This window comes from Bidens hawaiensis, unplaced genomic scaffold (assembly GCF_021521415.1).
Source record: "Bidens hawaiensis isolate Kalapana, Puna unplaced genomic scaffold, B.hawaiensis_p1.1 tig00040746_1, whole genome shotgun sequence".
NCBI classification, from domain to species: Eukaryota; Viridiplantae; Streptophyta; class Magnoliopsida; order Asterales; family Asteraceae; genus Bidens; species Bidens hawaiensis.
The window spans coordinates 15,364-87,452 of record NW_027505679.1 but is presented as its reverse complement, the minus strand read 5'-3'; the positions used below and the strand labels follow the sequence as shown (position 1 = coordinate 87,452).

At 34.9% G+C, this 72,089-nt stretch overlaps 4 protein-coding genes, 3 non-coding genes and 1 pseudogene across 8 annotated transcripts; 6 read left to right on the top strand and 2 right to left on the bottom strand.

The window, feature by feature from the left end:
• Window positions 1-29,024: 29,024 nt before the first annotated feature.
• On the bottom strand, window positions 29,025-31,145 carry LOC143614705 (dehydration-responsive element-binding protein 3 pseudogene; annotated as a pseudogene). The gene is made up of 2 exons (XR_013150336.1): window positions 30,757-31,145; window positions 29,025-29,329 (listed from the first exon to the last, which is right to left on the bottom strand). The product of XR_013150336.1 is annotated as a dehydration-responsive element-binding protein 3 pseudogene (transcript).
• Window positions 31,146-38,002: 6,857 nt separating this feature from the next.
• Window positions 38,003-38,076, top strand: TRNAN-GUU (transfer RNA asparagine (anticodon GUU)). The gene has a single exon. It is a non-coding gene; the product is annotated as a tRNA-Asn (tRNA).
• A 539-nt stretch (window positions 38,077-38,615) lies between these two features.
• LOC143614704 (uncharacterized) lies at window positions 38,616-41,793 on the bottom strand. The gene is made up of 7 exons (XM_077088061.1): window positions 41,613-41,793; window positions 40,313-40,425; window positions 40,175-40,240; window positions 39,959-40,049; window positions 39,797-39,864; window positions 39,665-39,702; window positions 38,616-38,951 (listed from the first exon to the last, which is right to left on the bottom strand). Exons 1-7 carry the CDS (start codon window positions 41,791-41,793, stop codon window positions 38,753-38,755), a joined length of 756 nt encoding a protein of 251 aa, XP_076944176.1. The 3' UTR covers window positions 38,616-38,752.
• An 8,285-nt stretch (window positions 41,794-50,078) lies between these two features.
• Window positions 50,079-53,364, top strand: LOC143614703 (uncharacterized). The gene is made up of 4 exons (XM_077088060.1): window positions 50,079-50,397; window positions 51,338-51,782; window positions 52,005-52,120; window positions 52,898-53,364. Exons 1-4 carry the CDS (start codon window positions 50,079-50,081, stop codon window positions 53,317-53,319), a joined length of 1,302 nt encoding a protein of 433 aa, XP_076944175.1. The 3' UTR covers window positions 53,320-53,364.
• Window positions 53,365-54,236: 872 nt separating this feature from the next.
• On the top strand, window positions 54,237-54,318 carry TRNAS-CGA (transfer RNA serine (anticodon CGA)). The gene has a single exon. It is a non-coding gene; the product is annotated as a tRNA-Ser (tRNA).
• Window positions 54,319-54,445: 127 nt separating this feature from the next.
• LOC143614707 (protein THYLAKOID ASSEMBLY 8, chloroplastic-like) lies at window positions 54,446-55,763 on the top strand. Its single transcript, XM_077088062.1, has 2 exons — window positions 54,446-55,162; window positions 55,709-55,763. The coding sequence occupies exon 1, from the start codon at window positions 54,450-54,452 to the stop codon at window positions 55,119-55,121; it is 672 nt and encodes a 223-aa protein (XP_076944177.1). The 5' UTR covers window positions 54,446-54,449; the 3' UTR covers window positions 55,122-55,162; window positions 55,709-55,763.
• A 1,418-nt stretch (window positions 55,764-57,181) lies between these two features.
• On the top strand, window positions 57,182-57,255 carry TRNAH-AUG (transfer RNA histidin (anticodon AUG)). The gene has a single exon. It is a non-coding gene; the product is annotated as a tRNA-His (tRNA).
• Window positions 57,256-58,660: 1,405 nt separating this feature from the next.
• On the top strand, window positions 58,661-71,146 carry LOC143614709 (protein NRT1/ PTR FAMILY 1.2-like). The gene is made up of 7 exons (XM_077088064.1): window positions 58,661-58,678; window positions 58,795-58,993; window positions 59,065-59,117; window positions 59,946-60,017; window positions 69,557-69,718; window positions 70,453-70,850; window positions 70,942-71,146. The coding sequence occupies exons 1-7, from the start codon at window positions 58,661-58,663 to the stop codon at window positions 71,144-71,146; spliced, it is 1,107 nt and encodes a 368-aa protein (XP_076944179.1).
• Window positions 71,147-72,089: the final 943 nt, after the last annotated feature.

The following is a 72,089-nucleotide window of genomic DNA, read 5'->3' as shown; positions in this document are numbered from 1 at the left end:
GCATTAACCAAAGAAACGATTTTAGTTTTATCGGTATAGTACGGGTTTAAGGAATTACCTTGACCACTTTACCAATGAATTCCACCATGGGAGAGAGTTTATAAACTGTATAGAAACTACATATGAGGGGGGTATGATTATTATCATCGACAGAGTAAACGTAAACATGTTTTGGTCGATGCTCGATGATTTTAGGCTTAGAGTATGCTCTTAAGGGCTATAGACCAAAAAAAAAACCCTGAATAAATTAAACATAAAATTGAAAATTTTCAAACTTTGGACTGAAGTAGCAAAAGTATAAAACCACAAGAACGAAACTGACCATTAACTAAAAATAAACAGGAAAAAGACAAAAATACCCCTTAAACTAACGGCATAGTTGGATGCCGTTAGACGAGAGGACGTAATTGGCTAATGTTTAAAACTATAAGGACTAAACTGACAACATTTCAAACTTTGGACCGAAGTAACGAAAGTAGCAAACCATAAAGACGAAAATGAATATTAACTCTACATTTTAATTTATTCATGTTATAATAATTGTGTACTAAAGGCGTAGGCCAGCATAACCATACTCTTTTGACAGTGATTTGATTTGTGACAATTTTCAAATTTTATAATAAAGAATGGGACTTGTGTGAACATCCTACTGTTACAAGTAAATTACAACTGTGCACATGTTTATACAACGTCACCACCAGATACATGAACCAAATTTTATGGCTTGCCATTTGCCAACTTACAAAATTAATAAATTAAGCACACTTAAATGTTATAAACTATTTTTGCAAAATGTTCTTTTTAATTATACCCAACCAGGGTGGCGGGGGTGGTGGTGGGTACATGAGCTCGGGTACTACGGGTATCATGGCAAGTAGGGACGTATTTGAGAATTTAAAATTTTTGGTTTAGCTGAAATGAAAATGCCCGTAAAACATAACGAGTATCGAATTATATAAGCTAATTCTTTTTAAACTTAAACGGTAACGTTATACCAATAACAATAGCAAAAACATAATCTTAAAATCAAATACCGTAAAAGCCAACGGCTGACTGATAATTTGTGAAGCTCTCCTAGCATTATTGACAACAAAAAAGAATGAGAGATTAGAAATAATTTCAATTGGCCGCTAATCCTTTTATCTTTTATTTGATTTTAATATTTTTTAGTTTTTTATTTCGGTTTAGGCCCAATAATGAAAAAAAAATTGGGGGCAATAAATATAAGATGATAAAGATCCAATAATATTTTATAAGGTTTATATTATTAAATACACATATAAAAATGGGGGAGCGTTGAATTGGGAACTTCAAAAAAGTTGAAAACCAGGAAACCATGCCTTTTACATGTAAAATAATATAAAACTTGATTTCAAATGTAAAAAATTAATTTTAGCATAAACGTTGTTGGAGTTTTTGCTTATAAATACATGTAGAAGACATTCTAATATAAAAAATTTTAATTTCCTAAAAAATGTTACGTTTTATGTTTTTTTAATTGATTTAATAAAAAAAACTTTTTTTAGTGAAAACGGCTTCTATATGTGTTAATATGTAAAAAGCAGTGTGTTAAATACTGGTTCATACCGGCCAGTTGAACCGGTAATACTGGGTTTCGTAAATCAGGCAGATATTTTGAGCCTGGTATTTTTGGGCGGTTTGCTAGAACATCGAACCGGCGGGTTTTTCCTAAAAAATACTGGTTTAAACCCGCAAACCGGTTTAAAGCCCAAGAGATTTTTAATATTTTGTGTCCTATATCTTTTAAAGTTATTTTTAACCTACCGATTAACATTGAAACGAGTATATTTTGGATTATTTTTTAAAAAACGAGTAGAGTTGTATTATTTTTTAATCATGAATTAACTTTTGGATTGTATTTTATTATGGAATCATATGTTTTTGGATTATGTTTTTAGGTAATCATGAATTATGTTTTTAGAGAAGACAGACGACGAATCCTGTTAGATCCGTAGAAAGCATTACTATAGAGGGGAGGAGGGGTAGAGGACGACCGAAATTGACTTGGGATGAGAGGATTAGGCATGATTTGATAGACCTAAATCTCTCCGAGGACATGGTTGAGGATAGGAATTCGTGGAGAAGTAGGATTAAAGCTAAGGATTCCTAGAGAGAATTGAATACCTTAGGGCTTAGACTTAACTTATTTAGGTCACTTACCATAATGGTATTTCCCTTACATATTTTATTATTATTATTATTAGCTTTTATATTGCGGTTAAACTGCGACCTTATTATTAATATTATTATAATTAGTAGTAGTTTTTTTATATAACTGTTAAACTTTTTTTTTTTTTTTTTTTTTTTTTTTTTTTCATACACATGTTCTTAGAGCCGAGGGTCTCTCTGGAAGCCACCTCTTTATTCCTTTGGATAGAGGTACGGTGTGCCTACATCCCACCCTCCCCAGACCCTACCTATAGCTCTGCTGTCGGTGGGATTTTACTGGGTATGATTGATTGATTGATTGATTGATATGTTTTTAGGTTATTTTTTCAGTTGAAGTTGCAATTATATCAATTTACAAGGTAAACTACATAAACCGGTTCAACCGGTTGTACCAGTTTTTAGTCCAATCATAAATTTTTTATTATTTTTGTTACATATAAAAGACATAATTCCCTAGTTACCATTTTTTTTTGTGTTTCCCCACTTTTTTGTGATTCCCATTTAAACTTGCACCTATATATATATATATATAAACGTTTTGGCCCCCACAAATTACGTACCCCATCCGGCGATCTGACTTGCGCACCCTTCTGGTCGGTCATGATGGCAAAATCTAGGTGGTAATGCATGATTGCTCGGATCCTAAACTAGTTTAAAATTTTGAAAGGAACATCCCCATCACTATAATAACCGGTAACGATCATGAATCATACTTTGTCTCTTATAAATCAAGAACAACCAAACACAACAATCAATCAAACAAGACGAAGCTATACACCGCTGATTGACCGACTACATAATCAAACTAGATCATTAACACAATGATCCCGTAGGTGATATAGAATTTGAGAGGAAAAATATATCGAATACCCTTAACCTCTTTTTACACCACGTTTATATTTCTAGTTAATTATAAGGAACTGGGCCTGGTCTTCAATACTTTTGCACAGCTCCAAGCCCACACACTTTCCATTGCCAACTCGTTTCACCATGCAAACAAACACATATAAAGTTATAAACATAACAAAAAAAATATATTGAATTGCATAAAAGGAAAATATCATATTTTTAACACTAACAAATAAAAAAAATAATGAAGAATACGGCAGGAAAATATTGTGTATGAATTGTAAGAATGATTTATGTAGTTTTTAGTCATTTTGTATATTTTTCTTAAATTGTATGAATGTGGTATGGAATAAAAACTCAACAATATGAGTGCTCTAAATATAGAGAATAAGAGTTGGTCGCTAAATTTCATCTCTATATTAAGGAATTGGATGGAGTAAGCAGTGCGGATTCAAGATTTTTTTCTTATGGGTTTACCTTTTTTTCGGTTTTCAAATTTCATAGGACCAAGCATTAAATTTTTCGGGCCGGCCGGGCTTTGTCGGAGAATTTATATAATACGATACCATAATAAAAAAATATGTTAATTTAAAAAACATGTAAGGTCATTAAAATTTTTTAAAAATAACTACAATAAATGGGTTGTGGATGCTGATGTGTGAATAGGCCTGGAAATAATCAGAAGCGAAAATGTTCTTTTTTTAGCTATTTAAAACCCCAACTAAACACACAATAATGGTTTACCAAAAAGAAAAAAAAATTACTAAAATGGGATTTAGAAAGAGTTAAACTAGACATTTCAAATAAAACCCAAACTAAAAGCACGTTGCTTGCTTACCAAAAAGGAAAAAAAATATATGTAATCAAAGTGGGTGTTTTGAAAGACTTGAATTTGAGACCTTTCAAAATTCAAAAGGTTAGGAAGGTCTTAAAAGAATTTACCACTATACCATCTTAAACTTTTTTATATGTGTTTATTTCTAAAAATCTTATGGGTTCATAAACACTTTTTATATATCCCTTTAACGTAAGATTTGAAAATCAATGGGTTCCCGTGAACCCATACTAAATCCGCCCTTGGGAGTGAGAGCATCTTCATAATAATTTAATTTGACTCTCAGCACTTTCTGCGATCGCGGGTGTATGTAGTCGCCATTTGCCACTGGATTATCAAGGTAGCCGGACCTTATTCATTGGTCATTCAAGAAAAAAGTTTTCCGTTTGACTCTCCGCTATCTCTATCTCAACACACAAGGAGGAATAAATTCCGGCCCAATTCATGTTGCTAATCAGTTTTAAATAAACATATTTCAATCTTTGTAAGTGATTGACACACTTTCAACCGACTTAGTAAAGCATCCCTCTATTCAACATCTTTAACTGTAGAGATGGTGGTGGGTTTATTAACCCTACTAAATACTAATGAATCCCAAATAATATCCCATAAACTTTTGTGGGTTCGTTCTCATTAATTTTTGTCAAGTAACGGTGAGTTCGTGACATCCCAAGCCCATTAACCAGTTTCCATGGGCTTATTTGGAGTTTTGGACCCATACTCATTATTGCTTAACATAATATTTGGATTTATTTACTCTTTCTAACAAAATATTGAGCATTCTTATGTAAAAACTTTATATTTTTTATAATAAAATCTTATAGAAGATCTTAATATCTACAATATTACCACTAGTCTTGCGACCAGAGACGCATGATTTTTGATAGACAATTATAGTATAGATTTATCTTTTGTAAATTATGTATTTGATTGTCTGGATTTCATGTATTGCCAATTTGTCATCTAAGAGCATGTTTGGGATTGAGTTTGAAAAATGCTTATTGGTTTATTGGCATTCAAAACGTTATTTTGAAAAGTCAGGATTTGAGGCTTTTGAAAAACTGTTTTTTAACCTTTTCAAAAAGTTAAAATAAAAAATATTTTTGTGATTGCCAAATACATTTTAACTTGTTGGTTTTTTAAAAACACCAATAAGCCAATAAGCATTTTTCAAACTCAATCCCAAACATGCCATAAATATATTTATGATGGGATTTATAATACAAATTCTTATTATCTGTTTGCCCTTTAAGAAAAGCATTTGCCATCAAAACATACTTCTAAACCTACTCTTTCTAACAAAATATTGAACATTCTTATGTAAAAACTTTATAGTTTTTATAATAAAATCTTATAGAAGATCTTAATATCTACAATATTACCACTAGTCATGCGATCAGGGGCGTATGATTTTTGATAGACAATTATATAGAGTATAGATTTATCTTCCATAAATTATGTATTTGATTGTCTAGATTCCACGTACTGCCAATTTGCCAGCTAAATATGTTTATGATGGGATTTAAAATACAAGTGCTTACAATCCGTTTGCCCTTTAAAAAAAACATTTGCTATCTAAACATATTTATAAACCGTTACGTACACCAATAATAAAATTAAGGAATATTGGATTTTAATAATATGAACTTTCATCTATTGGCTGGCGCTAAGCTCAACTTAAAAAATATTTTATGACAGTCAAAACTTTCAACCTAGTTTCCTCCAACAATCCCAAAACAACTGAACATTAATTTCGTTAGTGATTTGCTGATTTTAACCGCTTATGTGGCATATAAGATGATGACATGGATACTGACTTGTTAAAAAACAACATTTATTATTATTATAAACCACCCAAACCACCGCCCTGCTGCCACCACCCACCTCCACCACCAGTCCACCATCCACCCACCAACTAGCCAACGACCATCACCACATATGTCTCTCCATTATCACAGTCAAACCCCTATCACCATCTGCAACTCCTATTACTCATCCACCGTCGACGAACACCTACCTGCAATTCCGACCTTTAGGGCTGTAAACAAACCGAACGAACACCAACAAGGCCTTGTTCATATTCATTTGTTAAGTAAATAATGTGTTCACGAACGGTTCGCGAACACTTACCGAACGAGATTTTATGTTCGTGTTCGTTCATTAAGGAAATTAATGTGTTCACAAACGGTTCACGAACACAAACGAACACAAATAAAATCGACAGAGCCTAGAGATTTAGACTGATGTATTCATCAATGTGAATAATGAAAACCTGTAAACGAATCGAATGAACACGAACAAGGGCATGCTCGTGTTCGTTCATTTAATTTTAAAAGAATACGGACACTTAATCGAACAAATATTTAAGTTCATATTTGTTTATTTAAAAATGGACATTTGTGTTCGTTTGTTTAAAATCTAAACTAACATAGCTGAATAAAGATAAACGAACATGTATGAACAAACGTAAATGAACACAAATATAAACGAAGTTAAATGAAAACACTTAAATGAACACAAATTAACAAATATAAAACTTTTAAGCAGATGACCTATCCAGATAATATTTAATTATTTTCTATTAATATTAATACATAAATGAACATAAATAAATAGACATAAACGAACGTTCATGAACATAAATGAACGAACGGAACATGTGTTCATGTTCGTTCGTTTAATTAAACGAACACAAATTTTTTGTTCATGTTCGTTCGTTTATTAAATAAACGAACATAAACGAACTTCCCGCCGAACGGTTCACGATAGTTCACCCAACGTTCGGTTCGTTTACAGGCCTACCGACCTTGAATCTCCACTGTACCCCTATCACCATCTGCAACTCCTAGATTTAATTGGGTTTCAAACTTTCACGCCATACGCCGGAGAAGCGTTGAGCTACTTTGGTCGTTAATGGTGATGGCATGGAAGGAAATCTGGGGATGAAGATGGAGGTGTACATGTAGACCCTACAGATATTTTAATATTTTATTATCAATGCTATTCTATTCTAGTCACATATTCGTTAGTCTGGGATTGTTGAAGGAAAATAAATTGAAAATTGGAATTGTCCGAAAATATTTCTTGAATGAGTTTAACATCAGTTAATGGGTGAAAATTAAGATTATTAAAATCAAATAAACCTAAAATTAATTATCTTACTGTCCGGTTGGATTTTTAATGAATGGGTCTTAGTGCGTGGTTCAATGATCCGTGTCACCAGTGACATGCATATACAGAAATTGCTCCTTTCATTTCTAAAATAATTTTAAAAATAATGATTTTCTAGGAGAATATGAAAAGTTTTTATGTGATATTTTTAGGGAAGAGAATAATGGGTACGCTTAACTTAACCCAAAAATTATCAGCCCAACTGTATTGTTCATATCTCACATTAATAATAGATTGCTTATGCCTGTTTAATGTAAGATAATTGTAATATTAATTTGGGTTAAATTAATATACTGTATAATTTGAAATGTATATTGGAAATCTTAGTGTTTACAATCTTTCAATTTAATAATTAATATCTTATAAAAAATTTAAGTAAATAAAAAATGATGTGATACCGGTCATTTTAATGCAATCCAACTTGTCATGTCATAATCCTCCTAATGATTAATCTATTTTAACATATTACATAGCCATATGAAGATTTCATCCACCTGTTTGGCATAATATATTTTCAAGAACCAACTTTGTCGTTAGCAATCACTCACAATCAAGTTTACTAGACATTATGTAAACTATGTGTGGTTTTGCATTTCACATATTCACACACAATTATAGGCCAAGATTTTGGCTTTTGTTATTCAAACGATTCGACACATTGCTGATACAAATCAAATCGTCCATTTGCCAGTTCCCCTCACTTAAATTTTTTATTAGACCTGTATCCATAAAAAAATAGATTTTATGCAACTTTAAACCCATTTGCCAGTTACTCTTCACTTAAATTTTTTATTAGATCTGTCTGAGTGAAGAGGTAGGTCCCAGCAGAGCCCAGTTGGACCCGCAAGACTCACCTTGAAGAGGGACGTCTGCGCAGAAACCAACTGGATCCGCAGGACCAACCATGCTCAGAGACGTGACGTCCTTACGCGCAGTTAGCAAGCTGTTCCCGCAGGAAATGCCTCCCAATGGTGAAGTAATCTGCCTGTTCCCGCAGCTGCGGATACAAGCCATCAGGGAAGGCCACCCGCGCAGCAAGGCTACACGCACAAGGCACTTAGCTCTCACTCAGTGTCACCTGAAGGAATGAGCAAAGCCGGGAACAATCCCGCACAAAGGCGGGAGGGGGAATACTCCCGCCCAACTAAGCCAGTCCGTACGATACGGGAAGATCTTCTGTACTGTACCTGACGAGGTATGGGCAAAAGATCTGACTAAAGATACGACAGCTTATTGACAACAGTATGGCGAGCAGCATGCTCTTGTACTGTATGTCACTATTAGCCGCTGCCTACTCACCAACTCCTGTCATACCACGTGCATAGCCGGCAGTTGGTGGAAAAGGAATAGTACACAGCAGGCCTGGTCACTATCAGCCGCTGCCTACCCACCAACTACCAGCAGGGCACGTGCGTAGGCCACAGTTGGTAGAACAGGAGTACTATTCAGCCGGCCACACCTCCTTGGAAACCTACCTTCGGCTATAAATACCCCAAATGGTATGATCATCTCATCTTATTATACCTGATATCTGCTCTAGCAATCTCTTAATATACATTTATATTTAAAGAGCAATCTAGTCTGATTCTCACGCCGGAGGGTGGTCACATGGAGGAACCCCCCCCCTTCTCAGTGACAAGCTCACGGTGTCTGTTTTGCAGGTTATCAGAAGAACCATCTTTACCGGGTCTAACCCCTCGTGGGAAACATCTATCTAACCCCCAGGTTACCCGTAATCTGCCCCGGGGTCGATTAGTGTTTTTTCATTGGCGCCATCCGTGGGACGTTGCGGTTCAAAGAAAGCTTTAAGGATAGCTAGCCCATCATCAGCAGCAGCTACTTGGTTCACCTTCTCCACCACCGAATGCGGGAAGGCGGCATACTGATTCACTGCTTGGTCGTAAACAGCTTCAGTATCAACATTATACAAAGGGAAGTTGGAAGGCGGGATGCCTTTCTCAACGAACCCTAGACCAAGCAGGAAGCCGGCCTTTTCCCCATCCTCGTGAGAAGCGTTGAGGGCTGCGCTCATAGCATCGTCATAAGACGTATCAGCAAAGACCGGATGCACAACCTACAAGAAAATATACAAGTATCAGAACCTTTTCTATTTACAAAGAAAAGTGTAAAGACATGAAAAGCATACCTGAGACAACGCTTCTCGAATAAGCCATTCCTTGGCAACCAGAGCTTCTTGGAGGGCAGCTTGAGCTTCGTTACGGGCGCGTTCGGCTTCACTCTTGTTGAGGTTGGCAAGCAACACTTCTTTAGCCGCAGCCTCTTCGACGCCCTTTAGCTTCCGCTCAGTATGGTCAAGCACCCCCCTCTGGTCCAAGATCTCCTAGAGCTTTTTGCCGTCTTCCATCGCCAAGGCATCATTAGCCTGCTGGAGAGCCTCTAATTTGGCTTTAAGCTCTTCATTCTCCACGCGTAGAGGCTCAGCGACAGCTTCAGCCTTGGTGGCCCTCTCGGTTGCGTTCCTTGCAGTTTCCTTAGCCAGCCGAAGCTGTTCATTAACAGCTTGGGCAGCCTTGGAACGGGCCTCGAGCCGGGCCTGAACTTCAACCTCGAGGGCCTTGAAGGCCTTCTCCTTTTCCGCAGCCACTGCGGTAAGCCTTTGGTTCTCCTCCCGGACAGCCCGCGCCTGAGCTACTTCTTTAATGCGAGCTGCTTTTAACTTGTCGTTTTCACGACAAATCAGCTCGACGCGCGGCTGCATCCGGGCCAGGAGAACCCGAAGCTCATAGGTTAGCCTACCCTCCTGGTAGCTAGCCATGGCTTCCCCCAACGCACCACTGGGAGCAGCGTGACGAGCCCACTCCACGCACTCCACAGGGGTGCGAAGGGTTGTTCCTCGGCGGATGTTCCATCGTGAAACATACACTTCATTGGAATCCGACACTGCAAAAAACATAAAGTAGTTAGGAAAAGATGATAAAAATATATAAAATAGGCCAAAAGAACCCTACGCACTAGTAGGGTCAATAACAGGCCGATAGCCGCCAAACCCATCACCTGAACCCAAGGGAAATCCATCCAAGAGGTCAGGCAGATGGGAAGGAGGCAGAGGTTGGCGAGAAGCCCCATGCATACCTGAAGGATCGGCCGTCGTTGCCGATGACGGAGGCATGGTAGAGGCCGCCGCGGTCGCCGCCGCGGAATCCGCAGCAAAAGTAACCGCCGGCTCAGTGAAAGATGCGGTAAAAATGGCACTCACAGCCGGCGGTGACGTCATCATAGCTGGAACAGTCGGCTCAACGGAGTGAGCAACTGAACCAGTGGAAGCAGGCGCAGGCGCAGCTGCCTGGGTCGTCGCCTCAGGTAGACTGACTAAGCCTACCGTCATGGGCGGAGGGGTACTCCTCTGCGCTCCACCCTGGAATGCGTCAACATCCACGCCTGCACAAAGAATACAATGTTAATGATATTAAGCTATGAAGTTAAAAGATAAAGGAAGTTTGTACTTACGGGTTTTCTTGAGCCTAAATGTACGGACAGGCGGGGATAAACCCGATGGAGCCGGCCTCTTCACGCCGCTCACCATTGTCATCCGGGGCTCTCCGGAGGTGACAGTCGCAGCCTCCGGAGCGGTGGTCTTATCACCACCGGGGTTCCCCGCCACCTCCTCGCTCTCGGCCTCTGAGTCAGACCGAGGCACTGGATCGGCAGTGGAGGCCACCTTCTCCTTCCCTTTCCCGCCGGCAGCCTTCTTCTTCCGCACCAACGGAGGACCATCTGCGGATTCCTCATCAGAACATACGATTAGAGGAATTCCAGCAGAGGTTTCAACATTGAGGGGTCGAGGGTTGAATAGCTCCTTACCTGGCCGCCTGGCGCTAAGGATCTCGTGGCCTAGTGGGTAGACCTCCACGAACCGATCCGCCGTTTGTTCTAGGATGGGCAACTCGTTCTCGTCTAGAGCGCGAGTACCCATCCGAGCGGGACCGTCAGCCTCCCGCGGGTACATGAGCGACTGCAAGTCGTTCCCCTCTGAAATAAACAGGAAAGAAGTTAGAAGAGATTCTAAATTAACAAAAAGAAACAGAGCATACCGTAAGGAACAGAGTTCGAACCGTATTCAAGGACGATTGGGATCTTTTGCGCATCCGCATCCTTCCACACCCGGCTAATCCCCAGCATCACCATCCCGGACTCCGCAAACCGGTAAACCGGAGATTGGACTCGGGATATCTTCGCAAACCATTCCGCCTCCTGGTAGTTGGAGGCGTGAAGGCTGGGAAGTGCTTGCCCATTCTTGAATTTCATGGCAAGGGGGATGGCGCGAGCGGAGATGTAGAAAAACTCCCGCTTCCACGAGCGAAGACTGCGCTCGGTTGCGCAAATCTTCAAACCCTTAATACGGGTTATCAGCGTATACCACCCCTGGATGCACCTCCAAGAGTAGAAGGTCATCAGGCGGTCGACGAAGGACTCAATGCCCAGTATCCGGCACACCCACTCGAAGTGGCGAATCTTGGCAATCGCCATCGGATGCACCTCGGTCAGGTGCACACCGTGCCTCTCAAGGACACGGTAAACAAACTTTGTCAATGGGAACCTAAGATTCCCATAAACAAAGAATGCAGCATATACCCCGATCTTGCCTCTGGGGGCATCGTACACCGTCTGATGGGGTTCAGGAAACTCAGGCTCGAGAGACTCGAGCATGAACTTCCTGACGACATACTGATACAGATCGACGGGCAGAGCACACTGGCACTCGCCAGCAGTACTCTTGTCATCGGCTGTAGATTCGAGATCATGAGAAGACATCTTACAGATGAAAGAAGAAAACGATTTCAAGAGAATGCTTGCCTGAAAATGTGAGTATTCGCCGGAAATCGTTTAGAAGATGAAGAGAAAAGTGAAAAGTGTGGATTACAAAGAACCCTCTCCCCCTTTATATACTAATCGCAATTAATGCGATGAATTTAATGCGGAAGAGAGAGAAATCGAAGGTGCAATGAAACTATGACACGTGGCAAAAAGCAAGCTGGCAACAGCTATTGAAAGGACGCGTACCATTAATTTCGCGGCCACGCGCCCGAAAAATCGCGCCCACGCGCCTGAAAGTAAATGGGTCAAAAACTGTCATCTCACATGAAGCATGCTGGAATTGTGATTGTGGAATGTGAAGAGAAGAAAAAAAAAGAGGGCTGACCTCGTCTAACTGCACAGCTATGCTGCTTAGGGATCTGGAAGGTCTTGAAGGGGTCTGCACTTGCTTCTTAAAAATGTTTAACATGCTTTATTATACATGTTTGTTTAGACAAAAGTGAATTAATAATGATCTCATAAAAGAAACTGGAGTGGGACTTAAGGGTATGTGTCAGAATATACAATCATCTCTTTTGTATGTTGGTAAATTTTTGTAAACATTATAACTGCGAAAATCCCTAAAATGTCACTTTTTTAGTGATAGACTTCGAAGTATGTCCTCATAAATTCAAATTCCATTTTTGTTCCTTTACTAAAACGTTGTCGTCTCTACGTTAGGAGTTCGAGACGACGTCGTCTCTACGTTAGGAGTTCGAAACGACATGTTTCTTAACTCGTCGCCTCCCAGTCATGTTAGCTCAAAACTCGTTGTCTAACAATAATTGCCACTTTAATTACCTGTAAAGAACCAGTTGCTACACTCTGCCATCGCCACTGAGACAACACTCAAAACTTATCAAAAAAAGAATCATTTTCATATAAATCACACAGCTGAAAACAATCAAATTTACATCATCAGCGATCTTATTTCACAAGTAAAATCAGCAGTAAAAACTGATTAAAATTTCAAAAGTGATAAAAGTATATATTCATGCACCTGAAATGTTAATGTTGAGACGGGAACAGAATCCATGTTAGGGGGTGTTTGGAATTCCTTATTTTTACCTTCTTATAACTTTTGACTTATGATAAGTTAAAAAAAATGTTTAGGTTTTCTTATTATGTGAGAGGAAATGCTGATAAGTTACACATTTGTAACTTATGACTTCTCCTTATAGGTTATAAGAAGGTGAAAATAAGAAATCCCAAATAGCTCCTTAATGTCCCATAACTACAGAATGTGACAACGATTTTTCCAGTAAAATGACAAAGATTGTTAATAAGACTTATTTTAACATGTTTACTTATATAAACGAGTCGACTCAGTTGTGTTTCTATCTCAAGTGGGTATAAACATAAAAAACCACAACTGAAGAGATGCAATGCAACTTTTAATAGCAAAATGTCTCTTTTACCCTTACATCATAAAAAGACAAAAAACCATGCCTGTAAGCGAACCAAACGATGACGGATGAGGTACGTTCATGTTTGTCATTTACTTTAACCATGAACAAAAGGTTGAACACAAACAAATAAATGAACGGGATTTTCATGTCTGTGTTCGTTCGTTAAGAAAATAAACGTGTTCTTGTGTGTATGCTTGTAGATAGTATAAACGAATGGTTCACGAACAGGCATAAATGAACGATTGAACAAATAGATAATAACTAATTAAAAGTATAATCCGTCACCTAAAAATTAAAAGTGGACTAATTTTAATGCGCCTAAAAAGCCTAAACGAATATATTATCGAACGCAAACAAACAACATAACTGAACAAAAGCAAATGAACATAAACATAAAATACACATAATTTCTGTGTTAGCATCCTGTAGTTGCTATCATACGCTCTATTTGCTATGATACGCTTGACTTCTTTATCAAATCCTGTTTTCTGCTATCATACGCATGTGTTTCTGTTTTAACCATACCAAAGTGTGTTGGTGGATTTGTTTTGTATATTGCTAGAGTTGTTTTTATATATTTATTTGAAATTTGCCTTTTAACAAAAAAAATCTTCACTTTGTTGCTTTAAGTGTGATTCTAAACAAACATTTTTTTTAATGCTTTGTACCAGCTGTTGATGGCCACATAACACCTTAGGACTGTTAAAACCAGTACCAGAAAGCAACTGGAGGGAAAAGGGGGTACTGGCCCTGTAAAGAATCAAATGGCTACAAATAATATCCCAAAACCCTTAGTAATATCCAAACTTTATCAATTACAATGAATATGCAAACTAATATCTTTTTTATATCCCTTTTTTACAAGACACTTGCTGATATGCAGACCCTATCGGATACAAGAGCATATCACTCTTGAAACTGGGAAATCTATTGAGCTATCAATACGACAGGCTATGAATAGCGAACGGGTGCGAATATGTGGCTGTGGCCACCAAATTATTAGGGGCGGATCTACCTAACAAATGGGTAGTTATAAAATCGTGTTTCACGGCCCACCGCCGGTGTTGACTGACGCTGACGGAGAGGACGGACACGTGGCGGTGGCAGTCAGGTTTACGGAATTGGATGAGGAGAAGAGTAATTTGGAGTCTCTGTTTAAGGAATTGGATCGGTTTGAAGCTTCTACCAACAAATTACAAGCGTTGACGTCATCGGTTTCCGACGAAGTGGGAGTGGCGGCGGTGGGTGGGGTGGTGGCCGGAAAGTGGAGATCATGGTGGTGGTGGGTGGTGGTGCATGTTTTTTTGAAAATTATCTTCGAAGACGAAATTTATCGGCTCAGATGAATTTCAAAAAAACATGATTTTTGGAGATGGTTTTCAAGGGAGATGATTTTCATTCCAAAATTATCGATCCATACGGATTTCATTGGAAAACCATCGGGTGTAGGTGGGTAGTGGGACACTTGGCAGCTTGGTACTGGATCTTTGAAAACCATCGGTTTTTTTCAGCTTTTTTCAAACCAAGATAATTTTTTTTTTTAATTCGATCATTCCATTATCTATTTTTAACTTTAAATTTTGTAATTTTGTTCAATCAATCCAATATCAATTTTTTATTTGTACTAACTCATTATAAGTTTTTTTCCAATCAACTCATGCCAAGTAAGAACTATAAGAATCATCCTAAATAAATTTAAAAAATGAAATATGATACACAAAAAGTACTAATCAAACATTAAACTTGGCCTGCTAGGAACTCAATATCAAATACAAACGTAAATAAAGCTTTCAAACAAAGTGGAGTCTAATCACAATATCAAATACAAATTAAAAAAAAGAAGAAGAAAGCTAAATGTCTAAATGCTCTAAGGGAGTAAGGGTAAATCTAAATGTCTTCAACCTTGAAAAACATTAAACACAACATGTATCTCTAGCATGTATAAAAATAAAGAGTACGTCAAATAAGAATAGTTGGTGAGAGTACATACGTTTTGATAATATTATGACAAAAATTATAATTCACATGGTTATGAAAGATAATTTGCAAGTATATATGAATATGTAAATTGAATAACTTGTATCACTTAAATAACTTGAATATCAACAATGAACCAATTTTCCTTTGGCACAAAGCTAAGTTACTAAGGTAGCGTAGCCATGCTTAAATGAGGACGAGGACGATGACGATGCTCCAACCAAAATTAAACACATAATCACATAATCATTAGGCATGCATAAACACATAGCATACAAATAATCATGCATAATCATGAGATTGAATTGTATTTGAATAAATGAGATAAAAACTTGAATTATTTAAATAAGATATACATATCACCCCTAAAATATGTAAATGCAGAAAAAAGAGTATGCAAACTCACCTTAAAAGCAAAAGCGACTGGAACAAGCAAAACAAAATTTTAAGCAAGCTGACTAACGTGACTTGGTACAATGGGAAAACTCTAGGTAAATATCTAATTAGTTTAGATCAAGGTTGGAAATAATAAGAAAAACGAGGATAGGTTCATATCTTAAATCGGGATTTAACATAAACTACTTTAGAATGTTTATTTTAATGAAACACTAGTTTAAACGTGAATTAAATTCTTATATTTGGTTTTATACAAAAATTAAGTTGAAATAGTTTTAATTATATTTTAGATGAGTTTAGTTTAATTAATTTAGACAAAATAATTGGTTTGTAAAATTAAAGTCTCTTAAACAGATCGAGTGGTTCGGTTTTATCATACTCGAACCCGGAACTAGGTCAGATTCGCTTCCAACAAACTCGGAATATATAAACAAGAATTATAAGATGTATAAACTGATTTATAATAATTTAACGAAGAAATAAGCGAAAACCCCAAATAGAAGAAAATAAACCCTAACATTGAAATTGATTTAAATTAGACACACAAACACCTCAAATCAATGAATTTGATAGAGAGCTTTTGATCCATGGATGAAACATAACAGTAAACAAAACTTGATTACCTGAACATTGAAGTGGAAGATGAAGAACAAGACTCGAGTTGACTTTTCTTGGTCAAAGAGAAAAGAACACCAAAATTAATGAAGAATTTGTAAAAATGATGATTTGAGAGTTGTGAATGATGGAGCAGAGGTGGGAGACGAGTTTATATAGAGTGGATGACTTGCAAATGAATTAAATCGTTTTTAGTTAAAAGATTGTGCCAAAATTTAAGTTCAGGAAGAAATCATGCAAATCAAGATATTTGAGGCGTATCTTGGAGAGAAAGTTGAGATTTATTCTTGGAATATGCTCTAGAAACTACTCAAGTTGGTTAAGCACATTTGAAAACGATTTGGCAAATCAAGTGGCTTGATCAACAAATTTCGCTTCTGATGCCTTTGTGTCGCATATCGCGACAGACATAAGAGCCACACGTCGCATAGCGCGGCCCAAAACAACAAATCATAAACCCTAATTCCGTTGCGTATCGCGACGGGTTAGGCTTATATCCATTGCATAGCACTACAGACAAGATTTTACAGAAAGTTTGGAATTTGACAGTTTTGACCCATGAACTATGACTAAAGAATTTAAAGGCAATTTAAGTATGAAATATGTGAAATAAAGTTCGTGATCCAGTTCATAACATTCCAACAATGTAAACAAATATAATCCAATAATAAATAACGAAATTGAACATAAATAATAGCCTATCATTAATAAAGGAAAATCCAAAAATTTAAATGGATTCGCCTTTTGGGTTCAGAAATTGACAAATATCACAACGTAAACCGACCGAATGCCAATTTTGTTTTTGTTTTCTTTTAGTTCCCATACCGTAACGAACGTGACGGAGACTGACCGAATTTGCGTAGACTTACCGCCTCAACACCCGGGATCGACAACATTCGGGTTTTACCAACGTCCGAGTTTTATCGACCGACACCACCCATTGGTCCACCTCAAATTTTATATCTTTTATTTTATTTTTGGTTTTAGTTCCGATACCATAACGCACGTAACCGAAACTGACCGAATTCACGTCGACCTACTGCCTCAACTCCGAGACCGTCAACGCTTGGGTCTACTTCTGTCAAGGTTTTACCGTCCTGCCCTGACACAACACGGCTGGCAAAACACTAGTTAAGATTTAAAAGAAAAGGTTTAACCAAATCATAAATCAAAACTAATTATTATATATAACAAGCAAACACACAACCTTTTAAAATCTTTTCTTAGAAGCCTCCTAATGTCTACTTTATACACAAGCATCTGATTCCATTAGCTCAAGAGCTCATCTGTAATCAAACAAAAACTCTTTATTTTAAAATAGTTTAATAATATGATTGACTTGTTTCACTCATTTTTCACGAGCTGCATTTCGTTTCACTCCATGCATGGGGCCTGTAAAGAATCGTTTCATGATGTTGGACCCATTTTTGTCACCAATTACATGAAGCCTTTAAATAATAAAAAGAAAAAAAAATAAAGCGATGGCCAAAACAAAGAACTATTGAATAAAGATCAGGACTGCTTAAATAGGTCGTGGCGGGAAAAAGTTTAAAACGTCTTGTTTGAAATTGATTTGGATTGTAAAATGATACAAGATCGAGTTAAACAAAGCTTGCTTTGCTCGTTGACTCACTTAAATTGACGTAGTGTACATTGTTCGATTCGGTTATTAGCCTCACCAAATTAACCAAGTGGTTTTCATACACAAAATACATGAAATGAATGGTATCAATACATGGAATTGAGAATTAGGGATGAGCATTTGGTACTTGGTACCGGTACCGGTACCGAAATCGGTACCGATTTGGTACCGTCGGTACCAAATCAGTACCAAAGTTTTGAGTTTCGGGATCGGTACGGTACTGGTACGGTACGGTACCGGTATTTCTCGAATTTTTACCTTCGATACCGGTACCGTCCACCAGTACCGTACCGGTACCGAACCGAATATTTCGGTACCGGTACCGGTACCAAGATTTGGCGATTTTCGGTACCGGTATTTTCGGTACCGGTACCGAGCTCATCCCTAATATAAATACATGAAATGGTTATATAAAACACAAAATACATGAAATGGAAGTATACAAGCTATGAATATATGAAAATTTGAATTGTTTGTTTTGGTTCGGTTAACTGAGGATACTACAAAAATAACCGATAACCAATTTTTGGTTAACTTAGTTTCCGAATAATTTAGGTTTGGTGTCATCAACTGTCAATTATTGCTCACCTCCTAACCCTAACTTTTAACATTACATAGCACAAGTAAAAGACACTCAGTTTGCTAGTTTGTTTAAATAGTTGTATAAACATGTTTTATGTAAGATTTGAGTTTCTAAAATCATTTTAATTAGTTCCATGGTTATGGGTTTGTAGAATCTAACCTCGGTCTTATCCCGAAACAAGATCCGAACCGGAAACCGAACTTTCGTTTAAAGACTTTGTTGTTGACTTTTTGTATGTAAAACTTTGGTATTATTATTTATAAATTTTTACAAGTTCTATGATGTTTGGACATGTGGTAACCACTCTTGGCTTTATTCCAAGATAAAAACCGAACCAAACCGAACTAAACCAAGTTTACTCGTTTAAGACACACAAGTGTGTTTTTAACCATTAAAGCTTATGTATTTCTTTAAAAATACTTTATAAACTGATTTTAATTAATTTCACAAAGTACTTGGAATGTTGAATCCAACTTGATCTTATAACAAAGTTTGGACCGATTAAACCAAACACTCGCTTAACGGACGTTGTTAGTTCTAAAACAATAGAACTACATACTTGGTTAAGTCTCTTTAAGATTTATTGAGTTATCTCATACATTTATTATTTTGGGAAAGTTGACTTTGGGTTTGGTCAAGTCACCAAGACCCGAACTGACCACCCGAACACTCGTTAAAACCCGTTTTAGTATCTATATTATAAAGGGACTTGCTTTCTTGCATTTTTACCCACCTTATTACTTAACATAGGTTGAGTAAAATTAAGGGCTAGATACTTTAACCCGATTTCAAGCAAACTTACATTTTTAAAGGACTTTTATTATAATTTCTTAAATATTTACATTTTAAACTTAAACTTTAAATTGTTTACATTTCTTATCATTTATTTTCGTTTAAAGACTTCCAATACAACTTTTCTAATACAAGACTTCTTCTCCTTTAGGCTTCGTTCGTTAAACTCATCGTTCTAGTTAATCTCCAAATCATCAAATCTTTCAAGTTTATTACTTGAACGTGAGTACTTTCATCCCCCGTTTTCACTCTTTTATATTTTGGGGGTGACATTGCAAACTTATTCAAATCCAAATGATTTATACTTGAGTCTTAAACCACAAACTTTATTGTATACTTTACTTAAATAAATGCTCGATTTGGTGTTATATGCTTATATGCTTAAGTGCTAATGTGTTTACCGCTTTTGAATGGTTGATTCACAAAATCCGAGTATATCTGGCATCCCCTTATAGAAAGGTGTCGTTAATGTATTCTTATTATCGATTTCATATAAAATCTGAGTATATTTGGCATCCCCTTATAGAAAGGTGTCGTTAATGTATTCTTATTAACGATTTCATTTATCTAAATTGTTGCTATTATTTATTGTTTGGTATACAAGTTGTGGAAATTTCATATTATATATCTATTGTTAAAAAACTATGAAATTGCTCATCAACCTTTGTGTTGACAAATTCTATTTATGCAATGTTATAGGTTTGACTTTAGGTTGACTCGAGAACTTGAAGAAAAAACGTTATCAAGACTATTAGGATATTAGCAAAACGAACAATATATTATTATGATTTGAATTCGGTTATTGTATGAACAAATTATGTGACTCTTTGTGTTTTTATGAATTTAAATGAGTTGATTAAATATTGTCACTTAATAGTGTCGTGTGCGATGAACAATCGGTTGCGTCCCGACGTTTCCGTCTTGGTCGGGGTGTGACAATAACCTAGTACTTGATCTAAAACGGAATCGAAGGAATGAAAAACATCAATGGTCACACTATTAAATCTTTAATTTAGATGGACCTTAAATTTGACTTCTACAATTTTGGTATAAACGTAACATTTTATCATTTTACAATTACGCACGGTTGTATAATGCAACTTTAAAGTTATGTTGCACCAATATATAGTAGTACGTGAGCCTTTCCCGATCAAATTTTGGTCCCCTCCTATAACCATGGACCATACAAATAAACTGGAAAGCAAGTGAACAGTCTACTTATAAAGTTGTAACTTGCAAATGTTTATCATGTAGTGACAAATAATGAAACATGATTTTACAAACACACGTGGAAATTTGTTCCAGTAATCATGGATATGAGTTATTAATATTAGAAGCCGTCTTTATCTTACTTTGTCATGCGGGTGTCCCCTGTCTGTGAAAAAAGGTAGTATAGTATTATGAATCAATGATATTTGTCGTTACATTATTAAAGTTAATAATTATTTAGTTTGCATTAGATCTTTTTATTTTGTAAGGGAAGGGAAGTGGTCATTCATGATACCCCAATATCTATTAATGAGCTGGTGGAACGAGAGAGGCTTAGTGTTTTATGTGGCCCAGGTTCGATGCATGCTCCATTTAGTTTTGGCGACACCGAGTGATGATGAGAGACTAGAAGAGTAGATGACGTTCACTAGTTGTATCCTTGAACTGAACGAATATTATCTCGTCACACTGTCGTGCATTCGGGGATTGTTCATGGGTAGGTGAGGTTTTCCTCAGATTAAAAGGTGAGTGTATCCAATGTGGTAAATTTAACCAGTAGCCCATTTAGATGATTCGTTGACCGTCAAAAAAAGATACCCAATACTCACCAATACCGTTATGCTATGTTATTTACATCATGCACTACCATAAAACCAGTTAAATAATAGGCAATATTTCACATCAACTCTCTCTTTCACCTCTCTACACACACATTTCACCGATTACCATGCAATGAAATTCACCAACCCTTGTTGAGTTTAAATTAAGGGAAATTCCCAAAATAGTTCAAACCATGAGAGAGATTCCCAAAATAGTCTCACTAATTTACAAATTCCAGAAATAGTCCTATGAAATCTATCGGGTCCGATAAATTTGAAAAAAGTTGAAAAAATCCGATGGTTTTCAAAGATTCAATACCAAGCTGCCAAGTGTCCCACTACCCACCTACCCCCGATGGTTTTCCAATGAAATTCGTCTGGACCGATAATTTTGGAATGAAAATCATCTTCCTTGAAAACCATCTCCAAAAATTATGTTTTTTTTGAAATTCATCTGAGCCGGTGAATTTCAAATGAATTTCGTCTTCGAAGATAACTTTCAAAAAAATATGCCCCACCACCCACTACCACCATGATCTCCACTTTCCGGCCACCACCCAACCCACCGTCGCCACCACCACCACTCTCACTTTTCCGACAAACATCATCTCCACTTTTACGACATTATATCCTTCACTCTCTCTCACCCTCTCTACCTCTCTTACGCCATCTTCTTCTCTCCATACATCCTCCGCTTCATCTCCTTCATCTCACCTCTTCTCTTGCTTCTCTCCGTCGTCGCCTCCACTCTCCCAATATCAAAGCTCGGATTCATTCAAACCACCCCCTCCAAGATGGATGATGACAACGAGTTTCGTCAGTTTGAAGACCTCAAGATTTATAAAATCGTGTTTCACGGCCCACCGCCGGTGTTGACTGACGCTGACGGAGAGGACGGACACGTGGCGGTGGCAGTCAGGTTTACGGAATTGGATGAGGAGAAGAGTAATTTGGAGTCTCTGTTTAGGGAATTGGATCGGTTTGAAGCTTCTACCAACAAATTACAAGCGTTGACGTCATCGGTTTCCGACGAAGTGGGAGTGGCGGCGGTGGGTGGGGTGGTGGCCGGAAAGTGGAGATCATGGTGGTGGTGGGTGGTGGTGCATGTTTTTTTGAAAATTATCTTCGAAGACGAAATTTATCGGCTCAGATGAATTTCAAAAAAACATGATTTTTGGAGATGGTTTTCAAGGGAGATGATTTTCATTCCAAAATTATCGATCCATACGGATTTCATTGGAAAACCATCGGGGGTAGGTGGGTAGTGGGACACTTGGCAGCTTGGTACTGGATCTTTGAAAACCATCGGTTTTTTTCAGCTTTTTTCAAACCAAGATAAATTTTTTTTTTTAATTCGATCATTCCATTATCTATTTTTAACTTTAAATTTTATAATTTTGTTCAATCAAATCAATATCAATTTTTTATTTGTACTAACTCATTATAAGTTTTTTTCCAATCAACTCATGCCAAGTAAGAACTATAAGAATCATCCTAAATAAATTTAAAAAATGAAATATGATACACAAAAAGTACTAATCAAACATTAAACTTGGCCTGCTAGGAACTCAATATCAAATACAAACGTAAATAAAGCTTTCAAACAAAGTGGAGTCTAATCACAATATCAAATACAAATTAAAAAAAAGAAGAAGAAAGCTAAATGTCTAAATGCTCTAAGGGAGTAAGGGTAAATCTAAATGTCTTCAACCTTGAAAAACATTAAACACAACATGTATCTCTAGCATGTATAAAAATAAAGAGTACGTCAAATAAGAATAGTTGGTGAGAGTACATACGTTTTGATAAATATTATGACAAAAATTATAATTCACATGGTTATGAAAGATAATTTGCAAGTATATATGAATATGTAAATTGAATAACTTGTATCACTTAAATAACTTGAATATCAACAATGAACCAATTTTCCTTTGGCACAAAGCTAAGTTACTAAAGTAGCGTAGCCATGCTTAAATGAGGACGAGGACGATGACGATGCTCCAACCAAAATTAAACACATAATCACATAATCATTAGGCATGCATAAACACATAGCATACAAATAACCATGCATAATCATGAGATTGAATTGTATTTGAATAAATGAGATAAAAACTTGAATTATTTAAATAAGATATACATATCACCCCTAAAATATGTAAATGCAGAAAAAAGAGTATGCAAACTCACCTTAAAAGCAAAAGCGACTGGAACAAGCAAAACAAAATTTTAAGCAAGCTGACTAACGTGACTTGGTACAATGGGAAAACTCTAGGTAAATATCTAATTAGTTTAGATCAAGGTTGGAAATAATAAGAAAAACGAGGATAGGTTCATATCTTAAATCGGGATTTAACATAAACTACTTTAGAATGTTTATTTTAATGAAACACTAGTTTAAACGTGAATTAAATTCTTATATTTGGTTTTATACAAAAATTAAGTTGAAATAGTTTTAATTATATTTTAGATGAGTTTAGTTTAATTAATTTAGACAAAATAATTGGTTTGTAAAATTAAAGTCTCTTAAACAGATCGAGTGGTTCGGTTTTATCATACTCGAACCCGGAACTAGGTCAGATTCGCTTCCAACAAACTCGGAATATATAAACAAGAATTATAAGATGTATAAACTGATTTATAATAATTTAACGAAGAAATAAGCGAAAACCCCAAATAGAAGAAAATAAACCCTAACATTGAAATTGATTTAAATTAGACACACAAACACCTCAAATCAATGAATTTGATAGAGAGCTTTTGATCCATGGATGAAACATAACAGTAAACAAAACTTGATTACCTGAACATTGAAGTGGAAGATGAAGAACAAGACTCGAGTTGACTTTTCTTGGTCAAAGAGAAAAGAACACCAAAATTAATGAAGAATTTGTAAAAATGATGATTTGAGAGTTGTGAATGATGGAGCAGAGGTGGGAGACGAGTTTATATAGAGTGGATGACTTGCAAATGAATTAAATCGTTTTTAGTTAAAAGATTGTGCCAAAATTTAAGTTCAGGAAGAAATCATGCAAATCAAGATATTTGAGGCGTATCTTGGAGAGAAAGTTGAGATTTATTCTTGGAATATGCTCTAGAAACTACTCAAGTTGGTTAAGCACATTTGAAAACGATTTGGCAAATCAAGTGGCTTGATCAACAAATTTCGCTTCTGATGCCTTTGTGTCGCATATCGCGACAGACATAAGAGCCACACGTCGCATAGCGCGGCCCAAAACAACAAATCATAAACCCTAATTCCGTTGCGTATCGCGACGGGTTAGGCTTATATCCATTGCATAGCACAACAGACAAGATTTTACAGAAAGTTTGGAATTTGACAGTTTTGACCCATGAACTATGACTAAAGAATTTAAAGGCAATTTAAGTATGAAATATGTGAAATAAAGTTCGTGATCCAGTTCATAACATTCCAACAATGTAAACAAATATAATCCAATAATAAATAACGAAATTGAACATAAATAATAGCCTATCATTAATAAAGGAAAATCCAAAAATTTAAATGGATTCGCCTTTTGGGTTCAGAAATTGACAAATATCACAACGTAAACCGACCGAATGCCAATTTTGTTTTTGTTTTCTTTTAGTTCCCATACCGTAACGAACGTGACGGAGACTGACCGAATTTGCGTAGACTTACCGCCTCAACACCCGGGATCGACAACATTCGGGTTTTACCAACGTCCGAGTTTTATCGACCGACACCACCCATTGGTCCACCTCAAATTTTATATCTTTTATTTTATTTTTGGTTTTAGTTCCGATACCATAACGCACGTAACCGAAACTGACCGAATTCACGTCGACCTACTGCCTCAACTCCGAGACCGTCAACGCTTGGGTCTACTTCTGTCAAGGTTTTACCGTCCTGCCCTGACACAACACGGCTGGCAAAACACTAGTTAAGATTTAAAAGAAAAGGTTTAACCAAATCATAAATCAAAACTAATTATTATATATAACAAGCAAACACACAACCTTTTAAAATCTTTTCTTAGAAGCCTCCTAATGTCTACTTTATACACAAGCATCTGATTCCATTAGCTCAAGAGCTCATCTGTAATCAAACAAAAACTCTTTATTTTAAAATAGTTTAATAATATGATTGACTTGTTTCACTCATTTTTCACGAGCTGCATTTCGTTTCACTCCATGCATGGGGCCTGTAAAGAATCGTTTCATGATGTTGGACCCATTTTTGTCACCAATTACATGAAGCCTTTAAATAATAAAAAGAAAAAAAAATAAAGCGATGGCCAAAACAAAGAACTATTGAATAAAGATCAGGACTGCTTAAATAGGTCGTGGCGGGAAAAAGTTTAAAACGTCTTGTTTGAAATTGATTTGGATTGTAAAATGATACAAGATCGAGTTAAACAAAGCTTGCTTTGCTCGTTGACTCACTTAAATTGACGTAGTGTACATTGTTCGATTCGGTTATTAGCCTCACCAAATTAACCAAGTGGTTTTCATACACAAAATACATGAAATGAATGGTATCAATACATGGAATTGAGAATTAGGGATGAGCATTTGGTACTTGGTACCGGTACCGGTACCGAAATCGGTACCGATTTGGTACCGTCGGTACCAAATCAGTACCAAAGTTTTGAGTTTCGGGATCGGTACGGTACTGGTACGGTACGGTACCGGTATTTCTCGAATTTTTACCTTCGATACCGGTACCGTCCACCAGTACCGTACCGGTACCGAACCGAATATTTCGGTACCGGTACCGGTACCAAGATTTGGCGATTTTCGGTACCGGTATTTTCGGTACCGGTACCGAGCTCATCCCTAATATAAATACATGAAATGGTTATATAAAACACAAAATACATGAAATGGAAGTATAAAAGCTATGAATATATGAAAATTTGAATTTTGTTTTGGTTCGGTTAACTGAGGATACTAAAAAAATAACCGATAACCAATTTTTGGTTAACTTAGTTTCCGAATAATTTAGGTTTGGTGTCATCAACTGTCAATTATTGCTCACCTCCTAACCCTAACTTTTAACATTACATAGCACAAGTAAAAGACACTCAGTTTGTGAAACTTAACTCTTCATCATTATTCGGTTCAATTCATATTAGGGGTGTTCAGATTTCGATTCGCATTCGAAATTCAATTTGATTCGAATTCGATTATTGGATTCGAATCCGGTTTTAAAAAATTCGAATTCGATTCGATTTGTATTCGAGTATATTAATCGAATACGAATAGAATATGAATTTATGATTTATTATTCGATTCGATTCGAAATTCGAATTCAAATTATATATACATATATGTATATATATAATATTTTTTTATTTGTGCCAAATCCATAAATAATAAATGTTCATTACAAAATACAAACTATTAAAAACCCAATATGTCATATTATTGTTTCCTAGCCTATACTAATATGGGTGTTATTTACTTCTCGTTTTGAATATTTTGAATTTATACTATTTGTAGTTTAGTTTTGAATTTATTATCATGTGGTATTGTAGCTACTTTAATTTATATGTTTCTTTTGCAATTATAATTATGGTTTTCGAATTTTTGGCATAGGTAACTTGAGTTAGATTGTATTTATTTGAATTAAAATCGAATTTATTCGAATTCGAATTTCAAATATGAATTCGAATCGAATTTCGAATTGGGCATATAATACGAATACGAATACGAATCGAATAGTTCAATTTTTAATCGAATACGAATACTGGCAAAAAAAAAACAATTATTCGGATCATTCGATTCGATTTAACTTGAAAATTCGTTATTCGATTCGATGAACACCCCTAATTCACATCAAAATATTTTCTTTCTTCTAAGTTCTAACAATTAACGCAAGTCAAAATAAATCAAGTCGAGCCGAGATAGTTTATTTAAATCGAGTCAATTTGTTGAGTTTGAACTCCATTTTTCAGCTTGGTTTAGAATCCAAAAAACACTAATAATGATGTTTTTAAAATCTTTCACTTTGGCTTATCAAGAATTTATTTTAATTTGTTTCTCTTTTATTTTTATTTATTGTAGTAAGTCCGGTGTTGTAATAAACCGAACCGATAATGACCGAATTCCCGTCACCTCAGCATCGAACCGAAAACGTATAGATACCATATACCGACTATATTGTGGGCTTTCTATGTCGTTTGCTACTACGCATAGATACCATTTCAGCCATATAGTAGGACGTTTGAGTCAGGTAGATACTGATACGACCGAATCACCGCCACATTAATAGCTCCCCTGTTTTATCGACTTTGCGCTATAGGTTTTAATTTTATCTACTTTTTTGTCGGCATGGGAATTTCCCCGTAGCAACACTGTTCGATCTGTTGTAATATAATATTTTTTACATCTGTTTTACTTTTTAAATTTCTTCTGAAAAATTAAAAATAAAAATAAAAATAAAAAAATTCAAATAAATAACATACATATGTATGGAAAAAAAACTAAAAGAAAAATGTTACATCAATTTCTTTCTTTTGAGTTCTTAAAACTCAAACGAGTTCTCAAAATTATAACACAAAACCATTTTATTTGTTCTACTCTTGTTTCCTCTTATTCATTTAATCACTCATAGTATTGGTTTTAACCAAATTTAGTTAGCGATGTTAAGTTCTGGAGACAACTATCTAGACTTAGATGGTACGTGAATCTTCTAGCAACATAACAACATTTTCTACTGATCAGGTATAACAATTTGTAATTATGTTTTATTATCTAACCATACCGTTGTTAACAAAAACATATTTTGTTTCAGTCATTCTTGTCTCTCGAAGTCTTAATGAATTTGGGGGCAAACCAAAGGCTGTAATGGTCAAAGAAAAACACTGCACGTCATGTGATCAAAAGTTTTCTCAAGTGTAGTAGTGGTGGCTAATAAAAGGCTACAACAACGGCTAGACGCTCTTTTACGAAGAAAGGAATTAACTGTCCATTTCAATTATTGATAAATACTTCAAGGAGTCTGATGTTTGGACTGACGTATGATGATCGAACACAGCCACCTGCTTGCTCGACATCTATATGCAACGAGATTATTCGATAAAGAAAAGCGTATGGGGGAGAAGCTCCCAAAACATAAAGAAGAGAGTATACTTTCCTAAGTATTTGCCTGCAGTTCAGTCCATTTCATTGGATTTAGTAGACTAATTTCTAGAGGAAGCTTATGTGTTGACCAGCATGATGACATTGAGTGTGATGATCAAAGAGCTTGAACTAACAGTTCAAAAACAGAAGAAGCCAGGAAAAGAAGTTGATAATAGCAATAATATAATAAATGATCTAGGCATATATATCAGAGCGTCAAGAGCCACAAATACTCCTGGGCATTCAACTTTAAAGGCCAAGCAACAAATTGCAAATCGAGAAAAGCACCCAATATTTCAATTTACCACACTTAAGACATTAGTTTCGTTACACATGCAATAACAACTTTTGTCAAGATTAATATGTCATTAACATATATTGAACAAACAATGAAACAAACATACTAAATATATCTCACTCATAAAATATGGGTTGTCTATAATTAATTATATTTCTTCGTTGCATGGACACCGTAAATAATACTCCTCAAATTCACTGCACTTTTTCAGTGATCAACATCATTTATTTATATATAATAAGATACAGAAAAAGGCGAAATAAAATACAAAATATTAAAATAAAGCCAACCTAGGGTTTCCTCATGGGTGGTGTTCGAAACCTGGCTCCTATACATGCTTTAAAATATGGACAACACTATTGTAATGGGAGTTTGAACTTGGATAAAATACTATGTTGTATACTTGTATATGCGGCTGGCAAGCCTTTCAGAGTCCCAACAACCATAATTTGCACTTGGCCGTACAAATATATATATGCGCACACATACATACTTGACGGTACAAAAAAGTGTACACTACATATGTGACGCCTAACAATCCCATATGAACGTACTGCCACCGTAATCCAAAAAACCATCGATGTCAGCCACGGACCACGGCGGATACACCCACGGTGAGTCCAAACACCCTTCTAAACTCGGTAACTCAATAATCTCACCCAGTTCCTCCACGTTACTAGAATCAATGTCATCCGACTGTTTTTGTAATGGCGGCGCCGTTAAATCCAACATGGTGGCTGCTTTTGCAGCGGCTTCTTGCACGTGACGTGGAGATAGAGAAACCGGACGAGGTAATGTGTCTTTGAGTTCTGGGAAATTAAGAATAGCAGCAGGACCTGTTAAGAGCACGTTATATAAAAAACGTTACCATTATCGAGCTAATTGACGAAACTACCCTTATAACTAACTAGTACAGTGGATTTCTGGCACGATACGAAAATACGAAACAATCTAACACGAAATTCATAGGTTTAGGTTTAGTATTAACGAGTTCGGGCTAGTTTTGGCTCGACCCAACTAGTCTACCTGTTTAGCAAAATGGGTCGTCTCTATGTCAACCCGATTGCTTGGCGGGCTTACTTGTTTAACCCATTAATTTTAAATGTGCCTTTTTTTTTATAAAATAATTTAATTGGTTGAGTTATTTTCTGTTAATTTTTAAAACTTTCAACATAATTTAACATAATTGTTATAACTAAAACGTATACGTTTAATATATTTTGTTGTAAGATTATAATTTTAAACTATAACTAATATGTAAAAAAAAAATCAAGTTAAAAGGTAATTTTCACCTTAAATCTCATAGTTACAATTTTAATCCCTCAAATTTTATAAATTTAAATAATAGTTACAACATTGGTCCTTTATCTTTTACCTATATATTATTATAATTTCATTTTTAACCCAACTTATCCCACGATTATTAAACGGTCATAACTTTTTCATACGTCAATATTTTTTAAAAAAATTTACACCATAAAAACAAGCATTTTATTCTCTTTAATTTGATTACCATATCGTTATACATTTCGAAGTTAACAAAAATTGCATTGGGGTGTGTTGCGGTCCGGTTTTGATGATTTTAAATTAAACCATGAGCCAAACCGTTAGTAATGTTTTTTCTCATCAAAAATCAAAATTGAATCGTTGAAAATTGAAACCCGACCAAGGCAAACCATTACCTATAGTTAGGTTCTGATTTGGTTTGTACTTCAATAATAAGTTGAGTTTAAAATAAGAATTATTAATCTATCTATACATTCATTTCAAATTAAGCACCAACTGATACACTATTTAAGATAATCATAATATAAACAAAGATAATTTTGGTCACGTAAATTATAAACCTCATTGGAATAAATAGAAGACAAAATCATAACAAGAACAAAACCGACAAAAAATCATACCAGAATTTAGGCTAAACTAAAGTTATAATGAACAGGCTTACTCGTATTAAATAAAATTTGCTTAGTTGTATTTTAACTATATATATATATATATAATAGAACATATCTAATACCACATAAGTAAATAACTAAAAATTCAAAATGCCTTCAATATTTACGGTTAGCTTCAAATCAACCGTGAAACCGAACCAGCGAACATTTCACAGTTTCAAGCGAAACAATGAACACCCATAAATTTGTTACGTGATTACTAAAGTATGTGTTTCCCGCTACATCGCACGGGCACCCGTATAATATATATATATGTGTGTGTGAGACATGATTTTCGGGTTCATACCAAGTTATCGGGTCATTACCTTTGATCGATAAGGCAGCGGCATTGTGAGCTCTAGCGGCCATCTCCGCAGTGGGAAATGTTCCGAGCCAAATGCGGCTATTCTTACGCGGTTGTCAGATTTCCGATACCCATTTTCCCCAACTCCGCTTCCGAACTCCTCGAAAAACCTGGTGTTTGAAGCTCACGTCTCTCTGATTATTTTTCTGCTTTTTTGAGCTCTCCAGCGAAGCCGTTTTGACGTCGGGTTTGGAAGCTTGGGTGATGTCAGCCATTGATGGAGTTTAATGAAAGATAGATAAGCTTTTTTGCTGGTTATATGTACGGATATTCGAGAGGCATACAATGCAATTTTGCTTTGAGAAAATGTGTTATTTATATTGTTTAACGGAATGCAGAAAAGATGGATATATCAAACAGTAATTTATTTTCTGTTTTGATTAAATAATACTAATATTCAAGACCAAAAAATAGCAAAGTATTTTTTATTAGGAATAGCAATCCTAACATTAATTATGTTGGTGTTAACATAGACAATATATATGTTATAAAATGCAGTTAATTAGTGACACACTATTTTTACTTATTTTATCTTTTATTTTTATGTGTCTCATATCATATGAAACTTAAATATTACATTAACTGAGATTAAGTTGCAAACTACAACATCAATCACCATGAACCATCATACATAGTAGAATCCCATAAATAGCGTAAGTTTTAGTGCGTATCAGACTATGTAAATCATAACTTTATCTGAAAGGATATATATAGAAGTTGTTTTTAGGAAGATCCTCAACTCCAATAACTATCTATATAAATGAAAAAGTAAAGCATAAACATTTAGTATTTCTCGATCATATGATCAGGACAACAGAATTTGAGAAATGCTAAACTTATATTATCAATAGGTTATCAATGGCATAATACTGGTTAAAAAAAACATAAGTAACAGAAAAAGTAAAGCATAACATGTAGTATTCTCATATAGACACAAAAACATTGATAAGTGGGTAAAATGATGCGTTTTTAACGTTTAATATCGTGGCTTTTAGTTAGTTATATATATCAAACATGGTTGCTTTAAGCTGTTTTCGTATTGAGCGGGTTGTAAATAGAAACGTGCTTAAACGATGCAATTATTTTATATATGAGATAACAAGATTTTTATTTAGACCAAAACTTAAATTAGTTGTCTCCGGTTCAGTTTCAAAGAAATATCATTTAATTTAAAAGTGAATGTTTGATGGCATAAAATAAATAATATCATTTCTTTTTCACCTCTTTTGATTTGGAGTTAATTCACGTTGTGGAGTACATGAATGAATGAATGAATGAATGAATACATGAACTTAATTTAATATAAAAAAGTGGAGCCCACTAAAAAACACACAAAGTAAAAAAGGCCTACAAGGTTTACGTTTGCTAATGGACTCCAACCTAATAGTTTTGTGGTGGGCCATAAAGAATTAATGGGGAACTTGGAAAAAGGGGACGGCATCTATTGGGCTGAGGGATTTGGAGTTCGAACGACATATATAAGGGAGGGCATCACACAAACAGCCGAGGGCTGTTTTGGTGTGTGAGGTTTTTGGCAGCCGCAAAGAGCAGCATTTGGCTCAAGAAGCAATAATTATGATGAGGCAGGGCTAATCTTGTTGTAACCTCTTCCGGGTGAACAGTTCATTTAGGTTAAACATTAAACTTTGTTTTATTCATGTTTGGATTTGGTTTTGACATTGACAACGTTGTATGAACATATTGACGTGTTGGTTTATTTAAATTATTTGCATGTGCTAGCAATCCTTACTTTACAACTTGTTCGGTTGATGACAAACCTAGTAGCTTGTTGGTGACAAAAAGTAGGTTGATTCAGACTAATAAATTGGGTAATTGAACTATTAAAGATCTAATGACAAACACTTATTTTTTATTACCACCTAAATTAATCGACTTTCCAGCACCACGTCAATGTGGTGTCCAATTAATCAAACGAGTTTAGATGAAACCTAGAACTTGAAACCCAGAGGAGGTTGCGTTTCCTTAAATTGTTTTTAAAATCAATATTTCAATTTTCGCTTGACATCGTTTGTCCATATTAAGCTAGTTAATTTTACTTTAAAAATCAAACAAGTGTAATACTGATCACATGATCCTCGTGGATACGATACCCTACTTACTCTAGCTATTTAGTTTAATTGGGTTTTTGAATGACTAAAACGACGGGTCATCATACATGAGGAAGATAACATGAAAAGTACATCACAAGTAATGATAAAACTAAGCCCTATGACAAAAGGCAGAACAAATTGTACCATCCTTTAAAAATCCTTGGCATGAATTGTACATCTCCATACTATCAAATTTTGTCTAATTCGCTCATCCCAGGTCAATTCGGGTCTTCCTCCACTCTTCCTCCCCTCCATAGTGAGGGTTTTCACAGCCTAACTGACATCGTCATCTGTCTCGTCTCCATATCCCGAACCTCTCAATATCCCCTTCATGCATTCTCTTATTGATGTACCAGTCACCCTAGTTTTTTTTACCGAAAATCTCTTATTTCATCCGATCCAACCTTGTCTTCCCACACACCAACCTCAGCATTCTCATCTTTGTAGCCTTTGGCTAATGCGTCTATGACTTCTTGATGCCCAACAATATGTTTTGTATAACATACCTGATCAGATTACAACCCAATAAAATTTATCCTTTAATGTAATTGGGAATCTAAAGTTGCATGATATCCCGGTGGTTGCTCTAAACCTAAACCAACCTACTTGAATTTGGTGGGCTACGTCTATTCTAACTATGTCCCCAACGCTCTAAACAAGCGATCCAAAATACTTAAACTTGGTTGACTATAGTACTACTTGGCCTTCGATGTTGGTCTGAACGTCATTCAATTGTTCAATACTTCAATTGCCGCTGATATTGAACTAATCATCCCGCCAATAATTCAATTAATGTTTGTTTTAAAATATTTAAATGAATGACTATGGCACCACCCAGTGATCGAACTAATTGTCTCCTCAATAGTTTAATTGCTGCTAATATTATTAGCTTAATTGAATTGTTTAATAATTATTAGCTTAATTGTTTTAAGGGCTGGACTAGTGGACCAATAACATTGATTTTATTTTAATATTTATCGAGTATTTTGGTGTAGGGATCGAAGAGCAAATAGTATCAATACCCAACCGGCACCAACCTTTTGTGTTTTTCGGGATCGATACTTTCTTGAAGATTTTCTGGATTGGTATTTTCAGTATGGTACCGGCACCAATTCTTGGTAATTTTCTGGACTGGTACTTTCGGTACCAAGACCGAATTCATTCTTATTCTGGCGATCATGTTTATAAGTAATAATAGAGTAACAGACTTACTTTACAAGATTAATTTAAGATATACCCTTACAAACTTGAGAACTTTATATACACCCAAGCAGTACGTGTCAAATTTTGTATAGGCAGATCAAGAGATCACACATTCGTATTCACACTAAGGAGAAAGGGGGTGGTTGCGACAAACCGCACGGGTTCCCACTTTGCCGCTTGGCTACACTACCGTCGAGTCTTCGGGTATAGCCCTTGGCTAGTTGGAGCGATTAATTCTTGCCAACAAAACAAGATGAGAGAGAGAGAGAGAGAGAGAGAGAGGCTGTGCGCGTGAAGAGCAAAGAGATATGAGTTGCAGGAGAGAGAGGGAGAGGCATAGTGTGTACACTGCAGTTAGAAAAAGGTTACTGACGGGGGGGGGGGGGGGGGTAAAGTTGTCACCATGTGGTTGGATCTTCGACTGGTTCCTCGATGACCGGCCCAACCCCCTAAAAAAAATCATGTGGCTCACGCCCTAAGCAATTATGAATACATAATTGAGTGTGAAACATATGTTAGAATTAAAAGATGGGTATGCGACCTTGGGAAATTCTTAAAGGAGTTAAAACGTGACATCAAAGTGTTGTTTGCATCGAGTTGATGATTGACGTTCTCAGTTTACTGGTTTCAGTTTTAATCACTTGGTTAAAAGTAATTTTAAAAAGATATGTGTCACAAAATATCAAAAATCTTTTGGGCTTAAAACCGGTCTGCCAGTTCAAACCCGTATTTTAGGGGAAACAAAAACGCCTGTTCGATATTCTAACAAACTACTCAAAAATATATGGCTCAAAATACCGGCCTGATGTGCAAAACCCTATATCATCAATTTAATAGGCCGGTACAAATTGGTTTTTAAAACACTGTGTGACAATGTTTATTGGGCATGCATATACGTCCCACCGCTATTTCTTATAAATTCCAATGATTGTCTTTTATAAATTAAAAAGTAAATACCCGTTGGGACAACCGACATACTTTGGTGTTTTTCTTTTGCCCGTTGTCTTTGTATTGTATCTTTCAACCGTGTCCACCCTTGTCGTGAACGGTATAGGTAGATGTGGTTTAAAATGTAAACTTAACTTTCAAAACTTGATTACTTATACAACAAATGCCAACAACATCTAGAAGTATTTCTTGGTTTCTAACCCATCTACTAATTCATATAATATAAAAATAAAAATAAAAATAAAAATAAAATAGCTACACGATGAACACATAGGTGTCATTGATCCACAATCATGAAAATATCACAATCTACAAGTTAAACATGTTTCATGTGTTTTACCATGTCACCAGTTCTTTCCAAGTCATTTTTCATAATACTAAGCGGAGATGAAAACTTCGAAGCTAGAGTTGTTTTTTTCCTTTACCGACTCTTTGGTCAGTTAAGTTTATAAGATCATAATATATGATCACACATACTTAAATAAAACAAAGGTATTTTAAATAAGAAAAGCTTATATGGTTTGAGTTCATACACGCATGTAGTGATTACACGTGACAAGAAAAAACTTTGGGTATGTTTGGCAAAACTAGCTGGTGACTGAAAGCTAGAAGCTGGTGACTGGAAGCTGAAAGTTGGGAGCTGGTAGCTTCTAGTTGTTTAGATATATTTAGGTGTTTGACAGAGTAGCTGGAACTTTTAATAAAATGTATAAAATGATCAAAATGGACATAACTGAAAAACATAATGGTGAACGTAATCACCACACACACACACACACACACACATATATATACATATGTGTGTGTATAAGTTTTTTCTCAAATAAATAAAGCATGGTTATTTTCTATTAAATAAAACATAGTCATTGGCAAACAGTCGAGAATAAAATATAATATTATTAAATCATTATTGCCGTGCATTCCGTATCAAAGTAGCAATATGGTTGCTAACATGTTTCATCTCATTTGTTGTTCCTTCAAATACACCGGTGGTGCTTGTGTCATGGTTACTAACATCATGAAATTCATCTCGTGGTATGTAATTTGGATGTTGCTCAATTGTAGTAAACATGATATCTTCTTGAGAATTACGTATATAGTTATGCAGTACAAATGTAGCCATGATAACATCAATTTGAAAAGGAAACAAATATTTGTTACCAAAAGATTCACAATGTGTGAATACATGATTATATTATAAAATAAGTATACAAAAACTACCACAATTTTTTTGAGGCATCTGATGGTCTATAGGAAAACAACAAATGTCAAAACAAATTTTTTAAGTTCCTCTATTGGAACCATAATCCAGTACCCTCAACATCAGCAAGCACCACTGTAATGTTCCTACTTCATAACAAAACCGAAGTAAAATTAGTCAATTAGCTATGAAAAGAAATATAGACGCAACACATCTGCAGATGGCAATCAAAATAACCATAAACTAATTATCAAATTAAACATATAAGAAGTATACCTTAAATTATCAGAAGGACTAAAGAGCATTTCAAGAAGAAGGATAAGTGCTTGTGATGAAGGTTGTTTGTTCATCCTGCAACAAAATATCTTGGACATAATCAGATATTCCATGCTCCTTTCTAACAACATTATTCTTGATGACAAGTATTAACAGGTTAGTGCTTCTTATGAACACTCCTTGATGGAACGAAATGGAACAATTTAACATATCTGAAAAGGAAACAAATACAAGCATTCTCAAAGGAAGGCCTCACATGACAGCCTAAATAGTAGGCATTAATATATTAATTATATTCTTTTATGAATATGAAATCGGGCATTTACCTTAAAAACCGGCCGCATAAAACCGAACCGGACCGTAAGGTATATATGCATGTAATATTTTTAGATGTATTGCATTAGGTATAAGTTATTTATTATACTTCGTATTTAGGTTTTAAATAATTGAAATGGACGAACTGAGGGCAATCTTGATTTCAATGAGGTGTTGAGCTATAAACAGATTTAGTTGCTAATTATTTTGTTGACTTGAATAATCTTAAGATTTGAGAAATTGCTTTCAATAGTTGTGAGAAGAATTCAAACATAATTTTTTAACAAGTGCTATTGGAATAGTGATTATGGCAAAAATTGAAAGCCAGAACAATTGTTATCATACTTGCAGCACACAGATGACAGATGGTATTAATCAAAAACAAATCCCTCAAATTAATCACAAAAATCACAGTAATTTACATTTGTTTTCCACCCCACCTCCAACTTAATAATCAAATAAACCACCAATTAATCAGAAACATGTAACGATCAAAGAACACAATTAAAGCATTTAGATCAAACGAACGCACATAACAAAATTACATGTATACTTCAATTTTCATGTGCCATTTAGATCAAACGATTTATCTATGGGAAAATATATTAGGGGCATGATGGATAAAAGCACAAGGGGGAGATAGAACAAGCATGATTACAATACCTGTTATTGGTGGAAGTAAATGGATGATTTGCTGTGATTGTTGTTAACGTTGTTGTTGTTGAGGTTGCAAGGTTGTCGATGGATGAAGGTTATTTAGGTAATTATAAACCTAAAAGCCTGTAGCCTTTTCTAAACGCTAGTAGTAGGCGTGTTCTAAAAAGGAGCTTTTTCTCCTAATATAAAAGCTTCAAGCCCGTTGAACCAAACAAGACTTTTTGTTAAATATGAGCTTTTTCTTAAAAGCTTAAAGCTTGAAACCCCTAAAAGCTCCTTGCCAAACATACCCTTTGTCTCACGTTTTATGTCTCATCTAAAGGATTACGCTTATTGTGGTGACAACCAACATCTATAATACATCTGATATAAATATACAGAAAGTTTGATATCAAATAACTATACAAAAAAGGTTTCAAACGTATCAAGTCAAAATGTAATCGGTCATGGTCGGTAGACTTATGCAATAAAATAAACAAGATGGTTGAATAACAACAGCTGGAATAGCTCAGTTGGTTAGAGCGTCTGGCTGTTAACCACAAGGTCGGAGGTTCAAGCCCTCCTTCTAGCGAACAATAATATTTTTGTTATACACAAAGTTTTTAACTGGCATTTTATGTTCTCAAAGGATTTTACACAAATGATTTCAAATAAAACTTTTGTGTTCCTCATTCTTTTCTTATATTAAATCACAAGTCCATATTTACACCAGGACATGTTACGTCTTTTAGGACAAAACAACCAAATAAAAACATTAGGAGACATAGTAGACACCAAAAGGCTTGTAGCCTAGTGATATCAAGACATTTAATAAAGATGCTCCTAGCCAGTAGCCAAGTGTACTAGTCTCATAGTTATTGATGTAGATTTGCAAGGTGTGAGCTCGAAGAAAAAAAAAAGAAGCCAAACTCAATATTACTTGTAGTATCCAAAGACTCCAACCTTCACATTGACTTTGGCTAAACCAGCAAGCATACATGAGCGTATATACTCATATACTTCATAAATATAAGTCGCTCCTCCCTGGGATCTTCGTGAACGACCCAACTTTACGAGGGGCGAAACAGAAACAGTACACATTCGGACATTTATACAGGTTTACAAACCAACTAGTCTTGACCATTCATCGTTCAGACTTCAGCACAAACTTCTTAACACTCAGGACCAACTTCCGAATTCAAACGTTAATCGTTTAAAAAAACAAAAAACATCTCCCAACGAAACAGGTGAGCTAACGACATAAGAAACTAACCTGCTTGGATGTTTTCAGGGAGGGGAAAAGAAGCACAACAATGGTAATAACCATTTTCATCATACACAAACATTTGTGAAAGATGAAGTTCAGGGATTGCATATTCTCCCCATTCTTCTGAACCATATTGCGCCATAATGCCTCGAGCATCAAACGAGTCATTAAACGAGTTGAACTTTTTTGTGTCATATCTTCTGTTATCAGAAATAACAACTTTCTCAGCATTTTTATTCGCATACTTACCAAAACAAGATAACTATTGATAAAAATTATTATTCGTAATAAAATTTTACATCCTGACTTTTTTAAAAGGTTTTTTTTTTTAACAAAACATTTTTCGGGTCAACCCATACGCCTATTTGTAGACAACTTCATAAGCAACCAAACTACGTATCTGATTTCATTTATACAAATTTTAGTCAAGAAGAATGACAATAATACCTTTAAATATCTTGACAAGATTATCTTTGATGAGGTGACAACATGTTATAAGTTAAGAACTGTTGTTTTATCCAAAAAGAAAAGAGCATATTCATCATTTATTTGTATTCTTTTGGGTAGAAGTTGCTACAAATGAAACCACATACATATAATTGGCTTATAATGCAAGTTCAATATACGGGTGACCTTAATGAAAAAAAGTTGAATATTTGAACGAGAACAACCTTAACTTTTCTTGAAAATGATTTTGATGACGTATCAATATGATAATAATGCTATAAGTTCAAATTATTGATTTTTAAAGAATCAAGGGCGTTTTAGTCATTCTATATATTTTTGGTCGAAAGCGATACAACCAAAACAAGATACCTTTTCAAATAGCCTATAAAGTAGTGTGAATATGTGGACGACCTTAACTAAAAAAGATGAAAATAATTAAAAGAGTATTGAACAAGGATTCACTAACCTTTTCCTTTGTCTTGTATTCATCACTGTCGCATGCAACTACATAATATTATCAAAAATACACCAATATTGATTTCTATAATTGCAGTAAGAAAATGAAAATAACCAAAAACTAGCAAGTAGTATTGCATACCTTTAATGTATGGTTGGCGTCTCTTTCAAGAACAAGGCCGCCTTTTATAAAAGCATCAGTGATGATTTCTTATAAAGTTTAGTAAACTAACACTAAAAAACTGTTATTATGTTAGGCAAAATTAATAATTAAAATAAGTAGGTGAATATAAATTATGGATACTGCAAGCATGCAAAAGTCTTTCCGCACCACCTATTACTTCAACAGGAGCATAGAGAACGCGGGCCTTTTCAACCGAACCTTTCATGAGTTCCTAAAAGCAGAAAGAATGAACTAATATAGGTACAAAAAAAATTCTTTATTCAAATTGCAATAATCATTTAAACACGCATTCAAACAGCCCATATAGCTTAAAAATGTTAACTGCAAGATTCTTACCAGTCCGTTAAGTTTAATAGATACAGGTCGGCCATCTAATGCATCCATTACTTCTGCTTCAACTTCCTGAGTAGAAATATCGTAGCAAAACAGTTAAGCATTTTAGTCAACCAAGAAAGTCTGACCAATTGAACCGACCTTCAATATCTTAACAGCAGCATTGACTCTTTCCTTGTTCCACAACTTCAGCATGAGCACAGTTAAGTGAAACGTCTTTGGATTAATAAAGATGGATTTATCTATACCCAGTTCTGTTGTAAGCAAAATAGCGGATATTAAAATTCCATATAAAGATGGCAATTTGGAAATGTTTAAATAAGAATAAAGGTACAAACATGTAGAATAAAAGATAGCTAGAGACTAGAAAGAGTAAACGGCTCAAAAGTTAACCAAAGTGTACTTTTAATGCATGAACTTGTCTTTTATTAAATAAGATTAGATCGTTATTGAAAATGTATATTAACTTTCATAATCATACTTGACACACTAACTGCTCATAAAAAAACAATAAGTGTTGGGCAAGAAGTGTTTCGGGTCAACCCAACCGACCGATCCGCCAAATTTGATAAAAGTGTTTTGGGTGAATCGAGCCCGACCCATACCTAATGTTACGGAAGTAAGGATGTAAACGGGCCGATCCCGAGCTCGGCTAGGCTCGAGCTCAGCTAGTTTTGATTTACGAGAGCTTGAGATCGATCTTGGCTCGTGAATCATTTTTTCAAGCTCGAGCTCGGCTCGTTTATTATTTATTAATTAATTTATATGCATTTTCAATTTTTTAATATTTTTTTAATTATAAAGTTTTATATATAACATAATATATGTAAATTAGTTATTTTTATTATATTTTATATGCAATAAACATTATTATATAATGCAGTAAACAAAAATAACATAAACAATAGGTTCGTGAGTCAGCTCGATAAGTGAAGATTTAGCTCAACTCGTTTTTTAAGAAAGCTTATCGTAAGGCTCGGGCTCGTTTAAGCTCTTCTCGGTTCGAGGTTCTGACGAACAGATCTCGAGTAGATTACAAGCCTACTTGGCTCGTTTACACCCCTATAAGAAAGTACCCTTTTTGACCCGCTATCTGACCCATCAATTTTGCTAACTCCAATCACAAACATTCAGAGATACAAGCATGTACGGATCTTCCTCATACAAATTTTTTTGAGTCGATCCAAGACTACAACTACCCATTTTGACCCGTTACCCGCCCCGCCTATTTTGCTACCTCTAATCACATAGTTTCAAGAATATCAAGTAACATTTTTCACATAAATTAGAGAAGGCATACAGCTTTCATGAAAACAGTTCCATAGAAGTATGCATAGTACATACAAAAAGAGACAATTTTCAACTCCGTCTTTTGGTAAAACAGAAATTAAGATAATGGATAAATAAGTACTTTATAATCATGAGTAATTTGTCCATATACCAGACAATGTAGAAGTATTTGCATCATTTATCCCTAATATTGAATCCTTAAAGTTGATAAGTTTATCGATCAACGGTGGATGCAGCGCCAATGGAAGTGATATGAAGTGAGAGTAGTCAAGGGCTGGGGTTTTGACAACCTGTTCGGTATCGCGTATTAATAATAAATTGCATGCGAGCATATTAAGTGAAATGAAAATTAATATACATATATATATATATATAGGGGAAAGTTAACGTACAAATGAAATTAACGTGCTAAACGTAAGAATTAAGTAGAGTAATTATATATACAAGTAGAGTAATTATGTAATTACATCATAGAGGAATTACATAATTACTCTACTTGTATATATAATTACTCTACTTGATTCTCACGTTTAGCACATTAATTTCATTTGTATTTGATCCAAACCCTATACACATATATATATATATATATTTCAGTTGAAGCATGATTACAAAAACTACACTATTTCAAAAGAATTTAAATCATTGAGCAAATGCTCCTTGATATGACCCAAATAAATTAAAATGAGACAATTCCTCTTTTATTTAATATGCAAACATTAGTTTATTTCTTAGATAAGGATTGATATTATTACTTTATTTATTATTATTAATAATGTTATTATTATTATTACTATTATTATTATTCCTATTATTATTACTGTATTTTACTAATTAATTAGGATTCCATGATTGGTAACTAACCTCCTCAATTAGGAGCTGTATTCTTTCTGAAGCCTTACCCACGCTATCAGGAGTGCCTTCAATAACTGCAAAAAATCTGCTTTGTAAATAGGTTTCAACAATAAGACGAAATAAACGTTATGATTTCAAAGTTAGCGCAATTTATATGTTCTAACAATAAGTGTTGAACAATACTAACTGATAAGACCCTACTTTGGAATTGTGATAATAACAAATGGAAAAAGTAAAATAGATTAGTCAAAGTTCTGTTGGTAAATACAATATGAATTTAGAGAAAATGATAAAACTGAAACCACAAAATAAGGTCAATGAATGCAGAAATTGCACGACATAAAATAAGGTCTTTTTGTGGCATGACATAAAAAATCTGTAGATGATATAATTGTGAAAAAAATGACAAATCTGTATTTCATAGGAGATACAACCATTAGAGCATGATCCAAGTGAATTGAGACAAGATGGTTAATGAAAACAAAAAACATACTCAATGAATCTTCGCTTCTCGATGATGGAAATATTAGCCTCACCCCTGTTTCTTGTTCAATTTTAGCTTGCGTAGAACCCCTGTAGAGGATTATAAAGAGTGTTACATAGAATGGTCACATGTACTTCACCAAGTGTGGATATGTGTCTACTTGCAATAACATGTGATGAATGATGATTGTATTTCTTTTGGCACTTGTAAGGCTCTTGCATTTTATTATCTTTTTTACATTAATGTTGGTAATTGGTTAATTGCAAGTCTTACTCATCACACCCGGAAGCATTATGTTGACTACGCCACACCTTACAGAAAATATAATTAGGTCTAAGTGCCAAAAAGGCGTACCATTTTCCTTTGATGAAGCGCATCAATGAAGACCCTACCTACATGATATAACAACCGATAAGAATTAGAAGAGGATATTTATATCCAAAATAATTATCCAAAATATCCCCTTTGCAATGAACCAATATGAGTGGAAATTTATATTCAAATTATCACCATATACTTGGAGAGAACATGTAAAAGATCATTAAAGTTTTGAAACTTAATTTACCATATATAAGTAATCCTTAACAAGAACATGAAGTTGGGTGTGTTTGTCGTATGCTCTTAGCTTTAATTGCAGAGAAACGTAACAAACTTGACACAAAAACAAGAAAAGCAAAAAAAAAAAAAAAAGTAGAAAACTTAAGCTTCACCTCCAAAGTGATTGAATGTTTGCCTGTAGAAGACGCCATCTTCCTATTACTTGATTCATCTTGACTTGTTAAACCACCACTAGAGCTGGCATCATGGACTGGTACTTGACTTTTGACCTCAACATTGATACCAACATCTGTCTCTAAACAATATAACTTCACATTAAATAACAGGCATACAACTCGTTTTAAAGACAACGCTTATTTTTTTAAAGATACAACATACAAGTCACAGTAGCAAGCACAGTTGGATGCAAAGAATACCATCACCACATACACAGAACCAATCAAAGATGTCATACAAAACATTGTTTACAATTCCTATTTTACTATAATTATTTGGTGTCAAAATAATCAAATTTGTAAAAGCAGGAAAGAAGTAACCCCTAAAAACTTATATACTAACAATTTAACACCAACGCAAAATCACAGTAATCACTTAGAAATCAGACATCCAAAATCAACATAAACCCTCACCGTCCGCTGAAGAAGCCTCCACCAACGCTGCCTTCCATTTTGGCCGCCATATGTTGTCTCCACCAACCATCTTATTACCACAGCACAAGTAGCCTTTCTGCCATCAATTACAACACCAGAGTTAATCGTTTCCTAATAATCATTGTCAGACACACTAATTACATACTAATCTGCTAGTTCTAGCTAGCAATGCAAACAAGCCAAGCCGCTCATGAGCTACTCAATATCGGATCAATAAAAAGCATGAAATGAGCCGAAGCTCGTTTAGTTTTAGGTTGTGTATTTTTTAGTTTTAACTAGTAACTTTTTGGAGTGTATGCATTAGTTTTATACTGCATAGCCAAGCTTTGGCTGGTTGGTATTGCACACAAGCTTGAGCCTAGGCTTGTTTGAAATAATTACAAAAATGTATATATGCTATATATTAATTAATAAATAATAATCGAGCTCGAACTCTAGTAAGTCAAAACGAGCCTAAACGGAAACAATAATTGTAAAATACAATGAATCTATTATTCATTAATTAAAAGTTAGTGAGAAGACCCTACCTACATGATATAACAACCGATAAGAATTAGAAGAGGATATTTATATCCAAAATAATTATCCAAAATATCCCCTTTGCAATGAACCAATATGAGTGGAAATTTATATTCAAACTATCACCATATACTTGGAGAGAACATGTAAAAGATCATTAAAGTTTTGAAACTTAATTTACCATATATAAGTAATCCTTAACAAGAACATGAAGTTGGGTGTGTTTGTCATATGCTCTTAGCTTTAATTGCAGAGAAACGTAACAAACTTGACACAAAAACAAGAAAAGCAAAAAAAAAAAAAAAAGTAGAAAACTTAAGCTTCACCTCCAAAGTGATTGAATGTTTGCCTGTAGAAGACGCCATCTTCCTATTACTTGATTCATCTTGACTTGTTAAACCACCACTAGAGCTGGCATCATGGACTGGTACTTGACTTTTGACCTCAACATTGATACCAACATCTGTCTCTAAACAATATAACTTCACATTAAATAACAGGCATACAACTCGTTTTAAAGACAACGCTTATTTTTTTAAAGATACAACATACAAGTCACAGTAGCAAGCACAGTTGGATGCAAAGAATACCATCACCACATACACAGAACCAATCAAAGATGTCATACAAAACATTGTTTACAATTCCTATTTTACTATAATTATTTGGTGTCAAAATAATCAAATTTGTAAAAGCAGGAAAGAAGTAACCCCTAAAAACTTATATACTAACAATTTAACACCAACGCAAAATCACAGTAATCACTTAGAAATCAGACATCCAAAATCAACATAAACCCTCACCGTCCGCTGAAGAAGCCTCCACCAACGCTGCCTTCCATTTTGGCCGCCATATGTTGTCTCCACCAACCATCTTATTACCACAGCACAAGTAGCCTTTCTGCCATCAATTACAACACCAGAGTTAATCGTTTCCTAATAATCATTGTCAGACACACTAATTACATACTAATCTGCTAGTTCTAGCTAGCAATGCAAACAAGCCAAGCCGCTCATGAGCTACTCAATATCGGATCAATAAAAAGCATGAAATGAGCCGAAGCTCGTTTAGTTTTAGGTTGTGTATTTTTTAGTTTTAACTAGTAACTTTTTGGAGTGTATGCATTAGTTTTATACTGCATAGCCAAGCTTTGGCTGGTTGGTATTGCACACAAGCTTGAGCCTAGGCTTGTTTGAAATAATTACAAAAATGTATATATGCTATATATTAATTAATAAATAATAATCGAGCTCGAACTCTAGTAAGTCAAAACGAGCCTAAACGGAAACAATAATTGTAAAATACAATGAATCGATTATTCATTAATTAAAAGTTAGTGAGAAGACCCTACCTACATGATATAACAACCGATAAGAATTAGAAGAGGATATTTATATCCAAAATAATTATCCAAAATATCCCCTTTGCAATGAACCAATATGAGTGGAAATTTATATTCAAACTATCACCATATACTTGGAGAGAACATGTAAAAGATCATTAAAGTTTTGAAACTTAATTTACCATATATAAGTAATCCTTAACAAGAACATGAAGTTGGGTGTGTTTGTCATATGCTCTTAGCTTTAATTGCAGAGAAACGTAACAAACTTGACACAAAAACAAGAAAAGCAAAAAAAAAAAAAGTAGAAAACTTAAGCTTCACCTCCAAAGTGATTGAATGTTTGCCTGTAGAAGACGCCATCTTCCTATTACTTGATTCATCTTGACTTGTTAAACCACCACTAGAGCTGGCATCATGGACTGGTACTTGACTTTTGACCTCAACATTGATACCAACATCTGTCTCTAAACAATATAACTTCACATTAAATAACAGGCATACAACTCGTTTTAAAGACAACGCTTATTTTTTTAAAGATACAACATACAAGTCACAGTAGCAAGCACAGTTGGATGCAAAGAATACCATCACCACATACACAGAACCAATCAAAGATGTCATACAAAACATTGTTTACAATTCCTATTTTACTATAATTATTTGGTGTCAAAATAATCAAATTTGTAAAAGCAGGAAAGAAGTAACCCCTAAAAACTTATATACTAACAATTTAACACCAACGCAAAATCACAGTAATCACTTAGAAATCAGACATCCAAAATCAACATAAACCCTCACCGTCCGCTGAAGAAGCCTCCACCAACGCTGCCTTCCATTTTGGCCGCCATATGTTGTCTCCACCAACCATCTTATTACCACAGCACAAGTAGCCTTTCTGCCATCAATTACAACACCAGAGTTAATCGTTTCCTAATAATCATTGTCAGACACACTAATTACATACTAATCTGCTAGTTCTAGCTAGCAATGCAAACAAGCCAAGCCGCTCATGAGCTACTCAATATCGGATCAATAAAAAGCATGAAATGAGCCGAAGCTCGTTTAGTTTTAGGTTGTGTATTTTTTAGTTTTAACTAGTAACTTTTTGGAGTGTATGCATTAGTTTTATACTGCATAGCCAAGCTTTGGCTGGTTGGTATTGCACACAAGCTTGAGCCTAGGCTTGTTTGAAATAATTACAAAAATGTATATATGCTATATATTAATTAATAAATAATAATCGAGCTCGAACTCTAGTAAGTCAAAACGAGCCTAAACGGAAACAATAATTGTAAAATACAATGAATCTATTATTCATTAATTAAAAGTTAGTGAGAAGACCCTACCTACATGATATAACAACCGATAAGAATTAGAAGAGGATATTTATATCCAAAATAATTATCCAAAATATCCCCTTTGCAATGAACCAATATGAGTGGAAATTTATATTCAAACTATCACCATATACTTGGAGAGAACATGTAAAAGATCATTAAAGTTTTGAAACTTAATTTACCATATATAAGTAATCCTTAACAAGAACATGAAGTTGGGTGTGTTTGTCATATGCTCTTAGCTTTAATTGCAGAGAAACGTAACAAACTTGACACAAAAACAAGAAAAGCAAAAAAAAAAAGTAGAAAACTTAAGCTTCACCTCCAAAGTGATTGAATGTTTGCCTGTAGAAGACGCCATCTTCCTATTACTTGATTCATCTTGACTTGTTAAACCACCACTAGAGCTGGCATCATGGACTGGTACTTGACTTTTGACCTCAACATTGATACCAACATCTGTCTCTAAACAATATAACTTCACATTAAATAACAGGCATACAACTCGTTTTAAAGACAACGCTTATTTTTTTAAAGATACAACATACAAGTCACAGTAGCAAGCACAGTTGGATGCAAAGAATACCATCACCACATACACAGAACCAATCAAAGATGTCATACAAAACATTGTTTACAATTCCTATTTTACTATAATTATTTGGTGTCAAAATAATCAAATTTGTAAAAGCAGGAAAGAAGTAACCCCTAAAAACTTATATACTAACAATTTAACACCAACGCAAAATCACAGTAATCACTTAGAAATCAGACATCCAAAATCAACATAAACCCTCACCGTCCGCTGAAGAAGCCTCCACCAACGCTGCCTTCCATTTTGGCCGCCATATGTTGTCTCCACCAACCATCTTATTACCACAGCACAAGTAGCCTTTCTGCCATCAATTACAACACCAGAGTTAATCGTTTCCTAATAATCATTGTCAGACACACTAATTACATACTAATCTGCTAGTTCTAGCTAGCAATGCAAACAAGCCAAGCCGCTCATGAGCTACTCAATATCGGATCAATAAAAAGCATGAAATGAGCCGAAGCTCGTTTAGTTTTAGGTTGTGTATTTTTTAGTTTTAACTAGTAACTTTTTGGAGTGTATGCATTAGTTTTATACTGCATAGCCAAGCTTTGGCTGGTTGGTATTGCACACAAGCTTGAGCCTAGGCTTGTTTGAAATAATTACAAAAATGTATATATGCTATATATTAATTAATAAATAATAATCGAGCTCGAACTCTAGTAAGTCAAAACGAGCCTAAACGGAAACAATAATTGTAAAATACAATGAATCGATTATTCATTAATTAAAAGTTAGTGAGAAGAATACGAAAGATCGATGAAGCTGAAAGTAGGGCAGGGATTTCGGTATCCGATAGGCGATTGTTGGATCGATGAACCTGGAAACACGATGAATACAGGTTAGGTTGTAATAATAATAAACTAATAATAATGGAGTGTATTTGCAGGTGTGACTGTGTGAAGAAAAAGAGTGGTAGCATAGTAACCACCGGGTTTCGGTTAAATGGATTCGGTTTTTTTCCCCCAAATACTTTTAGACCATTTTACAACTATAGCCCCCAAGGTTTAACTACATTCACAATCCTTACCCTTTTGTTTCTCTTTTCAAAGATCCTTAAATAAACATTATTCAAATTCTATTTTTATAGGCTTGTTTTAGTTTATTTTTATTTTAATTAACTGTTTCAAATTTAAGATAAGGCAACGAAAACGTCCTTTACGTTTGTCACCACTTTTGGGTTATAAATAGCGTCATCTTTACGTTTTATCTAAAAACGTCACCACTTTTACGTTTTATCTGCGCAAGCTCTTTTATCTGCGCTGCGCATACCACGTGTAAGCTGTTTGTTTTTTAAAGACGTTTCATTAAAAAACGTCTGCGCGATCTCTTCTGGGTGCAGACTTAGTCCATCTAATTCTAAAATCTTCTAAGATCAGCATAGGGTTAAACACTACCATCTACCAATACCCACCGTCCATGCCGCCACCACCCACCTTCCATCACCACTGTCCACCACCACCACAACCTACCATTCGCCATTACCATCATCCGTCGTCTACCTCCACCATCCATCACCACCACCGCCCACCCGCCACCATCACCACCACAACCACCATTTGCCACCACCACCGTCCATTGTATACCACCACCGTCCATCGTCTATCACCGCCATCCATCACCACCCACCACTATCGTCCACCACCGTCCGTCACCACCCACTATTGCTTCACATTTTTCCTCTCCTCTACTTACAACCTCTTACCTGTTACAACCCTCTAAAAAAAATTTAGAGATTTATCTCACAATAATTTAGAGGAGCTGTTCTAAATGCTCTTAGGGATGGGCAGTAACTAAACTGTAGACCAAAACCGAGATGAAAATGAACAAAAGCTAATTAACCATAAATCGGTTATCATTTTGTTTTTGCACACTCGGTTAGCCGCAATCTACCAAAACAATTGAAGCATTCATATTTTCATATATTTTTCTAACTTTTATACCTCAATTTAATGTATTTTTGCTTTATACATATAGCTTAATTTCATGTATTTCTAAGCAAAAAATTTACTTCAAGTTTGATTTTGGTAACAGAATTTAACCAAACTGAACCAAAAACCAGCAAACTAACTGAATAAGACGAACCGATTAACAAAAAACCGACTAGTTAATAAAACATATTAACCGATTACTTCAATTTCAGCTTAGACCAGTAATCAAACCAAACCAAACCAAGCCGACCACAATCGGTTTTCCAAGTGTAAAACAAAAGACTGAAAGTTACTACAAAACGTAACAATCAAACCAGTCTTGAACACAGAGTGTACTCGAAACATGTCCGACGGAGTCCTGTCACTGCGCAGAGGAGCTCACACTGACGACGAACCAACGGAACACAACCAACACGAATCAAAATCCAAAAAACACCTATCAATTGCCACTAGAATCAGCAACAACTGCAGCAGAACACCACCCTACATCTGTCCAATTATCCTAATAGCTCTAATCATCTTCCTAATCTCCTCCTACTTCCTTCGCTCTAGTGATCTGCTCTGTGTGTCATCGATTTCGTCTTTTGATCGGCTATCTCGCAATCGGTTTTTTGGATTGGATGGGCTCGAATCGGACTTTGGTGCCCTAGGTGTCCCCTGGTGTAAGATCTCGTAACTGTCTGTGTGATGATTTGATTTCGTTGAGTTAGATCTGAATTGATGTGATAATATGTTCATTTATGTTAATCATATTCTGTTCATTCCAATGCTTGTATTGTAGAATGTTAAGATAATGCTTGCCTGCAATGTTAGTTGAAATTGCTAGACGCTAGTTGGATCGACTGTCGATTATTAATACGGATTAATATATAATTTTAAAAAAATACATACAAAAGTTCACACAGTACAGTTCAAACTTCAAACATAAACAATTAAAATGTAAACATAACAAATCAATGAGAAAATGTTCAGGCGTTAACATATTAGTTATTAGTTCATGGAGCAGGTCGGGAACTCGGTTTAATGAGTTAAAACCAAGGTCCGATTTGGGCCGATTGCGATCGCCTTTGACCATTTACCGATTTGTGGTGAAATCGGATCAGTGGCATAGCGATTAGCGAATCATGGTGTTTACGACACTGCTTGCCTGAAGTGAATTTGCCACGGTTTGAGATGATTTGCTCGTTTTTCTTAATCTAAAACCCTAACTTTTAACTCAACCTAAAAGTGTGAAGTTATTAATTTGTTATAGCGAATGATTTTTTTTAGTCTAGATCTATCTTCTGTTTGGAATGCATTAATTCAACTTAGTAGAAACTTCTTAGTGTTCACACTTACAGAAAGTAGTTTTAGAAATATGGGCCTATGGGGAATCTGTTTATGAATTCAAACAGAGTTAGTTTGCTAAACGAGCACAATACAGAATTGCAGATGTTTAGATACAAGCCTATAAGGACTGTTCATGATCATCATGCAATAAAAAGTGGTCATAACATGTTAAGTATTGTAACTTGTAAGGCATCTTTTTGAAGACCAAATTTGACCGTAAAATGATTAAGTTCTCATAATCTACATGCTTTTAATTTTTTATGTTTTTAAAAGGCAGATCGAAACATGGAAAAACCGTCAATTGGACAACTAAAGATTTGCTTCAAGGTCTTGAAGAATTTGTACCAATATACGAAACCCGACCCATCAAGAACAACATGTACGGGATGGGTTTTGATCACAGTTTTGGGCTTTGGTTTATCACTCGATGGCTGAAACCTGACTTAATGATTGAAAGCGGGGCTTTCAAGGGGCATTCAACTTGGGTTTTGAGGCAAGCAATGCCAAACACCCGGATTATCTCACTCACGCCACGTCATCCTATGAAGTACCTTAAAAAGGGTCCCGCTTATGTCGATGAGAACTGCACATATTTTGCTGGAAGTGAGTTTGTTGATTTTGGGAGTGTTGAATGGGGGAATGTGATGAAGAAACATGGTGTGACTGATTTGAGTCGAGTTCTTGTGTTTTTTGATGATCATCAAAATGAATTAAAAAGGTAAACTGCAAAATCATTATCGGAACGTATCAAACGGATCGAAAGTTGTCCAAAGTCGTATTTTTAATGCATAAAATCTTCTATATCTTTTTTCTTTAAAAAGGTTATATTATAATTGAAATTGTTTTTGTAATCATATTTGACACTCGAACATGTATTAGAAGTTCAAAATATAATGCATGATTGTTTCTTTTGATACATGTTAATATGCTATCGTTACAGATTAAAGCAGGCATTGAAAGCTGGCTTCTCAAATCTTGTTTTTGAGGACAACTATGATACAGGAACCGGAGATCATTATTCATTAAGACAAATATGTGATCAGTTTTACATACAAGGTTAGTTCACTCTACTTTATCTCAAGTTTCACATTCTTGATTAAGCGGCACCATGGATTCCACATTTTGCATTTTCATTTCAAGATATTTATGATTTTGCTCAATCGATGTTATCCAGAGATGGCATAATGGGCAAGGTGACTGGTTTAAATGTGTTCAGATCAAAATGGGCTAGTTTTAAAACGCGTCAAGGGGTATGAGTTAGGTCTGTCTGGGTTGCTTTCAAATTTCATAAAAAAAATTATAAATGCAACTTTAAATTTTATTTTTTCTCTAAAGATAATAATTTGCACATCAAAAGTATTATACTAGCTACAATGGTGATATATGTTATGGGTTGTACTAAATGTTCATGACATCCCCAATGTAGTTGTATTCTAACAAATTAGATTATTATTATCTAAATAGTATAGTTCGTGTAACCATATTTAATTATTTAAACATCTATTAATCCAAAGAAAAAGGGAAAAAATTGTTGGTGGGTTACCTGACCGGACCCATATATTCTTAAGTGCTTTATTAGTTTAGCTCATTTGCGAATTGGCCCACTTGGAGATTCTGTATTAAATACACTTTGTAAATTATTTGTAAAATCCAAAAAGGTTAAGACTGTTATATTAATGCTATAGCTTTCATAATCAAATTCAATTTATAACTAATCTATAAAATTCAAAGAAACCCTATCTGGATATATTGCTTCTCCCAAACAAGCCCAAAAGATTAAAAAAAAATCCTATATTACCCCTCATAATATTATCTTTTTTTTTTCTTTTCCAGGTGGTGGGCATAGCTGCTTTGAAGACGGGGATGAAGCTCGGTTACGTTCAGTCAGGAAAAAATTCTGGGAGAAAGCAGTAGACACCGGAGAATTGTGTGGGCCCGGGGAATCATGGTGGGGAGTTAGAGGATACATGCGGGATGATTTTAATCATACCAATAAACCAATATCATACACACAACATTTCCAAAACAGTAGGTATGTAGAATCAGTACTTGATGTTTATTGGGAGCTGCCACCTGTTGCGGGCCCGTCACTTACTCATCAAACAAGATATGACCCTGCCCGTGCACCGAGTCCCATTGTTGAAGATGAAAGATTTGGGTTGTTTAATAGGCTTGGGTTATCGAGACTTGACCCGTCTGTGTTTAATGGGTATACTCAGATGGTGTATGTTAAGGTATCTAAAGAGGAATCATAGCTGTATGGTTTTTCAGGTAGTGTTGTTTTTAGATTAGTTTTTCATATTGTAATTTGTTGGGATCTTTTGTTACACGTCTTGTGGAGGAAACAAACACTTATTAATTACTGAGTACATCTTTTGCGATAGCGTTATAGCAAAAACCCAAGCATAATAAGTTTAAGACATCATTCGTTAGTAGACAATATACAGAAGTTATTACCGTTTTATCATGTTCCTCTAGAGATATATAGCCGATCGATTTATATACTGAACTTTGGTCAAACCATCCTTTTGTGATTCCACCTGTTTTTGCTATGGGCAGCATGTCAGTTGTCCATTGAGATTATTAGTTAGCTATTTAGCTTAATTAGCATAAGCAAGTCCTTAACATCCAAAACCTCATACCAACAAATACTTGATGTTTTGCTTATTAGAAGCTTAGAAATCTTTACAAGGTCGAGCATGATGTAGTTGTTTTTAGTCATGCAGTTGTTCTCTCATTCATAGTTACGACCATTTGAGACCGACATTTTGTATGAATCCAACATCAAGTTCACTACTCTAATGATGAGCCTTGCCTTATTTGGGTGTGAGTTTAGCAAGCTTTGCTCAACTCATCAAATCACTTTATATATATATATATATATATATATATATATTAAAAACCATCTTTTGTCGGTCTCACAAATTCCAGTATTCATCAAATCTTTTGCTTAGCAGCCAATACGCATCGATTTTTCTTTACAACACCTCATCTATGCCCTCTCTCTCTCTTCATCACCGCTCTCTTTCTTCCTCATCGGTTCCCTGTAACTTGCTAGCGTTTTTTTATTTAATCAGTAAATGATTTATATTAAAGCTAAGGCACAAAACCACAAAAACTAGCTGTATCTAAACTCCTTTAAAAGAATAAAACTAAACACCTTATCAAAGCTGTCGATATGTCCGAGTGGTTAAGGAGACAGACTCGAAATCTGTTGGGCTTTGCCTGCGCAGGTTCGAATCCTGCTGTCGACGTTTTACCTTTTGTATACTTTTAAAAAATAGTAACTTAATTTTTTTTTTCCCTGCTTCTTTCTATATGATAAAATCGTCAATTGAATCGTATTATTATTATTATTATTATTATTATTCTAATCGTTATCTTTATGGCATCCTCACTCCGCCTGTACCTCCCACTCCATCTTCCCCACCACAATCCCACCGCCGTAAATTCTACAATACGATGCGGTCCACGTTCCAACCGTGGTCCCTTACACAAAGGCCGAACCCTAAGCATCGAAGCAATCCAAGCCGTCCAATCACTCAAACGCTCACACCGTTCCGATCCAACCACCGTCTCCAAAACCTTATCTCGTCTCGTCAAATCCGACCTCATCGCCGCCTTCAACGAGCTCCTCCGTCAACACCACTTCGACTTATCCCTCACTGTCTTCAACTCTATCAAATCCGAACACTGGTACAAACCTGACCTAACTCTCTACGCGAAGTTAACAACGGAGATGGCGAGCAAAGGCATGGCGGACGAGATTGACCGGTTGATTGATGACGTGGAGGTGGCGGATATGGTGTCGGCTGATGGTAAGGGAGTTGTGACGTTGATTAAGGCGTTACTGGCGGCCGATAGGGCGGATGCGACGGTTAGGGTTTACGAGATGATGAAGAGTGGTGGATGGCGGTTTGATTCGGTTAAGGATGAGTATGTTGGGAAGGTGTTGAGTAGGGGGTTGAGGAGGTTGGGGAAGAAGGAGGTGGCTGATGAGATTGATTTTGAGATTGGGAGGGTGTCGGGCGGAGTATTGGACAAGACGGCAGGTTGAAGGGTAAAGTTGCGGTAGGGAGGTGTGGAAACGAACCGAAGGTATAGAGAAAGTTTGTTTATGTTCGTTTGTTTAGTAAATGAACGATCAGGAACAATATATTTAGTTTAGTTAAAGGAGCGGATGCAAACACATGTTTTGTTTGTTCATTTGTGCTTGTGAAGGTGTGTTTGTTAAAATCCGCTCGCCTATTTATGTTTGTTTGTTTACGTTGATTTAATTAATTATTAGATCGATCGCAATTTACGTTTATAAAATTGAGGCTCGATAGATTGATGTTACGCTTAGATTTGATTGTTTTTTGTTTAATTACGGCGTTCATCTATGTGTGGTAATGTTTTTGTTTATATTGTCAACTAACACGAACAAGAAAGCTTACTTTGTTTAATTGTTTATATGTTTGGTCTTTTGTTCTCTTAAAGTAAAATGAACATGAACATGCCTTGTTTTGTTCGGTTCATTACGGTTTTGCTTAGTCTTCTTCAACTTTGTTTAAAATGTTGGTTATACCATTATTGAACTCGAAGCGCATATCCTTTTATATCTTAATGATTGTAACTAGTTTTTTTTTCGATTGCACAAATTAGGTCATGATTCTGTATAACTTGGAGATCAGCTAATGAGTTTTGAGAGAAAGAAAGAAAGATAAGTGTAACGTGGATGGAAGCGAGAACAATGAGACTTTTTGTGATTCTGGCATAAGTTTTGAGGACATCAATGCAGTGTACAACTATCAAGACCTCTTTCGCGCATATTATATCAACACCAGAATTTTGTATCTTTGTTTCTATAATGATTTTAGAGCATGTTTGGGATTGAGTTTGAAAACACCTTATTAACTATTGGCTTTTTCAAAAAGCCACCAAGTTAAAAGGTGTTTGGCCATTACATAAAACCTTTTTATTTTAGCTTTTGAAGGGTTAAAAAATAGCGTCATAGAACTAGTTAGCGAATGATTGATGAATAATAAATTCGTTAAATTGATCCCAAATGTAAAATATAATTTTGTTATCAGTCTACAATGGTTAGAGGAAAGAAAATGAGAGAGAGAAACGGCCAATAGTGGTGGATTTATTGATGGCGATGATGGTTGCTAGCTAGTTGTAATGTGGTGGCAATGGCGGTTTGTGCCATCTTCATCCCAAGTACATTATTTATCAATATCCATATAGTTATATAGAAATTCACTATCTTTTTCTGTTGTGTTTAATTAAATAATATTTTTTACATTTTATCATTATTTATTTTTCGTTCTTACTCACAACCACTTTTAAAATAATATTAAAAAATTAAACGATGTAAACAATGTAACCTCAAATTTAACTTTCTCATATAACCATGCTATAGAATTTACAAAATTCACTCAAATAATTATAGGGCACGTACTCAAAATGCTCAAAATGAAGATGAGCTAGGGAACGAAGGAAGGGTTAGGAATTCAAGTACATGGTTTTGTAATTTTGTATGATGGTTTTCTTGAACATGTATTTATATCTTCTATATACATTATAAAACATATTGTCAACTTTTCATATTCATACACTCTCTCTACAAGACCCAGTAATATTTATTACCCTTGCCTACCGGCCAACCTATACTCTGTTCTCATTACTTCTCCGGTGAGTCTTCCAGGCAGATTTAATTACGCCATTCATATCCATGATCCTCCCGTTCGTTCGTTTTTCTACCCCAATTAATGATCGGTTTAAATGTAACATCATTACCATCATTGCACATTTAATTGGCACTTAAATTGATTTGTATAAGAACTCCATGATGGAAAAATAGCTCGACGCCAGGATGATAAAAAACTTCACACCTCCCGTTCTTCATACTTTTTCAATATGAAAAAAAAATGAAAAATAAAAAGGTCGTCTTATTCAAAACCCCAATTATGACATCCCTTCTCTCCCACTTTACACCTCGGAACGCACCGTTCTTATAGAGATAAAATAGAGATAAAGGCGCTTTGACATCTTCTTAACCCGAAATGGCTGGGGAGAGCAAATGTTCCTTTTTTTGAGGGTACTTCCGGGAACAGATCCAGCGGAGACGCAGTGGGGCCTGTAGCTCAGAGGATTAGAGCACGTGGCTATGAACCACGGTGTCGGGGGTTCGAATCCCTCCTCGCCCACAACCGGCCCAAAAGGGAAGGGCCTTTCCCTTTGGGGGTAGGAAAATCATGATCGGGATAGCGGGCTACCTATTTCGTTTATTCCAATATATTTTTTTTCACGTTTAGGGTTAGTTAGAATTGCGTTCAATGAAAACTTTAACCTATTATTTGAATCGATTTTGACTTGTTTTTTTTCCTGATATTTCGATTTTTGAATCCTTCATCATATCATCTATGTGTGAACATGACAAATGGTTTGAGGTTTGCTTTTTACTATTTCTCTCAATTATTTTAAGTGATTATGAGGTTTGCAGGTTTTCAATTTCACCCATCTGTGATTTTTAGGGTTTGCAATTTTGGTGCTTTCAATTTTCTTTTTGCATAGAGCGGTAGATAAAAAGATCAAATAGATTTATCAGAGGAAGAAGCACATGAACTTGAGTTCCATCCATGGTTACTTTACTATTTAGTTTTCCCTAATATACTTTGGGATAATAGGCGATAAAAGTATGTTACCCTCAATTAGTTATGCTCTTTTTGTAGTTTTTAGTGTTAGAGTGAGCATGTAGACTTGCTTCAAATGTAAACCGCGGGAATGATGCCATTTGTGTTATATGAGTGTCTGACATGAGCTTGTTAGTGAGTTTTGATGAAATTAAGAATAAGGTTGATTATATGGTGTTTGACTTTCGATTTGGAGATTATTATTACATCTTTTTGTTAAGTTTTTGCAAGATATGAACTAGCTGGTGTTAACTTTGAAGTTAAGATTCGACTTTGTAACTATTCATAAAGTTTGATGAAATTGAAAACTAGATTGATTGATTATATGATATATAATGCTGACGTTCGTGATTTTGATTTAGGAAAAAAGCTTTTTACTCTTGCAATAATTGATAACCTGTAAATGTTGACTTTCAGTTTTATATTTAGTTACAATATGGATTTGAGGACATGGAGTATTGCTAAAAATTTAATAACTTCCTGATGCTGGATTTAGAAGATTTGATTCTTATTGTTTGTAAGACGGTCTGCTTGTTTTTTCTCAACTAAGAGCCGTTTATATTAATCTGTAAATTTTCTGTTATCATATAACATAGATGCAATTTGTGTGTGCGTGTAATGAATTAATATTCAGCAGGTTTGTATGTGTGTGAACATGTGCTTATATCTAATACATAAAAGCACATAAATCATTTATTCAAAAAGTTAGATACTTATATTACAATTGAAGTAACACAATTTTTGTAATTAAGCTTGACACACTAATTTACATTTTTCTTATATGTGCAGGCCATCCTACTGTCACAAAATGAATCTTTCTGTAGGAACATGGCTGACAAATCATCACCGTCACAACACGATATCGTTCGATGCCCATTTTTGCATTAATGAACCGACTAACTTCTCATTTTCTTTATCCATGGCTTTCCCAATGCCCGTAAGTTCCCTATACTGCTTATTAATGCCACTTTTGGTATGGGTCCAAACGTGCGGGTTGGAAAAACGGGTCTGGTTGGAGTGTCATGGGCTCAACTTCATCATTGTTCTTTTCAGTTTAGTGGAACCAAAGGCCCTATATTCGAGTACGGGACCAATTTTGATATGGCATTTAGGCTTTTTCATGGGAAAAATGGTGTGGTCCCACTTTCTGAGGGGAGATTGCAATTTTCTCAGAAAGTGAAGACTGAACAAGTGTCTCAGCAGTTTAACCCGTTAGCAGCAAAGGCGGCTACCATTAGTCTTTCGGGTTTTGGTGGGTTATTTGGGTTTAGGTTGTAACATAGATGCCATATGATTTTGATGATTCTCTGAATCAACGTGCAGGAGACTACGAGCAAACTAAACGTATTTCTCACGTAAGGGTGGAAGACTCATCAGTAACTTGGATTGAGAGAGAGTATTAAAAATGAATGTTATAAGATCCAATTACTGCACATTCAATTCCAAGAACCATTTATTGAAGATGAAACCAACATAAATTAATTAAACAAAGCAACCAATGGTCACCGGAGCAATGAAACCACCACCGGAGCATTGAAAACATCTACACTAATTAATCCCATTGTCCGTTACCTGCAGTTTTTAAGCTTTCCCCAATTCTCAATTTCTTCAAACCCTCATCCGCTTCATTATAACGCAATTCAGTTGGCCGCTAGGTTTTTTACTCTCTCAAGCTACTGACTTGATTTGTTAATTTGGCTTGCATTGTAGAAGATATTGGGGTTTCTCTTTTTAAATGACATCTTTGTTTCCAGAGTGCTAATTCACACCTGTGATTGTTAACAGGCCAAGTGCCACTGCATTGTTGCTCTCAGGTCCGCTTTTTTCCTTTTACTTCTTATGCTTTTACTGCTGAATTGATGTGATTATGTTTGTTTGATGAATATTATTATAATTAATGAATTGATGTGATTATGCTTTTTTGATGTTGTTGTAAAGAATAAATTTTGACCTGCATTTGTGATTGGAAATGCAAACGAAAAAAAAAAAAAAAAGAGAAACAACATGAAACAATAACTACTAGGCTATAACATTACATAATCTAACAATTACCTTAGTTTATGTAAGATTTCCACTGATTTGGGGCATTTTAGCTTGATAGTGTGCATTTGATTAAAAATTTGCATTGTTTGACTTCTTTCAATTAGTTATATGAAGTCTGCTAATTATTAATGCTTTTTTTTTAAAATTGTGTGATCCTTTAGGTCAAAAGTTTGACCAGTGATTTGCAAATGGTTATTACTTTCATAGAAGACTCTACTATTGTTGAAGTTCAGGTTTGTTTTATACAATGTCTAGATTTTATGTATACTATAGTTGATAATTTATGACATTTTTGTTTATGAATGACCAAGTCTATTGGGTTACGTTTTAAACTTTTACTTTAAAAATGTTGTATAGAGACCAAATCATAAATAATCATAAGGGGATGTTATTACTAATTAGGAAGAAAGGTAAAATAAGTGAAGAATGAAGATACTATATTCATGCAGGCAATGGTTGGATACTCTGACTAGGGTAAACATGCAGGGCGTTTTACTACTGCATGAGAACATTACATGGTTGGATACTCTGACTCAGGTAATGATAGACTTTGATTTGGTTGAATTACTTGATTTGCAAATACGTTGGGTCGAAACTTTATTTTTAGTTGGTTATCCACGGGTCCAAATGGGTAATACTAATATAAATGTGGTTACAGTTGTATAGTGTTTTAATTTAAAAAAAATGTAAAATTAGGGATCAGAATTTTGTTAACTTGTTTAATATCAAGGATTTGGTAATTGAATTAGGGTTAGTTATTCTCTGGTTTGGTTATTGGAGTAGAGATTTAAGTTGTTAGATGATCTTAAGGTGTGATCATATATGGTTGTATGTGGATTTCACCAGTGGGACCATGTTTGGTTCAAATATTTTGATCTTGTTATAAGCAATAAGTTTGGTTATACACTTGTGGATTTCACCAGTGGGACCATGTACTTCTACATTACAGTACGACATTGTCCTTTGCTTGTTAACTGAAAATCATAATTTAATTAAAATTAGTATTTTTGATTGTGAATTTGTATTTGTGGGTTGCAGTTTGCTCCTAGAAAATGCATTTAGAAATGGTGCAATAAGAAAGGAGATATAACTTGTGAAATTTACAACAAGGTTTGCTATTTTTTTTTATGTTTTTGGCTAGCTTATTGTCTTTAATTATTGACTTTTGGTTGACTTAACGTATGCATGCACACATGAGCTGTAGTTTCAGGTTTCCATTCTTCTGCTGGTCGGTTTACTTCTTCCATGTTATGTGGTGAGCCGTTCATGGATAATGATATTAACACAAAGAATACGAAAGGTTAGCGAGTCACTTCAATTCTTAGTTTCATACACCTTTTTTTTCATATCTAACATAAGGGTAATAAAATACGAGTCAGACTTTTTGTGAACCGTCAACCGTTCGACGGGAAGTTCATTCATTTAATAAAAACATGAACATGAACACTGACTTTTTGTTCTTTTAGTTAGAAGAATGAACATGAACCCATGTCTTGTGACTTAATTTATTTGCATCCGTGAAAGTTCGTTTATGCTCATTCATTTACGTTCGGTTCTATATTTGTTTATTTGTATCCATTCATTTATGTTCGTTTGTTCAAATGTTAGTTCAAGCATACATATTGCTAATATTAATTTAAAATCAATTTGAATTTCGTGTTTGAAAAACCTTTATTTGGGATGTCTTTGTTTACTCTTGAATTATTGGATGTAATGATCATTGTATTTAAACTTTAACATGGGAATGAGTTTACTTTTGGTATTTGTTCGTTTATGTCCTTGACGGTTCGTTTAGAATATTAACAAGCGAACGCAGACACATTCATTATCTTAAAATCTATTCGTGTTCGTTCGGTAAAACTTAAACGAACCAAAAATGCTATACATGTTTGTTCGGTTCGTTTACAAGCCTACCCTCTAGAAATTGTGTTAGTTTTTGTCACTAATCTTTGTTTTTGTTGAGTGCTTAAAAGGTGGGTTTGGGTTATGAAATGAAATTAAACGAACTGTTCTCTATTTCAAGTTATTTAACGGTAATTAGGACAGTTGTTTTGTATACCCCTGTGCTTCTTGATTAGTGATAATAAACCTGCAATAGATTTTTCGATTAACTGTGAATTTCTTTTGAGACTTGAGACGTTCAGCTCCTTCTAAGTTTCAAAACATTAAGACTCCCATGATAGAGGTGGGATCACTTGTGGATTAAGTTTCTCAAAACTATACCTTTATGTCTTCATGCTATAATTTGATTATTTATATATACTTCATTGCAGAGCCAGTTCAAGTGTTAAGTTGACATTCTTGGTTACCAGTACAAATGATGCAAAACATTCTATTAAAGGGGACATATTGCTTGATTATTTAGGCAACCAAGCAACTTGGGTATAATTATTGCCATCATTATTATTTTTATTGTTTTGAAGTCTTCTTACTGTAAAGAGTCATTTACCAGTCTGACAAAAGCTAAACTAGGGCCTACGAAACCAAATATGATACTGGTAAAACTATACAATGTATCATGAGATGATTGATGATTGATGAACTAATGGAAATGAGTACCGTGTTACAAATTGCCGCCAAACTTTCAGCCTATAGTTAGGTTGCTTCTTCCTTTTTCTTTTAAAGAATAGGTAAGCATAAATTACTTATATACATGAGTTATGCTTCATTAACATAAAAAATACAACTTAAATATGTAATATATTGTGTTTTTTTTTGGCAAATGTTATATACAACGGCAAAGATTAGTAAATTTTTAATACATAGAGTCTGCCCCTTTCGCATTTTCATCCAAGCTTCGCCACTGATTATATATATATTTTTATTTTTTGTATCGTAAATTATACAACAAATTTTGTTATGGCAAAACAGTTTATTTACGTTATGAGATAAACATGTAAAGTTTGTATTGGACTTGTACTTTTTTTCTCTGAAGTCTATATAGTTGGAAAATTTCATTGGTTAGAAATGTGTTAATTGGCTACAAACAAAGATCATGGAAGAGAGGGTCAAACTGATCATAACAAAATAATCTGGGCAATATTGAGTCTTATGGCAAGTTTGACTTTTTGGAAAAAAAAACAGAATGGCCATTTATTAGTAGTTGTCTTGAGCACTTGAAACCTCGGAGACGACCCGTCTCCTGGCTCCCCCTCCATTGAGATTGAGGATTTTAATGCCCTACTACACATCACTTTCTATCTAATCACATGTATATATCGGTGAAAATAGTACTAATAATAAAAATGTTATGTTTCTTGTATTTCATGATTTGATTTTCAACTCTTACCCTTTTCAAGTGTGACCATTAGATTTTCTTAGAGATCTTGCTAGACAATTCATTCAAGCATCTGACTAGCGGATATGTAAATTTTAGTTGAAACTCATGATATATATTTAGTAAAAAAAATTGGATTAGTGCTGGTATTCTTTGTTTTTGCAGACACCGGAATGGTCATTTTAGTTAATTGTTCTTAGGATACTATGAATGCTTTACGCATATTTATAATCTTTTTTTGTAGATCACAGTGGATTATTATTGGTAGAAAACTAGATAGAAAAAGTAGAGGTATGTAGTTTTACTATTCTAATATTCATTTTGTTTAGTCTTCAGAATTGCTTAAATGGCTTGATATGCTATTTGCACAAGGTTCTTAACTTCATCTTCGAATGGTATGAGCCAACTTTACTTCCAATTATGTGTCTGCTGCTTATAGTTGATGGGCAAGTTAACCTTTTTTCTTGGTTTAATAATATTTATTTTCTTAAAGCTTAATTATAAATTTTCTTATAGAGATATTTGAAGATCTGCAAATTTGGTTTCATCATCACATTAAGGTGAAATGGGTATATGTTAGTATGTTACCATTTGTTAAAATGCAAATTAGATGCTTCCCGTTTGATTTTTATTTTTGTTCAATTTCTATGCAAAAAGGTCATGGCGAGACAATTTTGGCATTGGCTTACCGAAGAGAGAGGACGTGATACTTTTGTTTTCCTCTAACGGGTTAGACTATAAGCATAAAAGAAATGTTTATGCATCTGCTTTAGTGTCTTTTAGTTTAGAGATTGTAGGGAGACGATATATACATAAAAACTGATGGTGCAAATTGTACTTACATTGGAGAACCATTCGCAAGCGCGATCCTTGTTCTTGATGTTTGAGTTGAATTATTTATCAAATGACTTTTTGACTTCGGTATCTATTTTGTTCGCAATTAAAAAACGCAAACACCATTCAGTATATCAAAAGTATCTTTTTGGAATGTATAGATATAAAAATATACACATTTAATATAAAGGTAATTGCTTCCGACCTGACACAAACCACATATGGTAATGCTCATGTTTGGGAACATGACACGGTAATATTCATGTTTTGGATTATCATGTCTAACGTCTTTTAACACTTTGTAATATCGTATGCTTGCATATACCTCTTTAATCCATTTTATTAAAACAACTTATTATTAGATTCACATGAATAAATAATAAACATAAGCTTATAAACGTTCATCCATACTTAACTTTCTCTTTAATATACAAGTAAACAAAAAATAGCTATCTACATCAATTACCTAACAAACCGAATCCTACCAACCGAATCTTTTTCCCCGCCGCAACGTGCGGGCTCTTTACTAGTATTATCATATATGAAAAACTTTTATAACTCTTTACAGCCAAAGTGAGAATACATATTGTTATGACAATGCTTGCTGCTTATTACACACGATGTTAACTACATAAATTGTAGGATCTTTTAAGAATAATAAAAAAACTAACTGCATTAAACAATTTATTGTTTTTGAGTTAAATAAAACTCTGTTGTTAACATTTTAGCATCGCATTTAATATTTTTATCATCAATAATTTTGTTATACACACTTAAATAAAATTTACACACTTATGAACAATATTTGGTTTCTGAAATTCCAAATAACTATGTTTTAATAAATGTAATAAACATGTAAAAATTGTAAAGACACATCAGTTTAGTAAAGTCTTTTTATTTTTTATTTCTATCTTTATTTAAACATTTAATTATGTTTATTTAACTTTGTTAAATTAAACCTAATTTTTATATTAAAACATGCATGTTTAGTTAATCACGCGGCTTATTTATTCTTTTAATCATCATTTAGGTTAAAGCTACATAGTCAATATTATTAGATGGATGCCAAAAAATACAATGGCTTGTTTAAAGTGGGAACTCCACCTCTGATTTTGAGGAAAGAAGGGAGAAAGTGAGAGGACTCTGTGTGCTCTAATAGTTGTAATTCATTGCATCTATATCACGTGTAGATACACTATTTCTTTCCTAAGTAAAAGACAAATACAATGGTTTGTTTAATAAATCTCTTCCTTCATATATATATATATGCTACTCAAGTTGGCATTCCATTTGTAGTTTAAAAATTAAAATTACTCAATTTGGATAATAAGTGCCAAAGGACCGCTTGCCTAGCTACTTCATATGTTTAGTCTTTATTGACTACACACTGATACATGCATGTGCATGTATTTATAATTCTATTTTTGTTTTTATAGGACTTGTGTAAATGAATGACTTACCTCAAGGGTCTAAAATGAAATAAAAGTGGGTATAAAAGATTGTGTTATGAGCTACTACCATTCACACCAAAAAATGGATATCTTCAACAACAAATCATTCTTGGTTCTCTTTACAATCACTCTTCTTATATGTTCTTCCTATACAGACGCTCTCCAGCTCCCTCAACCTCGGTACATTTCCTTATTTTTGTCTTCTATTTATTTAATTATGGACAATATATAATAATAATAATAATAATAATAATAATAATAATAATAATAATAATAAAATGGTGTAAGATGTGCAGGTTAGGGGATCCTGAGTTGGCTAATCTTAAGTTTAAGTTGCCCGGTTTGGAAACCCTTAAACGTTATCTAAACAGGATACCAAAAAATCTACCAAGAAAACAACAGCCTATAGTTAAGCGTTGGTCGAAAGTATTGGATCGCATAACAGCCCCATGCGCGGAGGTGTTCAAGTGCACCCCCCCTAGCAAAGTATGTCAAAACTATTGTATTTACGAACTTGATGTAAAGAATGGCAATGTTACCAGTTGCCAAAAACATTGTGGCAACCCAAAAGAAAGGTGCTATTTTAACCCTCATAAAGGTTATGCATGCATCAATATTAAGAACTAGGGGATCCACATTGTCATTGTTTTGTTTTGGATTGCATTTGTTAGTTGTTATAAACAACTTTCGGATGTGATCCTGAATTAAAACAAAGAAGCTAGCAAACCCAGTTCAGTAATGCAAGTATCCTTATTACTAATAATGTATTGTAATATTGTACTCGATCTATTGTCTGCTACTGTATTTTATGATAATGTACGCTTGAATAAAGATCATGCTTTAATTTAGTGTATTGTCATTTTATATTCGATGGCTTGTCCATGTTATTTGAACAATTTGTTTATGATGTTTTTGGAAAATTTAAAACTTTATTTAAAAATCTAAGAGGTTGATTTGGAAATATAAAACTTTATTTAAAAACTGGGTGTCTGTTTGGTAGATCGAGGAATGGAAATTGATAATGTAATGAAATGAACAACGAAAAGAAATAGATCATTGTCATTCTGACAATGGGTGGCGGGTGGTGGAGGCGATGGCTTGGGGAAATGGTGGATGGGTGGTGGTGGCAGTGGTGATTGGCGGCAACGGCGATGGCTAGTGGTGGTGGTGGTGGTGGTGGGTGGGTGATAGGTGGTGGTGGAGGTGATGTAGAGAGAATGGAATTGAAGGGGATAAATGGAATGACTATGGGGTGTTTCAAGCGAAATAAAATGGACTATGTATTAGGTGATTCTATTCTATTTACCAACCAAACACATTTTTTTTCATTCCCGCCCGCTTGCCTACCTACTTGCCTGTTTATATGATTATTGCTTAATGGTATATGATTATTGATTTATTGGTCCTCTCTCGTCGTCTAGAAAATGAAATTAGTACTAATTTTATATATGTTAATCGACTCACGGTACTTTCACTAGAGAAACAAATTGGGCCCTCTATGGAACATGGCCATGTGCAGTCGCCCGCCCAGCAAACCCTTTAAGACTCATTTGTGACCTAAGGATGGTATACCATTTCTCCATGCGATTTAGGCTAATTGCGATGTATGATTGAGGTGTCATCTTATATATGAGTTATTGCAATATATTGGTTATTTCTTAAGAACGAATTTATAGAACTCACCAAAACGTAAACAGTGATTTTGGATTGAATAACTCTTAATCTTATAACTAGAAAAATATGTCTCTAAAACTGATTACAAACTCTTAACCATAATCACAAGTTTGATTATATTACATAACCATGGATCGATACAATTAGAAATTGATTCGAACTCCTAATTAGACATCAAATAAAACCAACATGTTTATTTACTATCTAATTAGCTATCATAAATTAGATATAACCCATTTAATTATCCATAATTGATTTAATTAATTGATCCAATTCCATAACTTGAAATTGACCCACTCGACCCAACCTGACACCGTCTTGTTTTCAAGAGAGAATTACGTCCATCAATGTGATGTAATATAACCACTTTCAAAATGAAACAGGAAAATCGAGTAAATATAATTAACAACTTCTATGTATGATCAACCTTACCTGTTTCGGACTCATACCAAAATACTATTTCATTCAACCTAAACTTGTCACAGACCCACACTAATGGAATTTAGGATTTTAACGTTTTTATAGTCTATGCATATTGCTTGTATATTATTTTAATTGGCACATAAACTTTTAAAAGTAACCGTTTATTGTAATAAAAACAAGAGCAAACCTCAAACATAAATGGATTATTTCAAAGTTTTTCTTTTGTCACATACCCAAATTTCAGTCACTAGCATTTTATTCTTCTTCCGACCATACAATCATCAACGAAGTTTTGAATTTGAAGCACTTGTTTATTGATGGTGCGGTTTTCCGAATATTCACTAGGCAAACATAATGGAGTCAAAAATAGAGCATGCTAAGTGATTCTTGCAGTCTTTTGTTTACGAAAAATATTATGTGTTTTCACAGGTTTCCTCTTAGCACGTGTCGATTTCTCATTTGTTCCTACTCATTTGCCTAATAACTTTTTAGTATAAAGTCACACGCTCACTCTGAGTATAATATGTATGTTTGTTTTCTTGTTCATGTTATAATAACAAAGAAAGTAAAAGAGAGAGTGAGATGGAGGCTCCTTCTGCACAAGAAAGTGAAATGAAACAAACGAAGCCATTAAAAGGAATTCGAAAGGGTGGTCTAAGAACCATGCCATTTATCTTAGGTATTAATTCACTGACGGATATATTTTTTTTTTCCTTTTCATACAAATATATTTTTTTAAAATGGATGGGTGTTTGCCATGCGGTTCAACTAGTTTTGACAAAAATTTCTTGGTATACCGCAAACTAACAACAAACCAAACTGTCCAGGTTGAGTTGGTCATTCAGACTGGCCGGTTTCTCTAGTTTGGTGGTTTCACGGTTCGGTTGTGACGATTTTAACCAACTTTTCTTTCGCCAAAATCGTTAGTTTGAACTAATATCATTTGAATGATAACAAACAAACAAACAAGCGTGTCTAGTAATATCTTACTTGCCAAACGGTGTCCTGGGAGAGGTTGCTCTCAGTTATACCCCGGCTCAACAAAATTTCTTTTTTCTTTTAAATAATAAATAAATAAATAATAAAGGTCAAACGTCTAGTTCCAAGTTTTAAAACAAAACCAAAACGTTAAACCACCAAACCGTGACATCTAAACTTGCTGTATCTCAAACCGACCGACTTCCTTCTGTTTAGACAGTTTGGTCAGTTTTAAGCACCTTAGCATGCTGTATATTGGCGGTTTTAGTTTCTTAACTTAGTTTTTGAATTTATATGGAGATGTACAGCAAATGAATCATTTGAAAAGGTGGCAAGTTATGGACTAGGTCCAAACATGATTCAATACTTCATGTTTGATTACCATATGAGTTTGGGTCGAATTATGGCTGATTCAAATAACCTGAATTATGAGACAAACTAAACTAAAATAGCAAATAATTTATATGTATACATATTATTATTATTATTAAAAATGTATGCATTGTTTTTGTTAAAATAAAATTCTATAATTCGAGTTCCAGCATTCCGATTGAATCAGCTTGAAAATAACAAACGCGAATTCAATTCAAGAACCAAATTCAAAATTCAAAGTAGATATTAGCCATATTTGAATATTTGAAAGCCGAATATGGCTTGTTTTGAATTTCAATTTTGTCGAGAACGATTCAAATAACTAACACCTAACTGGTTTGGATTGGTTGGTTCCTTTGATGTGTATTTATGTTGGACGTAATCCCCTCTCGAGATGTCTGGTTGGGTCGAGTGGGTCTGTTTCGAGTTATGGAATTGAGTCAACGAATTATGGATAAATTAAATGAGTTGTATTTAATTTAGGTAGCTGATTAGATTAGTAGAAAAACATGTTATTTTTTATTTATTATTTAATTAGTAGTTCGAGTTGTGGTCTATATAATCAAATCAAGCTATGATCATGGATATGAGTTTTTAATTGGTTTTAGAGTTACATTTTTCTAGTTATAAAATTGAGAGCTATTCAATCCAAATTCATCGTGTGTGTATTTCGTTTTGGTGAGATACATTAATTTTCGTTCTTGAATTTAATCGTCCGGTTTGAACTAACTTTCACTCAACCACTTCTATGATGTATTTGTAGGGCATGATCCTCCTATGGTTAACAACAGTGACCCGAGATGCAAAACCGCCCCCTTGTGATGTCCGAGTGCCTCAATCATGTAGTTTACCAACACCTGGTCAATATACTCTCCTTTATTCAGCTTTAGCTATTATGTCCATTGGTCGAACAACCCAAAATTCAGTTATTTCAACTACATTAAATGATCTTTCAAATTGGTCAAGACTCTCTAGTTTATGGCCGCTTCTCTATGGTACCAGTTGTTGCTTCATTGAATTTGCTTCACTAATAGGCTCACGATTCCCCATTACTATACATATCATAATACGACATAGTTGTATCCTTTTTTTTCCATTTAGCTTTTTGTGACCATGTAATAGAGTCGGTATCTATATATTCATCTAAGGATATATCTTTCATTACAATAGTTACATGGCAGGTCGGTTTTTGTATCGCAAAACTACGCTCTCGAGCTCGATGTTTTAATCTCTTTATCGAAATTCACTATGAATCTTTGGGGACCTATTATGAGATTTATGGACACTATCTAATAGTAAGAAGTATAAAAAAAGAAATTCTTTATATATATATTCGAACCACTCTTGGTCATATTTCTCTTTATCGAGAAATAGAAGAAGCCATACAGGGGTTTTGGCAGGTCCCGCGTATTCAGGACCAATACGTTGTTGTATACCTGCGGATATCTCTCTCTCTAACCAAACAATATATCTGCACAGACCAATCAATAGTTCAAGTCACACACTCCCATTATCCATTTTATCTTCGGAAAAATCCCTTCAACTATTGATGCCAAATCAAAAATATTGCGGAGTTCAAGGGAAATATCCAAATACATGTCTTATTCTTTTCAATAATCCATACTTATAGCAATAAAATACTATAGTTCCTACCCCAAGTGCCGCCCCTGTTCTTTGGCGTTTGGGGCGGACCAAATCGACTCCAAAGATAATCCAAAGCGAGAGAGGGTATTGGAGAGCTTCTTTGGGTGGTATTACTCCTTTGCTATTGTGTCGGTCTTGATTGCATTTACGGCTATTGTTTATATTCAAGATCATCATGGATGGAGAGTCGGGTTTGGGATCCCGGTTATTCTCATGTTTATATCTATTATCTTGTTTGTTGTTGCTTATCCTCTTTACTATAAGATGAAAGTCGAAAAAAGCGTGTTTACTAGCCTTTGTCAAGTGATAGCTGTGGCTTGGAAAAACCGAAAGAACAACTTGCCCGACTCAGTTGATGGCCCATGGTGTAACAATAAAGATGCATACGTTACTAAGCCGACCGATAACTTAAGGTAAGCTAGAGATTAGGCCGCTAGGGGCGCTAGAGATTAAATATAAGACGAGTCAACTCATTATTTTTACGATTTGTTGTTTTCCCTTTAGGTTCTTAAATAAAGCTTGCATTCTTGGCAAACCCGAAGATATGACCAACCCAATTGCTAAAGATCCATGGACCGTGTGCATGGTAGACCAAGTCGAAGAGCTAAAGGCGCTCATTAAAGTAACCCCGTTATGGTTTTCTTGTATAATGTTATCGGTGGGCATGAGCCAAACCACATTTCCAGTCCTCCAAGCTCAGGGTTTTTGAATAATCCTCAAGCGGTCATAAAAATTTCGGTAATGTGGCTTGTCTCACAATATGTCCTAAACGGGTTGGCATATGCAAAACTTGGATTTGCCGGAATGCTTGTTAGTATTGATTGTATGCATTGGGAGTGGGCAAACTCCCCAAATGCTTGGCACGGTCAATACATGCGAGATGATCATGCGCACCTGACTATATCCTTACAAACAGCTGTTTCGCAAGACTTATGGATTTGGCATGCCTTCTTTGGTGTTTTCGGTACAAATAATGATTTAATAGTCCTCCATCGGTCGGGATTTACAATAATATATTAGAATGTAGGACGCCGGAGCCAAGTTTTCATGTTTCAGGAGTCGAATACAAGCACAACTATTATCTTGGTGATAGGATATATCCGTTGTGGTCCATGTTTGTGAAATCCTTCACGCACCCACAAGATAATAAATGAAAGAAATTTAAGGGAGCTCAAGAGACGGCAAGTAAAGACATTGAAAGATGTTTCGGCGTTATAAAAAGAAAGTGGCACGTAGTGGCCAACCCGTCACGATCATGGTCGCCAAAAATAAAATAGACGACTGATGTATGCAATATGTATTTTGCATAACATGATTATTGAAGACGAGGAACGTGCGATTTGCGAGTACAACGAGAATGAAAATGTAACACCCCAACCTTCAGCATAATATGCCGGAGCGGATTATATCGGAGCGGTACGTACAGATTGTTCACAATCTCATGACACTATTAATGTGATAAATATAATTACTTCATTTCATTAAATCACAAGTACACAAATTGGGCACTAATCAAATAACAATACAATAACTTTGAACTTCATTATGATATGTTTATAATAACCTAATGATCCAACTATCTAGTTTTCAATCCTCAATTTAAACTTCAACCTGCAGCACGTTTAAAATAATATATTTTGTCAAAAATAATG

What these genes read in the sequence shown, in the direction of transcription:
- LOC143614704 (XM_077088061.1), bottom strand. Translation starts at nt 41,793, where the DNA reads ATGCTCGCATGCAATTTATTATTAATACGCGATACCGAACAGGTTGTC. An exon ending in AAATACTTCTACATTGTCTG is followed by an intron (nt 40,426 to 41,612) that starts GTATATGGACAA and finishes TGCTTACAACAG; the next exon opens with AACTGGGTATAGATAAATCC. An exon ending in AATACAAGACAAAGGAAAAG is followed by an intron (nt 38,952 to 39,664) that starts GTTAGTGAATCC and finishes TTCTGATAACAG; the next exon opens with AAGATATGACACAAAAAAGT.
- LOC143614703 (XM_077088060.1), top strand. Translation starts at nt 50,079, where the DNA reads ATGTCCGACGGAGTCCTGTCACTGCGCAGAGGAGCTCACACTGACGAC. An exon ending in TGCCCTAGGTGTCCCCTGGT is followed by an intron (nt 50,398 to 51,337) that starts GTAAGATCTCGT and finishes TGTTTTTAAAAG; the next exon opens with GCAGATCGAAACATGGAAAA. An exon ending in CATCAAAATGAATTAAAAAG is followed by an intron (nt 51,783 to 52,004) that starts GTAAACTGCAAA and finishes CTATCGTTACAG; the next exon opens with ATTAAAGCAGGCATTGAAAG.
- LOC143614707 (XM_077088062.1), top strand. Translation starts at nt 54,450, where the DNA reads ATGGCATCCTCACTCCGCCTGTACCTCCCACTCCATCTTCCCCACCAC.
- LOC143614709 (XM_077088064.1), top strand. An exon ending in TAAGGGTGGAAGACTCATCA is followed by an intron (nt 59,118 to 59,945) that starts GTAACTTGGATT and finishes GTGATCCTTTAG; the next exon opens with GTCAAAAGTTTGACCAGTGA. An exon ending in CTACTATTGTTGAAGTTCAG is followed by an intron (nt 60,018 to 69,556) that starts GTTTGTTTTATA and finishes ATGTATTTGTAG; the next exon opens with GGCATGATCCTCCTATGGTT.